At 37.0% G+C, this 72,089-nt stretch overlaps 4 protein-coding genes and 1 non-coding gene across 5 annotated transcripts; 1 reads left to right on the top strand and 4 right to left on the bottom strand.

Moving 5' to 3' along the window:
• Positions 1 to 4,379: 4,379 nt before the first annotated feature.
• Positions 4,380 to 4,487, bottom strand: LOC121251317. The gene has a single exon (XR_005937985.1). It is a non-coding gene; the product is annotated as a small nucleolar RNA R71 (small nucleolar RNA).
• A 10,767-nt stretch (positions 4,488 to 15,254) lies between these two features.
• LOC121249347 (proton pump-interactor BIP131-like) lies at positions 15,255 to 17,448 on the bottom strand. Its single transcript, XM_041148058.1, has 7 exons — positions 17,164 to 17,448; positions 16,833 to 17,030; positions 16,333 to 16,464; positions 16,026 to 16,223; positions 15,818 to 15,934; positions 15,529 to 15,627; positions 15,255 to 15,428 (listed from the first exon to the last, which is right to left on the bottom strand). Exons 1-7 carry the CDS (start codon positions 17,446 to 17,448, stop codon positions 15,255 to 15,257), a joined length of 1,203 nt encoding a protein of 400 aa, XP_041003992.1.
• Positions 17,449 to 36,453: 19,005 nt separating this feature from the next.
• On the bottom strand, positions 36,454 to 50,419 carry LOC121248689. The gene is made up of 8 exons (XM_041147229.1): positions 50,340 to 50,419; positions 49,580 to 49,896; positions 49,273 to 49,449; positions 49,053 to 49,172; positions 48,822 to 48,950; positions 48,511 to 48,714; positions 48,221 to 48,415; positions 36,454 to 36,763 (listed from the first exon to the last, which is right to left on the bottom strand). Exons 2-8 carry the CDS (start codon positions 49,880 to 49,882, stop codon positions 36,755 to 36,757), a joined length of 1,137 nt encoding a protein of 378 aa, XP_041003163.1. The 5' UTR covers positions 49,883 to 49,896; positions 50,340 to 50,419; the 3' UTR covers positions 36,454 to 36,754.
• Positions 50,420 to 60,607: 10,188 nt separating this feature from the next.
• Positions 60,608 to 62,135, top strand: LOC121251195 (coumaroyl-CoA:anthocyanidin 3-O-glucoside-6''-O-coumaroyltransferase 1-like). Its single transcript, XM_041150558.1, has one exon. The coding sequence runs from the start codon at positions 60,649 to 60,651 to the stop codon at positions 62,038 to 62,040; it is 1,392 nt and encodes a 463-aa protein (XP_041006492.1). The 5' UTR covers positions 60,608 to 60,648; the 3' UTR covers positions 62,041 to 62,135.
• Positions 62,136 to 65,077: 2,942 nt separating this feature from the next.
• Positions 65,078 to 65,992, bottom strand: LOC121249346. The gene has a single exon (XM_041148057.1). It carries the CDS (start codon positions 65,990 to 65,992, stop codon positions 65,078 to 65,080), a length of 915 nt encoding a protein of 304 aa, XP_041003991.1.
• Positions 65,993 to 72,089: the final 6,097 nt, after the last annotated feature.

Raw genomic sequence — 72,089 nt, 5'->3', positions numbered from 1 at the left:
ACAGTCTACTGCCCCGATATTATTGGTAGTGAAAATTTTAACTTGACTAGGTCTAGTGATTTTTCCCTATGCATTGAAGAGTTTTCGATATAAAAATCTTGGTGTCTTGCTTGTAGGTTGTTTGATTTTATTTATTTTATTTGTGAGTTTATTTTTACTAGATTGCCAATTTAATTTCAAAAAAGAATTGTAAAAAATATTCCACTGTGTTTTTGGTGTTCACCTTAATAAAGTGGTACTAGAGCTTGATTGATTATTTTGCTAATTATCAATGTGGATCAAATGGAGGATTCATCTAGTAGCATGATTAAACTTACTTCTTCTAATTACTCAATCTGAAAGACAATGATTAAGGTTGTTCTATATTGCAAAGAGTTATTTGAGCCTATTGATTTGAATGGTGTTAAACCAGAAAAGAAAACTAATGATGAGTGGAATAAATTGAGCAGGAAAGTTGTTGGTCGTATTAGGCAATAGGTTGATCAAAGTATCTTCTGTCATGTCCCCAAAGAAACAAAACCTTATAGTCTCTGGATGAAATTACAGTCTTTATGAGCAAAAGATTGCACGAAAAATGGCCTTTATGATAAGAAGGCTTGTGAATTTAAAGTACAAGGATAAACAAAGTGTTGCAGAGCATCTGAATAATTTTTAAGAATTGTTGAATGAGTTATCTACCATGAAATCTGTCTTGGATGATGAGGTTCAAATTTTACTTTTGTTAAGTTCCTTGCCATACAGTTGGGAAATTGTGGTTGTCTCTCTCAATAATTTATCTCCCAATAGTGTGATGAATATGAGTATGGTGAAAGAAAACATGTTCAATGAAGAGGCAAGAAGGAAAATGCATGGTAATTTTTCTCATTTGGAAGCACTTGTTATAGAAAAGCGATAGAGTAAAAATAGAAAATCTCATGTTGATAATAATCATGACAAGTTAAGAGTAAAGTCAACTTCAAGAAAATGGATAAATTCTTTTCACTATGGTAAGCTTGAGTATATGAAGAAAAAGTGCAGAAAATTTAAAATGGAACAACTAAAAAATAGGTGAAGAAAAAAAAGAAGAAAAATAAACTACAACAGTTGTATCCGATACTGTTGTGTTCATTGTTTAAGATGATGCACATGTTGGTATCACTTTTCAGGATTGTATTTGTATTTGGTTGGGTTACGATGAGAAAGGAAGCAAAGTCTCAAATTCAGGGCACAGGAGATGTGCAATTGGAAGCCAACATTAGGTGCAAATTGCTTCTCAAAGATGTTAAGCATGTTCCTCATATGCATTTTAATTCGATTTCAATTGGAAAATTGGATGATGAAGGCTACATAATCACCTTGGGGATGGAAAGTGGAAACTTAGTAAGGGTTCTCTTAGGCCCCGTTTGATTGTTAAACTCAACTAGATGTAGTTCATCTTTAAACCTCTTCTACCATCCAAACAGCCACTTAAACTGCATCCAGAAAGAACTTGAGTGAGTCTACACTGTTTGATTTAACCGCCCTGACCAATGGCAGAAATTCTGCAATTGGCACATGATGCCTACAAACCGGTGGCTGGGAAAAACAGAAAGTAATTTTTTGTCCATTTTCCCCTAGTTAATTTGACGTGGATGGCTACAAGTGCAACTTGAAGAAATTTTTTTGCCATTTGATGCCGAAATATTTTTTTATGTCAGATGAATAGTTGAATGTAATGATGGCATCAATTTATTTTACAACTTTTTGTAAATATATCTAAACTCATTTTAACAACCAAACATATTTAAAATCATTTTAAGTGGACCCCAAAAAGCCTACTCTACCATCTTAACTTACTACTATTTATAAAGAACTCAATTTAGCTCAACATCCAAACGTGACCTTATTCTAGTCAAGGGAAAGAAGATCAATACTCTCTACAAAATAGATGCAAGGTTGATCAACAGAGAAGTTATTGTTACTGAGAATGAAATCTCCATTGAGCTATGACATAAGAGGCTTGGTCACATTAGTAAGAATGGACTTCAGATTCCTGCATGTAAGCAGTTCCTATCCAATATTAAAGGTACATAGATATTGCCCCGTACTCATTATCTTGTGAGAAAGCAATGGAGAATTTCTTTTCATAAATCTTCTTCATCTATAAAGGGTAATATTCTTGACTTATTTTACTTTGATGTTTGCAGTATGAATGCAAAAAATCTTGGTAGTGCACTTTATTTTGTCACTTTCATTGATGATCACTCTAGAAAACTAAAGACCAAGTGTTAGATGTGTTAAAGGCTCTACACGTGAAAGTTGAAAGTGAAATCAGAAGACATTTAAAATGTGTTCGTGAAGATAATGGTGATTGATGAGTGTATAAAAGTGCACTCTAAATATCCTATTATTGGACTAAAATATTAAAATGTTAATAGAAATCATTAAAATTAATGTGTATTCTTGAATTGAGTTTCTATTTATTTTGGGATACTCCTAAACAGATTTTTATATTTAATTTTAGAGTCTATAAAAGAGCAAGTGCAAACCCATTCAAATTCACAGGACTTTCAAGTGGGCAAGACGTTGGAACAACCTAATAACTTTTAACGAGTGTATGACTCTTCAAATAAGGATAATGATGAGGTTTAAGAGTAATTCAGATCAGAGTCTAAAATGCGTTAGGAGATAGAATGGACATACTTTAGTATTTTAATCATAACATTTCGTTCAAATATCGGATTGATGCGATTGTTGATGTGTTGGAAAGCTATCTTAAAGGGCTACAAAGTTATCGCTAATAAGGATTTCCAAATTAGTACTCCTGAAGCACGTAAGTGGCTTCCAATTTGAGTCCTAAAATTTAGGCGATTTTGTGTGCAGGAATATGAAGATATTAGGGTTTCTTTCCTACCCTATTTAAACACATCATTAGCATAAAATTGGGGAGTGGAGAAGAGGGAAGACCGCTCAGTTTGAAGGAGGAAGATTTGAAATTAATTTCCATGGCCACCGTTTGCTTTATTTTTCTCTTGAGATTTTTGTTGTCCATTATATTTATGGGTAACTAAATTCTCAAGTAGAGCTAGTGATAAACTTGCACATTAGATGGTATTTTTAATTTATTTTTGATTTATGTATTTGATTTTCAATTACTAAAACTCGTTTGTTTTATCATTTCCCATTCATCTTTAATGTTTTCTTCTCCGAATAATCATAGAATTTATTCTGTTTATGAATTCAATCATGCTTTTTCTATTGAATGGATTGACTCTTTGATTATGTTTGGATCAATTATTTTTCTATATTGATGTAATTTTTTGCTGCAATATCGCTTCCTGAATATATTGTCGCCGTTGTATTTTCTCAATAGTGATAATAATTTACGTATTTTAAAAGTGGTGAATGATTTTTTAAAGGGTTACATTTGGTTTAATCTTGGTTTATAAATCTATACCTTCCGATTAGGAATAGTAGGAATTGAATTCCCAATTAAGTTATTCAATAAATTAAGAATAATTAAAATACCATATTTGTTCAAGGGATTCCCGACGCTTTACTATTTGTCAAACTTGAGTACTTTTTTCGTTAGTCACTTTGTTTCACTTTAATTTGCATTTAAAATTAATCTTTATTTTCTCATTAATAATTTAATCTTTTTCTTTAGTTTCTTTGTTCTTTCTACAATTTTTTAATTTGTCTCTCCGTAGAATTGACACCCCAAAGCTGTGCTACAACTACTGTATTATTTTCTGGGCGTAATCAAATTTTGCGCCGTTGCCGAGGAGACGGTAGAATAATTGTTAGATTATTTTTCTTTTCAGCAATTTGTAAAGCCGGTAACTTCGTTCCTTCTTTTAGCTTACTGCATTATTTTTTTTTCTTCTTTCTTTTTATTGTATTTTTTTTCTTTTAGTATTTTGTTATCTTGCATGCATAAATATAGAGACGCCTTGGGTAGATTTGTTTGTAGGCCTGTGGAAGAGTCATAATCAAATTTTTTGAATCCTTTATTTGACAATCTATCTAGTCCCCGAAAAAATGAGTGAACACGAAAATCAACCCATTAGAACTCTTCATGATTACCTCCACCCTACATGCACAACCACACCATCATGCATCATGTTTCTAGCTAATACTTGCCAACTGGATTTTAAAACAGGGATGATACAGTTACTCCGTACTTTTCATGGCTTGGAAAATGAAAATTCATATGTGCATATTAGGGAGTTTGAGGAAGTAGTTGCGACTTGTCATAGTCAAAATGCAACTGATGACGTTGTGAGACTTAAGTTCTTTCCTTTCTCTTTGAAGGATAGAGCTAAGAGTTGGCTATACTCACTGAGACCACGCTCTATTGGGTCATGGAATGAGATGACTCAGGTCTTCTTTAATAAATACTTTCTCCAACATAAGACCAATGCTTTAAAAAGGCAAATCTCCACCTTTGCACAAAACGATAGTGAGACTTTGTATCAGTCTTGGGAGAGATTTAAAGAGTTTTTGAGTATGTGTCCTCACCATGGGTATGAGAATTGGCGCTTAGTGAGCTATTTTTATAAGGGACTTATACCTAGAGAGTGCCAATTTGTGGAGATGATGTGTAATGGTGAGTTCTTACATAAAAATCCTGATGAGGCCATAGAATACCTCAATAAGCTTGTTGAAAAAGCTCACACTTGGACTGGACTTAGTGCTACTGAAAGCACAAATAGGTCACGACCTACAGGAAACTTAAATGGTGGTGGAATTTACCATCTCAGGAAAGAAGATAGCTTAAAGGCTAAGGTTGAGATGCTCACTAGGAAGCTAGATGTGTTAAAGACTAAGAACTTAAAACCAACACACGTGGCCAATCATGCAGAGTCTTTTGGACCATGTTTTGTGTGTGGTGGGGTAGATCACATTGCCCAAGAGTGTCTCACATTTGCTGAGATGAGAGGGATGTATGAGGAACAATGTAATGCCTTAAGTATGTACAATAAGCCTTTTACACCTTTCTCTGATACCTATAATCCGGGGTGGCGCAATCACCCCAATTTTAGCTGGAAGCCTGAAAACCAGCAGCCTGCACAATCCCCTAGATCATATCTTGCACCATATCATGCACCTTCATCTTCTAGGAGTCCTATAGAAGACACTTTGCATGCTTTTATTGAGACACAGTATAAAACTAATCAAAAGTTTGAATCTTTGATTATGTAGGTTGTTGAAGAAAACAAGGAGATAAAGAGCCAAGTATCCAAGTTGATGAGCTCCTTGAGTGTGAATGAGCGTGGCAAGTTCCGTTCTTAAGCTCAATCCATACTCCAAGGTCAACATATGGCTCAAGGAAATTTGAAGGAGGTCAATGCCATTGTGATACGAAGTGGTAAGTCTTCACACATCCCAACAACTGATAAGTCAGAGGATGTTGAAGAGGAACAAAGCAAAGATAGTGCCGAGTTGCCCAAGGAAGCCGAAGTAATTAAGAGCCCAATTAAGGTACCATTTCCTCAAGCTTTAAAATCTGGTATGCGAACTTTGAATTGTAGCAATGAAATCTTGGAGAACCTCAGGCAGGTAAAGATCAATCTTCCTCTTTTGCATGTTATTAAACAAGTTCCTACTTATGCATGAGTTCTCAAAGATTTGTGTAAAGTTAAGAGGAAGCACCATGTTAAGAAGGCAACATTTCTAACAGAGCAAGTTAGTGCTCTAATTGAGCTGCGAATTCCTCCTAAGTACAAGGATCCTAGTTGTCCAACCATTGCATGTAATATTGAGAATCATGAGTTTGGCAAGCGTTTCTAGATTTAGGAGCTAGTGTAAATTTGATGCTTTATTCCATTTATTTGCAGCTTGATTTGGGTGAAATTAAGCCTACTCTGTTGTGCTTCAATTGGCTGACCATTCAGTTAAGAAACCAAGAGGGATAGTTGAGGATGTTTTGATCCAAATTGACAAGTTTTACTACCCTGTTGATTTTTTAATTTTGGATACTCAATCGGTTGTTGACTCTGACTCTAAGATTCCTCTCATATTAGGTAGACATTTCCTTACTACGGCTAATACACTTATAAACTGCAGGAATGGGCTGATGAAACTATCTCTTGGAAACATGACCATGGAGGTCAACATTTTCCACATCAATAATCAGCCCAGGGAGAATGATGAGTTCCACCAAACATACATGATTGACACACTCATAGACAAGGGAGTCACACAACTCATGATTCTGATTCCCCTGAATATTTTCTTGTTAATTCTGAGTTTGATACTATGAATGATTCATCTGATGTTGTTGATATTTGTGTTATTTTTGGTGAACCTCAAGATTATGGCCCACATACTTGGCAATTGAAATTTGAGGAGCTGTCTAAGAAAAGTGAAAAGCAAATTCCTTCAAGCATGGATAGTTCCAAATTGGAATTGAAGCCACTGCTCCCAAGTCTTAAGCATGCATTTCTCGACCAAGGTGACACTTTCCCTGTTAGTATTTCTTCTAAATTGAATGAGGGTAAGTTTAGAAAATTTCAGTCAATCGAGTTAGAGGAGTTGAGAAATGATGCTTATGAGAACTCTAAAATCTATAAGGCTAAAACGAAAGTGTCTCATGATAAAAATATTGGTAGGAAGACGTTTAAGCCTAATAATAAAGTGTTCTTATATAATTCTAGACTCCATAATCACCCAGGAAAACTTAGGTCTAGGTGGACCGGCCCTTTTATAGTGAATAATGTTTTTGCAAATGGGGCGGTAGAAATAGAGGATCCTAAGGATGGTCGGATCTTTAAAGTAAATGGTCAACGCCTTAAAGTATTAATTGATAGACAAGTTCCAGAAGTGGAAGACATTACACTTGTGGATCCGGTCTATCAACCTTGACCACACCACGCAGGTATGTTTTTCTTTACTTGTTTTGTTTTATTTTTGTTTTGTTTTATTTTCTTTCTTTTCCTTTTTGTTTGCTATTGTTTTCTTTGTTTTTGTTTGCATGTTAGTTTCATTTTGTCATTTCAGGTTACCAGCTTTGGTACTTAGCGAGCTACTCACGTCACTCATCATATGTATTCTACCCTTTTTAGTTATTTCTTATTCAAATTTGATTCTTAAACATTGAGGACAATGGTTCATTTAAGTTGGGGGTGGTGGTGCAAATTCAGTATTGAAAATGCTTGTTGGAACTCTGTGGCATATTTTCATGTGTCAATTTTTTTTTTTAATTTTGCATCACACGTCATCCTTTTCACATGTGTACTTATTCTCATTCATAGCCATCTTCGTGAATTCATCAAACCCACCATAATCATTTTTTTGCTGAAGTATTCATAGAATCTTTAATGCACTCATTCAAGTTTTGTGGTAAGATGGTGGTTTGACACATGTAGTTAGAGAACTCTTTTGCTTAAGTATTAATGTGAATTTTAGAGAGGATTGAGAGCCTACAAATGCAATAAATTGTGATAAGCGTTCATTAATCTGTTGAATTGGACACTTCTTTTGAGAATATCATTACATAGTTTCTGATAAGATGGTGGATATACTTGGGATATGACGAAGGTCAACTTAGGATCAACGTTTGAGCATTTCAAGCTAACCCTTTCCATTATAGACCCCTAGTAGCCAACTTTGAGCCAATAAATACATGTAACATTTTCTTTTCATATGCCCACGTGCATGCCTCTCCACATTGGAGTATAGCTTATACACTAATTTTTCCTAACCTTATTACTTCTAAGTGTGTACTAGATGTGGAATTCTTCTTTTTGAAATGAATAAAAAAAAGAGAGAAAAAAAGGAAGAATACGGGTTACAAGGTGTTCAAGTGAGTGAGCTTCAAATGCGAAAATACCAAGGCTGGGTAGAAATAGCAAAATATTAGGGTGGCATGTAATTGATCACCAAATTATAAAAATAAAATGATAAAAAAAAAGAAAAAAAAGGAAAAGGGCAAAGAGAAAGAAAAGAAAAAGAGGCATTATTTGATTATTTGAAAGGTTGAAGAGTACATCAAGTGAGAAGTGTGGTCTACTGAGATATTTAATAAGATTCTCTTTGTATGTACTTGAAAGTTTTTGAATCATTTTTCATTTTTTCCATATAGCCCCGAACCTAAGCCACGTTACAACCTTTTGTGTTGACCGTTCTGATCCTAAGTAAGCTTTTGGAAAGATTCTCATTTGTTAGTGTTCCTATCATAAGATCAATGCTTGCTTGTTGCTTGTTCATAACTACCTAAATCTCTCTGTGATTGTGTGTACACCACTTATCAGCTCCAGAGAGAGAGCCCTTACACGAAACACTATCATACCCATGAGTTATGGAGTTGAACCTTTTTCTTGAGACGTTCTTGATGTTGCATGTATCAAGGTTAGTGGTAAGATGGTTATAGATTGGAGAACAAACACACACTCTGTGAATTGCTATAAGTGGATTGATCTTGACAGGTTATTGGATTCCTTAGTCTTTTTTTGATATGTGAATTTGGAAAATGTGAATTGGTGGCTTATTTTAGTGATTCTCATCTCTTTCATGTCTTTAGCATAGAAATTGCTAGGGACTAGCAATAAGCAAGTTGGGGGGTGTGATGAGTATACAAAAGTGCACTCTAAATATCTTATTATTGGACTAAAATGCTAAAATGTTAATAGAAATCATTGAAATTAATGTGTATTTTTGAATTGAGTTTCTATTTACTTTGTGATACTCCTAAGCAAATTTTTATATTTAATTTTAGAGTCTATAAAAGAGCAAGTCCAAACCCATTCAAATTCAAAGGACTTTCAAGTGGGCAAGACTTTGGAATAACCTAAGAATTTTCAACGAGTGTATGACTATCATAAATTTTCACTCAGATATCGGATTGATGCGATTCTTGATACGTTAGAAAGCTATCTTAGTTGTATCTAATAAGAATTTCCAAATTCATACTCATGAAGCACATACATGGCTTGCAAGTTGAGTCCTAAAATTTAGGCATTTTGTGTGCGAGAATATGAAGACATTATGGTTTCTTTCCTACCCTATTTAAGCTCATCATTAGCACGAAATTGGAGAGTGGAGAAGAGGAGAAACGGCTCAGTTTAAAGGAGGAATATCTGAAATTAATTTTCATAGCCACCGTTTACTCTATTTTTCTCTTGAAATTTTTGTTGTCCATTATATTTATGGGTAACTAAATTCTCAAGTAGGGCTAGGGATAAACTTGCACATTAGATGGTATTTTTAATTTATTCTTGATTTATGTATTTTATTTTTAATTACTAAAAATCTTTTGTTTTATCATTCCCAATTCATCGTTAATGTTTTCTTCTCCGAATAATCATAGAATTTATTCTGTTTATGGATTCAATCATGCTTTTTCTATTGAATGGATTGACTCTTTGATTATGTTTAGATCAATTATTTTTCTGTATTGATTTAATTCTTTGCTGCAATATCACTTCCTGAGTATATTGTCGTCGTTGGATTTTCTTAATAGTGATAATAATTTACGTATTTTAAAAGTGGTGAATGATTTTTCAAAGGGTTACATTTGGTTTAATCTTGGTTTATAAATCTATACCTTCCGATTGGAAATATTAGGAATTGAGTTCCCAATTGAGTTATTTAATGAATTAAGAATAATTAAAATACCATATTTGTGCAAGGGATTCTCGACGCTTTACTGTTTGTCAAACTTGAATACTTTTTCCGTTAGTCACTTTGTTTCACTTTAATTTGTATTTAAAATTAATCTTTGTTTTCCCATTAATAATTTAATCTCTTTCTTTAGTTTCTTTGTTCTTTATACAATTCTTTTAATTTATCTCTATGTGGAATCGATACCCCAAAGCTGTACTACAACTACCACATTATTCTTTGGGCGTAATCAGTGATGAGTACAGAGATATCTGATAAAAGATAATTTCTTTCAGGGTGAGGCAATGAGGACAACATTTGACTTGGTTAAGCTTTGTCCTTCAGTTCTTTTGGATGGTGACATTCTTGAAAGGGTTTGGGCAGAGAAAGATATCTCTCTTAAGTATTTGAGGGTGTTCGACTGCAGGGCTTTTGTTCATGTTCCTAAAGACATGCAAAGCAACCTTTTTTAGAACCATCTACAGAAAATTAGTTAAGAAGATCTACTAGAGAGCGTTGACCTACCACTAGATTTTCTGCTACTGAGTATGGTTTACTTTCATATGGGAGAGAGTCAGAATGTTATCAAGAAACTATGCAATATGATCAGAAAAAAGAGTGGTTGAGAGCAACGCAAGAAAAGATAAAATCTCTGCATGAGAACCATACCTATGAGTAGGTAGAACTACCAAAGGGTAAACGAACATTGAAGAATAAATGGAGAAGATTGAGAACTAAATAGCTCATAACCAAGATACAAGGTACGATTGGTTGTGAATTGGTTTAGTCAGAAGAAAGACATTGATTTTAAAGAGATTTTTTTGCCCGTGTTAAAAATATCTTCTATTAGAGTTGTCTTGGGTTTGGCTACCAGTATGAATGTAGAGATTGAATAGCTTGATGTGAAGACTGCTTTCCTCCATGGTGACTTGGAGGAAGAAATATATATATAGAGTAACCAGAGGAGTTCATGGTGAAGGGTAGAGAGCATCTTGTTTGTCGACTGAAGAAGAGTTTATATGAACTCAAGCAGACACCTAGACAATGGTACAAAAAAAACTGAATCTTTTATGGTTGAGCACGAATATGATAAAACTATTTCTGATCATTGTGTACTTGTTAAAAAGTACTTGTAGGTCATTTGAAGCAAAGTTTAAAATAGAGTCCTACAAGTGAGAAAGAGAAGGAAGAGATGCAAAATGTGCCTTAGGGATCAACTGTGGATAGCTTAATGTATGTTATGGTGTGCACAAGACCTGATATTGCTCATTCTGTTGGCATTGCGAGTTGATTCCTCTCTAATGTTGGTAACGAACACTGGACAACTGTGAAATGGATTCTCAGGTATCTCAAAGGTACTTCCAATGTAACGCCATGTACCCATAGGAGTCGGAGAGTTAGATCTTGTCACATAAAATAATATATCCCAAACACAAATATCATTCTCAAAGACTCCAAAACTCGAAAACATAAATTCATCTACTTCAACTTAAAGCATAAATTTATCCACAAGATCATCAATATGTTAAATCCAAGAAACACAAATCTGCTCCACAATCTCTAGTAAACCCAATCATAACATTAAATTAATTACATAAATCTCAATATTCCATAACAAATTTAAAAACCATCTACGAAATAAAACTTCTCAAATCATCAATGGTACCCTTAGGTACTCAATATTCCTATCTTTAGCTAGTCTTGCTCACAATCACTATTTCTGGTCCCTATTGAACCGTCAACATCATCCAAAAATATTGTGGAGATAAAGGGGTGAGTTATCAACAACTTAGTAAGCAGAAAATATATACTAATATATAAACATGAGCCTTTTCAAAGAGTTCAATATGCAGAAACAAAACATTCCAGTTTTAATATGTAGATCTCAAACGTGTTATTAGAAAATTAAAGCGACATTTCAAGCTGTTCATATTAAAAAATAAATCAATTGGTAATATTCAAAGACCATTTGGCATAACATGACTGAACATATTCATCTTATTATATCATATTACTATATCATATACCATGTTTAACCCCCGTGGTAGGGTTGTGCTATCCCCAATAGTCAAACCAGACTGTATCAGAATGTGAAATTTTTCCTTATTCACTCTCGGAGTCCCGAGTGTGTACACAGGAAAAAACAAGCAGAAAAATCACTTTTCTCCAAAGTAGGTACACTCATATCAGAGATGTTGGCACCAACCATATAATAGAATCAAAATCATTATATCAGAACCAAAATTAGAAAGTCATGCCAAAGATTTTTCAGATACATATAGTATCAAACAAAGTGCTGAACATATTCATATAATTTTCACATAGTCAAAAACAGATTCGGAACATTTTCATATAATATGTACAAAATTTTCAGATTTCATATTTTCTGTTTTGCACATTTCAGAAAAAACATGTCAAAATATTACTCATGTCTACACTAGTCATGCCAGAAAGTATTTTATCTTTTATATAAATTTCATGAGTAGTGCAGAACACATAATTGAGATATTTTTGCATTTCTTTTCAAAACATATCATGCATATTTTTCACAAATCAACCTCAATTCATTTTCTTTTCATGCACAGTCTAGCATAGGAACCCGCTTACCTGACTCTTGCAGCGTATTATCTAAGTTTTGAGTTCGACCTCTAATAATCTTGTCACCTAAATCATAAAATATTCACTAAGTGTTAAAAGCCAAACAAGCATCACGCTAACTCTACCAACAAATCTCAAACAAGAATAAGTCTAACTTTTACTACAGAAAAATCTGTAGCCTGAACGACAATTTCAGCATGTAACAATTACTCACAAAATCCAATGAAAGTTCACCACTTTACAAAGATTTGGCCATCCACCTCAAATTTATTTAACCATTTACCACCCACTTAACATTTATTTATAAACTCATTTCGACATATTATACAAACAGTCCACATACTCACAATTTATTCTCGACTTATCAAACAATAACATAACCACATTTAGTCCCGACATGTCTAACCAATGTGCTCATTGATATTACAGCCACTATTAACTCTTCTCCCTCAATAACATTGGAACCCGAGACTCCCTACGTGCCAACACACCACCCAAATAGCCACTTAAACGTTTGCAATTTTTCACATGTCCAACACAAACAGCCCACAAGCAACATCCTGCGCACGTTATCCATAGTTCAATTCACTTAAGAAATCACAATTACACAATTCTCAATACATAACAAAGTCAACAATGTCTTCCGATAGATACCAATATACATATCACTTTAAATAAATAATACAAAGGCGATACTAACGCTCTAATTATCTTACCAAAATTTGTGCGTTTAATTCAATAAAATTCGATGAGGAGGAGATGCTGCTTATGGCTTATTTCAGTGCCTGATGCGACAAGAAAAAATTGACGATGGCATTAGATAGCAGCGATATACCACAAGGAAGTAAATGCTTTGAAATGATAGATTGTCAATAAGAATTTGTGAGGTACAAAGAAAGGAAATAGAGAACAAGAGAGAAGTGCACAAAACTCACCTTCGGTGGGTACAACAACGGTGGTGTTGGCAGTGGCATTAGGGCTTATCGGCAACAAGTATCCGAGAACAAGCCAATGGACTCACAACAACTAATGGTGCACAACGGAGGGGTGGTGGATATATTCTGTGAGAGAAGAAATCTGTGAGGTGCATGGTGAAATACGAAACCAAAGAGAACTAGGTAAGTGAGAGAGGCATGAGAAAAACACTCACCATCGTTTGATGATGCCTTGGGGAGGATGCTTGACAGTGGCACCGATCCATGGAGACCCGCAACTGAATTGCAGAATTTTTGTGTGTGAGAGAGAGAGGTGTACCTGCTGGAAGATGAGCACAACGAGGGAGTAAAAAAATGAGAGGAAATTTGTTGAGGAATTTTTCTTTGAGGGGAGGTGAGAAACTGATTAAAGTGACTGATAGGGGAGTGGGGAGTGTGAATCGGAGATAATGGATAATGGGAAAGAAGGAGTTTCGGGAAGAAGAAATTGAAAGGGAGAAAGGAGACAACGAGACGACATCGTGTGGCCCATTGGTTGGGCTCTTCATGGGCCTGGGCTAGGTCTTGAGTTTTACATCCAATGTGTGTTTGTGATTTGGAAATAGTAAGCCTATGCTTCATGGGTTTATAGATGCATATATGGTTGGAGACATTAATTCTAAAAAGTTTACTTCAGGGTACTTGATTACTTATATAGGGGAACTCATGTCATGGGAGTTTAGACTACATAAATGTGTTGTTTTGTCTAGCATAGAGGTTGAGTATATTGTCATCACTGAAGCTAGCAAGGAATTGTTATGGATGAAGAACTTTTTAGAATAATTGGGTTAGAAACAAGAGAAGTATATTCTCTACTATGAAAATCATAGTGCTATCCATCTTAATAGGAACTCATCCTTCTATTCAAGATTGAAGCATATTAATGTGAAGTATCACTTGATTCGTGAAGCATTGGAGATGAAATTGTTACAGATTGAGAAAATTCAAATTCATAATGATGAAAATGGGTTAGATGAGACGACGAAACTACAACCTATGCAAAAATCTGAAGAATGCAAAAGAAAAATAGGCTTGGTGGAGCCCCTCACATAGTCAGGAGGGTCCCTCCTTGTGAAAGAAACCCATGTGGCCACTTGAGTGGCATTTTGGTAATTACAAAAGGTAGGATTTTGTTTTTTAGAAAGTGTGTGCCGTGTGTATGGTGTGGGGAAAATAGAGAGAGAAAAGAAAGAGAGAAGGTGCCTTATGAAAGAGTGAGAATTTTTCTCATACTTGTATCAAAGTTTTGAGGGATCATTTGTGGTCCAATTGTGACGAAATTTCAATATATTTTTCTTTATGGTGAGAGCTTCATTTTGACTGGTACTAATAGTTGAGATTGCTCTCCAGTTGTTTAATGTAAACATCCATTTGATGAGATCTTTCTTGTCGCCTTAATTAATATCTACTTGTATGGTGATGATTATGTGTTGAACCAATAATATAGATATTTTTTATGTACCGGTAGCCTCTAGAGATTTGGTCTAGTGAAGACAATCTATAACTCTATTATTGTTGATAGTAAAAGTTTTAACTAAATTAGGTCATGTAGTTTTTCCCTTCGCATTGGAGGTTTTTCACGTAAAAATGTTGGTGTCTTGCTTGTGGGTTGTTTCATTGTGAATTTACTTTTACTAGATTGCCAATTTAACTTGCACAAAGAATGGTAGAATATACTCTGCTGTCTTTTTGGTGTTCACCCTAGTGGATTTGCCTCCAAATATTTGTGAATGTAGGCTTTATGTCGAACCAGGTAAATTTGTGTCTCTCTCATTTGTATTTAATTTATTAGTTACTTTCATGGATGAATGCGAGGACACTATATCAATGCCCAAGCCACTATCGTGGGCTGGTGAACAGCAACGTTGGGCTCCGGCCACGACCAAAAAATGCATCAACAATGAGCATGTTCTGTTCCATCCATTTTAAACATCGACAATATAAGATTCCAACACACTGTACATTTACAACATAAACTTTCGGAAGTGCGACATAGTGTTGAAAATGGAGAAACTTACTCATAACCGGGGGCTGATGTGGATTACACTCTAGACTGGGAGAAGAAAAACAAAAAACAAATATATAGGCTTCACAAGCCATTTCCATTTTCTGTTTGTTGATTCATTGCTCTGTTTTGATGTTTTCCAGACCATCTGAAACAAGTGGTTTCATTCCAGAGTTCCTCATCTGTTGTTCCTCACTCGGTTGTAGACCGTCTAAGTGATGATAAAATCTTTTTTCGTATTCATTCCTGAAAGCTTTATTGGAATTCCATTGGGACGTAAATCTATCCACCTATTCATGGAAAAAGAAGTGAAAAAACAAGATTTCTTAATTTATTTAGTTAAGGCAATGAAATTACACCAAGTGGAGGAAGAAGTTTGAATCGACAAACCTGTTCTCGGGACAATTCCTCAAGGGCAGCTACATCTTTCTTTCTAGTAAGCTTTCTGCCATTTTCAATTAGAGACTGGTATTGGTAATAACCTGAGCCCTGAAATAATCATGAAGCAGTAGAAGATTAAAAGACACAAATGTCTTAGATATATAACACCTCATCTCATCATGAGGTCGAGGCAAGCATCTTGATGGAACTAGGCATTACCTCCTCAGCACGCAGTTTCTCAAGTTGAACGAGGCATTTGGACACTTCATCCTTCCTTTCCTGTGCACCTATCAATTGCTTCCGTGCCAAGTTCTATATCTTTTTCAATTTTCTCCAGTTCTTTCTGAGCATGCTTGGCTTTAGCCCTGACAGGCAATAAGTTTTTCTTTGCCTCATTTAATTCCGTACGTCTAACCTGCATAAGGTAAAAACAGTGTGATATGATGGAAATGTCAGACATTTAGTTTTTGCAAAATTCAAGCTGAGACTTTGTTGGATCATTTTACATTAACTTGATCTTGTATGGCTTGTTTTGAACCCAGAGAATTCCAAAGTTTTCCTTTGACAGGAGCATTGGCAATGGCTCTCTCTTTCAAACAAAAAAGCTCCTTTCTTTCACTTTCGATCTGCTCTGCACGATCCCCTTTGGGTTCCCTGGACGGCCACCCCAACGTCCACCGTTCATTGCAATGAAACGCGAATATCTGCTTCAACAATACCAGAAAGCCCATTACAATAGAGAAACAGATGTTAAATGAATTATAAAACAAGAGAGTTGGTTGATATGGTTTAATATTCCATATTTATACTTACAGCATCTTTAAGCTCCTTCAATGGGAAACATGATGAACTGATAGTTTTCTGTTGGCTTCCATTTATTTCTTTTATTAGTTGCTTTTCCACAGCCAAATTGTTCCTTCCATGCAGCACCCGAAAATGCAATTTCTGTATTGATCTCAACAAGGCGAGAAAACCAATTTAAAACTGAATTTGATAAAAAAAAACTCAAGATTCATTCTTAGTTCTTACATGCTTATCAAGGTCATGTGATGATGAGCATGAATTGTGAACTCTTCCCTTGTATGCATGGTGTTGAGAATACAGATTGTCTAGAGCTACTTGCAGAAGATCAAGTTCTCCCTTCTTCAAAAGCGAGTTGAAACAGTGATGAGCGAGTAAAAGAAGAAAATAATACAAAAAATAAATGATATTCTTCATTCAAAACTTCGTAATCCTCGATCATCTGAAGAGAAGCACCACTTTCAAAAAACTGGCTTAGCGAAGGATTAGTATTAAGAGTTCATAATTCTTACATGGATATCAAGCTCTCCTCCTTTCGAAGCACGCGATTTGATGGGTCTCACTCGGTATGCATTATTTGCGAAACATAACTTGTCCAGAGTGAGTTGAAGACAATTCAATTCCTCTCTCTTGAGGGTCAGACTCACTCTATAACGTTCATCGTCATAGTTAAGCCATTTAAGCCTATAAATCAGTTCTCTTTGATTGCGCTGTTGACAAAATTCAGTGAAAATCAGATGTTCTTACATATAATTTATCATGCTTTAAAACATGCAACTCTCAACTCATTATAGCACTTCGACCATAACAATACAAACAAATGGTTAAATCATATTCACATACCGTTCTTTCTTCCAATTTCCTGGAGATGTCAGAAAGATCTTGGTTAAACTTTTCGATGAGCTTTTCAGCCTCTCTGATTCTGGCTTCCAAATTTGGCCATAACTTGACAAAATAGACTTTGATATTGGTAACATGCAGCGCTTCTTCAAGAACATTACCTATTCGCACATCAAGTTCTGACCCCTGATTTTCCTTTTCTATTGTATATTTTTCCAACTGGATGTCTTCGGTCTCGATTACTGGAGGCACTTGGGTGACATTATAAGGTCTTAATTCCTCCTCCATTGTGCCGGTTTTGCTTGATGTTCTTACAAAGTAATGACTATGAAATTGTTATGCTCTGGTCATATACGATTGACAATATACAATAATCTTAAATCACACCAAAAACGCCAAAAAGCTTGAAACATCATGTATACATGACGTTGAAAGACGAATCTCTCATGAATATGTGAAAAATGGATGAAAAAACGGATGGCATCATAAACGGTCGGTAGAATGATCAAAATCAAATGTATTATTAATCTTTTTTTTACTATTTTATGCCCACAATTATCCACAAATGAAATCAAGTGCAAAAGTCAACTACTGCTATGTAAAAAGGAAATAAAAATTGAACACAATAATAAATAAACAGGACATGCGACTTAAGAAAAGAATAGGGATATATCTATTACCTGTATGAGTGCATGGGATTATTTGATCATGAGAAACGAGGTTACATCCGATTTGAAGAGTCTAAATTCTAAGGACGGTACGTAGTTGATTTATAACAGAAACGTGATGTGGTCGTCGAGGATTAAAAAGTCAGCCACTAAGCTATTATCCCCGAGGCACTTGCACCCCACGCCAATTAAGATCACGTCTACTGATACCAAGCAAAAACAAATAGAGTCAATAGTCAGCCATTTTAAAATAATCATTTTCTCATCAAGTTTCCAAACTACTCCAATGAGGTTCAACCATTTCTCTGCGGTTATTTTTTATTTTCTTAGAAAATACATAAGCCCCTCAAATAATTTTCGCACACATGTGAAATTATTACATCTCCTAAAAATTTATGCAATATATTTTTATTTTTACACTTCCTTGAATAAATGGGCCTAACACGTTGAATATTTAATTAAATGAGATAGTATAGAGACATAGTTCGAATTCATGATTACTTTCTAATACCATGTAAAATCAACACTTGTCTCAAAAATTATAGATTTTATTATTTATATTTTATCTGTACATGCAATTAGTCCCCAAACTACTAAAAACTAACCGTTATGAGTGTAAATTTTAACCGAAAAATCGGTCTGGAACTGGTTTAAAAAATCGGTCTGGAACTGGAAAAGTACCTCAAGCTCAACTTAAAGAATTGCTCCACAAGTTTTTCCAGATTGATAAACTCCAAGCGTTTTCCTTTAGTGGCGAAAGTGTACTACGTAGTATGGAACTAGAGTAACACTTAATCAATCCACAGCCTAAGTATTTTTTTTTTCAAGAGAGAACAAAAGGAGAGAGAGTATTTTTCTATTTTTTTTGGATCATCAAAAACACAATTGGAGAGGACTATATATAGTCCTCCTCTGCACGGCTGGCCTTAAAGGCCAGCCTTCAATTATTTTATGTAACGGCAGTAACGCATGGCTTTAAGCCATGCGTTACATGCGTTACAAGTAACGCATGGCTTAAAGCCATGCGTTACAAGCAGGAGGGGGTCAGCCCCACGTGGGCGCCCCTCCATCTAATATCTCCCACTCGCACACAGTGGACATGACCCCAGGTCAGCATCTCTCTAATGTTCTCAATCTTGTTCATACAAATAAATAGACCGTGCGACCACCAAGCACATCTGTAGAAAGGAGGGAGTACATACACCAAATCTCTCCCAGAGAAGACCAGCATAGTAACATCCCTAACGTGTCTGGTCATGTCCTAGACTTATTTGATCGCATCAGGATCAAGCATTTTCGAACTCTCTTGAATTTAAAAAACTCAGAACAATGCTTGACTACCTCCAAATATTTCAATGTGTTCACAACCTTTAGCCGCTACCAAGATGTAGCGTCATTCGTATGACGTCAGCAAACACTATCGAAGATACGATATCGAATAGTCTTCCCTCTACACTCATATCACTCAATTTTGGTTGAACTGCTTTTCCAACAATGCCTCTTTAGACCGTATCTATCATGGCCATAGACAGCATGCCAAAGTAGCAAACATTACAACCTCCATCTCGTGACATAGTCAAAAGTAAAGGACATTTTTTTAAGGAATGAGACTCACACAGCGAGAAAGAGGGAAACATTTTACTCACTTACTCATATGGTCGTATAAGCACATATAGTATGAAACACATGCTACGGTGGATTTCTCTTTTTTAAAGAGCATATGTCTATATCAACACCGTACAGATCTTAGTCTAGCCGCTCCTTAAGCGTCCAACCCGAATTCCTCTATTTGCACGTCTCCAAGGCGTTAAAGAGGAACTCGCATCTGGCTTACTACAGGCTACATGGATGGTGGGGTAACCCATGCATAGTCCTATCAATGGACTTCATCTTAGCTCCCACTAAGGCGACATAATTTTGTGTCAACCTACTTATCCCTTTGGACAAGTACCTAGGGACACAATGTCTCATCTCTACTCGCTACTTAAGCGCTAGAGGCGATCGCTCGTGTGAGTGAGCCAATCTAAGCCTGTTGACATATCTTGTGTGTGTGTATTAAAAACAATACGATAAAGACAAAAACTGAATCATATTGTATTAATATCCCAAAGGAAATGTTACATCTTTATGTCATTTGAAACACAAATTACATTTATAGTCTACGCAGTCCTAGATTCCTAACATGAGCCTCGAAGACATCTCTTGCTATAGGCTTCGTTAAGGGATCAGCAACCATGCGACTCGTAGAAAGATGTTTCAGAACCACTTCCTTTTGCGCTATCATGTCTCTGATATAGTGATATCTGATATCTATGTGTTTGGTTCTTCCATGATACTTTGAGTCCTTAGCATATACGAGGGCTGCCATGCTATCGCAGAATATTGTCACCGGATCTGATGTATCCGTGCCAATTTCTAAATGCTTGAGGAACCTCCGTAACCAAACAGCTTCTTGAACTGCTGCAGAACATGCTATGTATTCTGCCTCCATGGTGGATAAAGCTATACAGGGTTGTTTCTTGCTGCTCTATGTAATGGCGCCTTGGTTGAGCAGAAAGACATACCCAGTGGTTGATTTGCGCTCATCTAGGTCGCTGCCCCAATCGGCATCACTGTAACCTTCTAGCAGCAAATCTGAACCCTGATAGCACAGCACATAGTCCGCAGTTCCCTTGAGATATCGTATTATCCTTTTGACCGCTTTCCAGTGAGCTAGTCCGGGGTTTGATTGGAATCTACTCACTAAGCCAACTGCATAGCATATGTCAGGCCGAGTACACATCATTGCGTACATCAGACTACCCACATCGTTAGCATAAGGGACACGAGCCATCTTTTCCTTTTCTTTTTGAGTCTTAGGACACATCACTTTAGACAAGTTCTCACTCCTTACAACAGGGGTGTCAATGGGTTTACATCCATTCATTAGGAAGCGCTCGAGGACTTTCTTTATGTAAGTCTGTTGAGACAAACACAAAAGTCTCTTTGAGCGATCTCTGTAGATCTTAACTCCCAAAATGTATTCTGCCTCACCCATATCCTTCATCTCAAAATTGAAGGATAACCACTCTTTTGTGGTGACTATCAACCTTTTATTATTTCCAGCTAGTAGTATGTCGTTAACATATAATGACAACATAATGAAACTCTTCTTAGACCTTTTGACATAAACACAATGATCCTCTGTGATCATCGTAAACCCATTCGAGAGAATGGCTCGATGGAATCTGAGGTACCATTGTCTAGATGATTGCTTTAGGCCATATATAGATCGTTTGAGCTTGCACACTTTGCGCTCTTGACCTTTGACCACAAAACCAGTTAGTTGATCCATATAGATCTCCTCATCTAGTTCTCCATTGAGAAATGCTGTCTTAACGTCCATCTGGTAGAGTTCCAAATCCATGTTTGCTACTATAGCTAGAATCAGGCGAATTGAGGCAAACCTCACCACTGGTGAAAAAGTCTCCTCATAGTCTATACCTTCCTGTTGGGTATATCCTTTCGCCACTAAGCGAGCTTGGTACTTATCTATTGATCCATCCGACTTGCGTTTGACCTTAAGAACCCATTTGTTCCCAATAGTCTTACGTCCTATTGGTAGATCAACCAGATCCCAGACCTGGTTTATCTTCATAGACTCAATCTCATCATTAAGAGCTTTCATCCACTCATCTTTTGTAGAAGATGAGAGAGCCACATAAATTGTCCTAGGCTCGTCATCATCATGCGGAGCTACCATAAAAGCTTCCCCTTCAATCTCAAAACGACGACGGGGAATACTTTCGCGTGTGCTTCTACGCGGCTGAGGTTATTGTGATTGATTGACAAGTGATGTGCTCCCACTCGGATTCAAATAATTTGTAGGAGCTTGAAGAATTTCTTCCTCATTCTCAATTAAATTCCTTGGAGCACTTTCCTCTTGTTCTACAATCTCATGAAGTTCTAAACTCCTATCAACCTCACCTCTACTTGGAAACTCATCTTCAATGAAATCCACATCTCGTGACTCAATCTCAGTCACACTTCCATCAGATTGTTCACCTATTAATACATACCGTTTAGAGTGTTCTGAGTACCTTATAAAGATACACTTCTTCCCTCTAGGGCCTAACTTCCCATACTTATGAGAAAGATTGTGAACAAAACCCGTTGAACCCCATGGCCGCAAGTTACTCAAATTGGGTTTCTCTCAGGTCCATAGTTCATATGGGGTGGAAGTTACTGATTTGGAGGGCACTCGGTTAAGAATGTAGGCAGCAGTCAAAAGTGCATCCACCCAAAAAGAAATTGGTAGGTTTGCTTGCGCCATCATTGACCTAACCATCTCAAGCAGTGTTCGATTTCTCCTTTCCGCCACGCCATTTTGCTGGGGCGTATTCGGCATCGTCAACTGTCTTTTGATTCCTTTTTCATCACAGAGCCTTTTAAATTGCTCAGGGAGATATTCTCATCCTCGGTCAGTTCTTAGAACTTTTAAACTCTTGTCTAACTGATTCTCAACCATTCTTAGATATCGCCTAAAGCATTCCAATGCTTTAGACTTATAGGAGATTAAGTAGACATGACTGTAACGTGAAAAATTATCTCTAAATGTGATGAAGTAGACACCTCCGTGTCTTGCCCTCACACTCATTGGACCACAGATGTCTGAGTGGACTAATTGTAGTGGAAAAGATGCCCTTGTGGCTTTTCCAAATGGTTTTCTCTTAGCTTTTCCCATTAGACAATGTTCACATGTGGGTAAGATAACCTTAGCGAGATTGCCTATAAGGCCTTCTCTAGCTAACCTAGTCATTCTATCTTGCCCTATATGGCCAAGCCTAGCATGCCATTTATATGAATCCAAATTATCAGATGTAGAAAGAAAAGTAATTGACTCATTTATATTTGAATAATCTAAATTCAATATCATAAAACCGTCTTGTAGAAAAGCATTGCCATAAAACACATGGCCCAAATAAAAGGAAACATAATTGTTTTCAAAAACAATACGAAAACCAAGTCTTAATAGAGTGACTACAGAAAATAAGTTTCGTCGGATCTCGGGAGCGTATAGCACATTGTGAAGGAAAAGAGTGCTGCCACCCCGCAAGTCCAGCTTGTAGGTACCAAGTCCCAGTACCTCAACGCTAGCTCCATTCCCCACCTTGATATCACGACTCCTAGCTGGTATCTGACGATACTCAACAAATCCAACTCTATCTCGCGCTATGTGTTCGGTCGCTCCTGAATCAACAGTCCACACAGGATAGGAGTGAGCAACCATCACATGGCTAGTTACAAAAACAATGCGAGAAAAGTCAGAGTGTACCTTCTTCGGCTCAGTGCAGTCACGAGCGAAGTGGCCATTCTTTCCACAGTTGAAGCACTCTAATTTCGACTTGTTCTTCCCGCGCTTGCCCCTCTTGCTGCGCTGAGAAGTTCCTGACACCTTCTTAATTTGTCCAGCAGCTACTCCATTCTTAGACTTCTTGCGCTTAGGCCTTGATGCCTTACGCGAACCAGAATCAGCCACATAAGCCGTGTGATTGGGCTTGGCAGCCTCTAGGCGCTCAGCCTCCAATTCCAAGTGACGCGAGACATCATCAAAGTCTTTGATATTCTCGTTATGCGTCAGGTTCTGGCTCATATTCTCCTAAGAATTCTGCAGTGATCTTATCACTGCTTGGACTTGCTGTTCATCAGTCAGGTTGTTTCCTGCCGACTTAAGTTCGCGGATCATGGTTGACATAGCCCTAAGATGCTGCTTCATCGTGTGGTCAGAGTGCATCTTATAGAAGTCAAACCTCATGGTTAACCCACGCAACCTAGTGGCTGAAGTTCCACCAAACTTCAACTTCAAAGCCTCCCACATGCTTTGGGCAGTGTCATAGATCTCGAACTCACACATTAGATCATTGTGCATGCTGCTTAACATTATTATACGCGCGCACCGACTTTTCTTAGCCCATTGAGTATAGGCTAGTTGATCTATTTTGTGTTATTCCGAGGTCCCTTCCCCGGGCTCAGTAAGGGAGTGAGATAAGGCCTCCAAGACCTCTTGCTTATCTAAAACATATTGGAACTTGCGATGCCAAATGTCGTAGTTCTCCCCATCCAATTTCTCCCATTTGTTTAAATCGGCAACTATACTCTTGGATGCCATTTCACTACAATACGCAAAGAAGGGATATTACACACACACCTAAGAAATCTGCCGCGTCTATCCAAGTTAAAAAAAAATAATTTAGACATGTCGCAAGATCGAAAAATCGCTAGGCTTCAGAATCATCTCTTGCGCCACAATATCCAATTATTAAATTTTTAACCTAATTCCCGCGCAAATTCAAAAAAAATATGGGAGAATTAATCATAATTCTCAACTATACTCCCACTATCTTAAGTAGTCATCTAGTCCTAGTCACATGTAAAGACATAACCTACTAAAATTGTAGTAACCTTTTGGGCCAGTCTACAAGGACAGCTACTCCAACCACAGTAACCTGTTGGGCCAGTCTACAAAGATAGTTCATATAAGACCATTACAGTCCATGTTTCTTGTTCCATCAGTGCATTTACAGTTCTTACTGGGGTCACTGTGGTCTTTTGGCTATACAGTGCATTTACAGTTCTTACTGGGGTCACTGCAATTTTTTTTTTCAGTCTATCATTTACACTGACAATTCTAACTAAGACTACTTAGTGGGAATTTCTTTCTATTTTATCATTAAAGACTAATGTATAAACATTCAAGCCTAACATTCATACATGATAAAAAATAATCACATATCCACATGTTCAATTCAAATATACATATAATCACATTTAATATAACAAATTAAATAAAAGATCACATGTAATTTAAAATAATGGAAAAAAAAATAGCATGAATATAACTATATTCACATGTGATCAAATTTAATCTAAAACATAAAAAAAAATCACATGTAATATAACAATATATCTTAGCATATATTAAGACATGCAAATTTCATCCCCTCCTTTTTTTTTTTTTTTTTTATTATTATTATTAAACACTGAAGGGCCGAATGGCCCAAAATCAAATTGGGCCAAGCCCAGCCCGAGTCATCAAAGGAAAGAAAAAAAAAACGTTTGAGCTGGGCCTCACGGCCCAAGCCCATGGAAGTAAGATGACCTAAGGGTCATCTTCTTCCTCCATCGGCTACTGTTCACGTGAATAGTAGCCGCTCCACAGCAGCACGCCGATGCACCTCCGTGGTGCGCGCAGCACCTCGCTGGTGCTCGCTGCACCTCGCTGGTGCTCGCCGCTTCACTGTGGTGCGAGCAGTGCCTTGCGGTGGTGCGCGCAGCACCACTGCGTTGGTGCTCGCAGCGCCTTGCGGTGGTGCGCGCAGCACCACAGCGTTGGTGCTCGCAGCACCACTTGGTGCGCAACATTTTTTTTTTTTAAACAGATTAAAAAAAAAGAGAGAGGATAAAAAAAAACACAATACAAATCTCAAGCATATGCGAGAAAATATTATAAACTGGAAGCAATTTAAAAAAAAAATAGCTCTGATACCAATGTTAGATTGCACAGCGGAAAAGTACCTCAAGCTCAACTTAAAGAATTGCTCCACAAGTTTTTCCAGATTGATAAACTCCAAGCGTTTTCCTTTAGTGGCGAAAGTGTACTACGTAGTATGAAACTAGAGTAACACTTAATCAATCCACAGCCTAAGTATTTTTTTTTCAAGAGAGAACAAAAAGAGAGAGAGTATTTTTCTATTTTTTTTGGATCATAAAAAACACAATTGGGGAGAGACTATATATAGTCCTCCTCTGCACGGCTGGCCTTAAAGGCCAGGCTTCAATTATATTATGTAACGGCAGTAACGCATGGCTTTAAGCCATGCGTTACATGCGTTACAAGCAGGAGGGGGTCAGCCCCACGTGGGCGCCCCTCCATCTAATAAAAACAATATTTATTTTTTTGTTTAATTGCCGAAATTTCTTAGGGCACAAAATTTTGAGTTCTTTAAAGAATTATAAATTATTTTTTTATAGACTAATTGAAACTTTTTAGCAAGACCCTAAAGGGCTTCTTTAGGGATATTTCTACCTTATTTCTAGGCAAAATTAAATGTGCTACTTTCAAATATTTTGTTCAACGCGAGGGATAGTTTCTAGCTACCTCTTATGGAAGTTGAAAGAGTTGTTTTAGATTTTTAGAGGCCGGCCAATAAGAGGGAGATTTTTTTTTCTTGAGACCATTGACAATATTTTTTTAATTATATTAAAGAGTGCATGAGAGAGGTTATTGCTTAAACTTTTAAACATATTTTAAATTATATTTTTAATGTTATTACCCTGAAAGTGATCATGGTGAAGAGTGACCGTTGTTAGAACTTGGTAATGTAAAACCTCCAATCTTCATTAGCAGCTTAGTAGCCAGCTCATTGTTTCACAAATTTTATTATAAATAAAATCACAGTGGATTAAATTTATTAAAAGTCACTTAAATATAAATCCTAAAAACTTCTATGAACCCTAATGTTAATTATTTTTATGATAACCTCCGACTGCCATCCCAACCGTCACTTGGATTGCGAAACAATCATCACAAAATATAATTAGTTTGATCTCAGGGTGATGGTTGCCACTAGTGCTGGTGGCTAGAAAAATCAATGGCACTGTTTTTAACAACCGAAAAGTTTTTAGGTGCCAGAGTTGCAAGATCTGCCACAATCTGGCCATTGGAATAACTAGATTTAGTTAGATCCAACTCCAAATCAGAAGCCTCGTGTCTGAGAGGTGTCAAACTGATTGATCTGACATCGGATAGACCATATTCAATGCCTTATTTGCGCCCATTTGGAGATTTGAGACTGAAATGGCTTCAAATCAGCCATATTTGCCAGCCCCCAGCATTGGTGGTGGTTTACTAGCCTCCCCTTGTGGGGTGGCCTGATTGCATGCCTATTTTCTTTTTCTCTTCTTATTTTTTTTTTAATTTTAAAATTTTTAATCTAGTGTAATTGAGTTTATTATATCATTCAATGGGAAGTTGGTGTGTCAACTCTCTATTGAAGGTTGTAAATAACCTGACATAGGTCTTGATTGAATATTTTTCATTGTACTTAAGAGTAGCCTCATCTACTTTCCTAAAGGTCCATATTCTCCAAGTTTTGGAGAAAATATTTGGGAGAAACCTGGTTTTTCCCTCCCATCCAAATCCCTAAATTGGGGATCACATTTGAGCATTTGTACAATGGTTTGCCAAATATGAGGAGCCACTATACATCCCTCATCTTGTGCTTTTTATGTTTAGTTCTTGTTGGTCTAGCATGAAAACTCTCTCAAGACTTTCCGTCATTCATATTGGCCCTCTCTCACGCCATTTGCCACCATTGACGACAGCCCCTCCGATCGGCACCTTTGGTAAGCCCTGCCTTCTCTCTCGCACAATACCTTGACACACACGAATTTGTCTCACTTTCTCCCATGAGTTTCCTCTGAGATAAATGTTCAGCTCTAGGCTTGGGGCATCTTTGCGATATATATTAAATTGATCTTTGTGAGATGCAAATCGAAAACCCTAGCCAATGTTGTTTGATTGGATTTCTTAGTTTTCATCTCTCTACCTGGGAGCTTCTCTAGGGTTTCATGAATTTGAGATTTTCCTGCGGATTTTGAAATCACGTTGAGGGAAATTGCATTCGGTGAGCAACTGGATGATTTTTGCTATTGTGTATTTCTTGTGATGCTTATTTTTTGCTCTTATTGTGGCTCTGAGATTTTGTGATTATGGTGTTTATATTTTAGCCTCTATGTTGTGATGATGTGATACTGTGATGCTTTCATGTTGTAAATTTGTGAGATTTTGTGGCTTTAAGATTTTGTGTATTTTCTGTCTCGTGAGATGTGACTCTCGTTGGTTCTATGCTTGAGTTGCTTCTATAATTCTGGTGTTTCTATGTTAGCCTCTATGTTATGATGCTATGATGCTTTGATGTTAAGACATTGTCATTGTATGTTGGTTGGATTGGATTCAAACATGTGTAATCTTTGTTGAGACACTGTGACTCAAATGTTCACTGTGAATTGAATGGGATACCTACTGTGTTAATTCTATGAGGGATGGGAACCTCTTCCCGTGTCTATGTAATTTCATTAACTGTTGATAATTTTGGTGATTCTGTTGTTCTATGCTGTCTAAGTTCGAGTTGTCATTATCATTGAAAATCATGCTACGATGTTTTGCCACTATGTGTTGAATTATTAAATAGGATACCTGGTTCTTGTTCTGAGTTTAAGTTCAACCACTTTTTCTTCCTACCTCTGTAATTTCAGTTGTGTTGATTTTTTCCCATTTTGTTGTTATACACTTGTTCTGTGTTAACGGTTTGCCTAGTTTTCTTCCACACTTATTTCATTTACCTTTCCATAAAGGTTTTACCTTTGTCATTTGCAGCTTTTGGTGTTATTTAGGGCTTTTGTTGGGGTTACATGTCTAGTGTAAGGATGTGATAATGGTTCTAATTATTATTCAAAGTGTAAGATCATAAGTGTTGTCAATGGGGCTTGATCGATATGGAAGTGTAATCCTAATCCAGATAGCCACCTTTTTATTGTGATAGTTTTCACAAAGGCAATCGGGGTTGAAAGTTTTGTAGCCATTCGTGCTTAAATACTGTAAATTTAAATTATGTTGTTCTTTAAGGAAGGGTATGATGCTGCTCTTATTCATTTAGCATGCATGTTGATTGTTTATTTATTAGTATTCTATTTTGAACATGATGCATTAAACATGCTTTATTAAATATGCCTGTAATCTTGTTTTAACATTATTCTGTTTTGGAGAATATGTGCCTTTAAGGAAGCAGACTTTGCTGCTCTTATTTATTTAGCATGCATTCTTATTGTTCTTTATTAGTACTCTATTTTAACATACTGTATGAAACATGTTGTTATAACATACCAACAATTTTTCCTTTCCAAGTGTCCTTGTCAAGAAACATCTCTCTAAATATTTTGTATCATTTCCTATTGCTGTTTTAGCCCACTGTTTTCTATCATTATCGCTCCTTTTTTTTTTATCCATTTACCATATTGTATATTTCTATTTAACATGTTGTTTAGTATCACTATCTATTGCTATTTTTTCATCCATTTAGCATGTTCATTTCTTCCTCATGCATCTCGATTGTTGGTTGGATTGAGTTGTTGAAAGTTAAACTATATATCATTCAATTGTGGTGATGAAAAAGTTGGGTGAGGATAAAAGGAAAACTGTCACATACTCATTGACAGGGTAGCCCGGATGGCCAGTGAATATTGGCAACCGCTTGTTGCAGCCATTGAGAAAATTGCCACTTCCTATATGTCACCATTTATTTCCTGAGCTAGTTTGCAATATCTTGTCCCCATTTCTTTGGAGATTCTAATGTGTTTGAATCCACACAAAATCATGGACATATGTTTTTCACGAACCTCCTTAATAAGGACCCTAACATTGTCCACACTTAGTTGAGTCAAACTCAATACTCTCTAGTGATGGTGGAGTACTCTCCACCCCCACCCCAATTATCTTTGTATTAAAGATAAGAATCAAATTTAATGTTTGTGTACAAACTTGAAGCAAAAGAAAAGACAACACTACCCAAGGCCTCAGTCACGTAGCAACACTAGTAATATCTCACGCTAAAAAAACTTTCGTTAAAATGAGTACCCAATATGTTATTCTGGTATTAAAGCATGTCGAAAGACTGCCCATATGGAGGATAGTGAAGGGTGCTGATTTTTTAGTTGCCAAAACTATGAGGTATGTCACTTGTTGGTGGCCTTTTTTGCTAATATGTGTTGGTAATCTTGTTTGCTAATATGTACTAGTCAATTTTCCAGGTTGGGCATCCTTACGGGTTTTTTTGTTGGTATGACTTAGAAATACATGAAAATGGCCAAAAGATAATTAACTGATTAAAAAACAACCTTCAAAATGTACAAACATCAATGGATATCTAAACTACTCGACATCGACTAGAAATTGTTTCAGAGACATAAGAGAAAACTAGATAAAACCAATTTCATTGTAGCAATTTTGCTATCGTGGTTAATTGTTTTGAGAATTTATTTTTGAAATTTCTGACCAATCTTATGGGCTCATGTACTGAACTTTTTGGACTGATGTATGGAAGTTTCAGTACTTGTAAATAGAATTAAGACAATATTATAGGCACATGTATTAAACTTTTGAGACTGATGTATGGGCAGCTTTAGTACTTCTAAATAGAATTGAGACAATATTATGGATATAAACATTCTCTTAATTGTACACCATAATCTTGACTTTTATTTATCCATTACAAATAAAATACTGTTGGAAATGATGAATTTTTATAAAAAAAAAATTATAATTTTCAAAATCGTAATAATTTCAAAACTATTATGACTTCAAAAAAAAAATCAGCTTTGTGTTTAAAATATTAGTTAGTAGGTGATAGTTCAAAACATAAGGAACATGACGAAAAAGTGAGTAGTTAAAATTGTAAATATAATTGAGAGAAAAAATAATAAAGAAAGAATAAAAAAATATTATTTTAATAGAATAGACAAATGTTAGGAAATGGGTTGTAGGAAGTTTTTGAAATTCAATACAGTAAGTACCTATTCTTACCAGGTGGGATTGTGGTGGCAAAAGGTATGACGTTTGTGGGGAAAACTCTTTTATCAACAAATCTAGTCGGGGGGAGTTTGTAGAATAAAAGTAGTGATATGAAGTCTTTTCTCCCATTGAAACCCAACTCGTGGGAAAAACAAACTTTTTATGAAGAAGAAATCGACCGGGAAAGATTTCTGAACTCGTCACAAATAAGTCATGATTTTGGACTAATCTCATGAGAAATAGTTTTGTTTGCCACCGAAAGGATACGTGGGTAATAGTTTAACCCTCAAGATTTTTTGGTGGAAATCACTACTTTCACAACCAAACTCGTTCGCCAGTATAGGTGAGGGCTGCACCTTTTCCCACAAAGCCTACCTCGTTGGTATTGTTCATGTCCATGACAACAACTTGCGAGAAATAGTTGTTGAGGTTATCGAATGAAATATTTCTTACCAACGTCATTCCCTTAGAAAAAAGTAATTTCTCACAAAAATTGACTCTAGTAAATACCTGTTTATGAAACTTTTCCCATGAATTGTTACTGTCAGAAATGAAAAATATAGATTTTAGGTAGTTTATCCCACAATGATGGTGAAAAGTTGTCATAAATAATTTAAACTCAAAACCATGGAAACAATATCAAATCATCCATATACCAAAGTGATGAAACACATAATTAGCTTCATTAATCCAATATACAATCAATCAAGGCCATGAAAATACATCAATATTTGCATGTTTGAGAAGTACAGGAGGCCAAGAAGGGCAAAACATGCATACTGTATTGTTCATAAGGTTTTTGTACGCCTATCTACATGTATACATATTTTTACATCTAGACACACATAGCCACAAAGAATTTCATTTGCTAAGACAAGCTCCAATCGTACCCTCCAAAAACTGACCGCATAACCTTTTCATCCACACATAATAGGGGTTGAAGTACTTGTAAAAAAATTTTCAAAGCATATTAGGCAATAATTACCATTTCCTTCTGTACTAGGACACTAGAACAAGTAGCATTAAAAGAAGTCTTCCCTTAGTAAATATGGGATGTTATCATAGCTTTATAAATCTGCCTCAACAAATACCTGGTGATTTTATACACCTTACTCAATATATTCATAAAATCCTCTGTAGCCCCCTCCCCCAAAAACCTACAAACTATAACAACCCACAGATTTGTTTTGATGGTTGCCATTTAGCAAGACTTGGAGTTCAGGAAAACAATATTATGATTTTTCACATACAACATACAAGTCCATAATGATCAGATGGATAAAATCCACTATTCTTTATTTGTGGGTAGGACCTTATGAGTCAATGCCTAACTTTGCATTTATAAATATTTTTCCAACATATCTAAGATGCACCAAATTTTTTTTAATCCAAACATACTCCAACCACTACTTGCATTTCAAACTATTTAAGACGATGATCAAACTATTTTGAATTGTTGTGACTTCCATACTCAAACAGAGAAGGCTAGGAAAAAAAACCTATTTATACTTCAGACTAACATCAGAGTTGGAAATTGTTGGTAACTTACTCTTGTCCAAGTATATTTTTCTAATGGTTGATGGTTGTCCAAGTATATTTTTCTAATGGTTGATGGTTGTTAAGTTATCTCCACTTTTTCTCGACCACTGTCTTCCACAAAATTGCATCATCTAGTTTGCTGGAATCCCTATGATATGCCAACTATGTGAATGCTGGTGCGAAACCTACATAAAAATCAAAGGTTGGTCTTAACCTCCCAATTGGTAATTAGTTTAATAAGCACTACAAACCATGAGATCAAGGAGAAGATAATCATCCCATCATAAAAAGAACAAACTATACCAAATTACATATTGTGACATCTCATATGATAATGATAAGGGTATGTGGTGTATAAGATCTCATATTGCTTGGGAAGTAGAAGTTTTTACTCTTTATAAGATTTCAATGGTGTTCCAATTGTATTATTGACTAGTCATTTTGAAGTATAGGCCATGTAATTTGGGTCTTCCATTAGGGCGTTATCCAACGTAGGTGGCACAGCTCAAGTCCCACATTTTTTGTTGGGATAGGCTTCAATATCATTTGTAACGTCCTAATGGAAGACCTAAACCACAAAGCTTATATTCTAAAAGGACTAGTCAATGATACAATTGGAACTCTGTTGGAACCTTATAAAGAGTAGGAACTTCTTCTTTCCAAGTAATGTGGGATCTCATACACTACTTACCCTTATTCTTATCATATGGTGTATCACACATATCATCATCCTGCCTTGTAGCTATGCACAGAATGTATGACGTTTGCAACTTCCCAAAAATGATAATATAATTATCTAATCACAACTAACCCTTGCCTATTGTTCTAACATAACACCCCTAACACTTCACACTGCACATAACAAAAGTGAGGCATTTCACACACTCCCATGGCCACAGGATTGATACAATCCACAAAAAATCTACAAAAAATATGAACTTTCCATCAACAAAGATGCCGAAGCATCTTGTTGAGTCTTTTTAAAAGACTCACTATTTGAATCAAAGTTAGACATTCGAAAGTTCATTCATTTCTCATATCCAGAAAAGTCTCTCCTCATAGCAACTATATCACCGAAAATTTGGTCTAGTTTACTTTTGTAAATTTCTATCTAGGTCTTGCTCCTTTCATTCTCCTCGGCTAGACTAAGAAATGCCTTGTTCTTTCAAATTGAAGGAGAGGGATCGAGAATGACTAAGTGCCCCAGACCTTGTGTATACCTAAATTTGAACCCTAAAACGTCTTTGAAAATAGCCTACATCATCAACGTCCTCTTTGGGGTCTTTCTCATTCAATTTCTCTGCCACAACATTCTGAAAATCATAAGAAATCATTTCAGCCATATTTAAGATGTTTTCACATAGTCCAAAAAAAAAAAAAATGAAATTGCATGCAAACTCACATAATTGTGTTCAATTGTTGCATTTATAAATTTACCATTTACCCTTGACCAATGCGTTTTTTTTTTTTTTCATATATATATATATATATAGAAAGTGATGAGATTTGGTACCGTCTCGCGCTTCAAATAAAAATCAACAGGTAAGGCTCAAACTCAAATTGAATTTCTCACATATATCATGCAACCTCCAATATTCATTCTTACATTCTCTTCCAAAAGCCTAACAAAAGATTTCCTCCCACCTGTATGTTTCACCTTTTTTTTTCCTTTTAGTAGTGTTTCTTCGAGGCTGATCCTGAAATTTTTTAGAAAATATCAAGTCCCGTAGACACACTTATTGCTCTATCGTATAAAGCTAGCAAAAAATCATGAAAAAAAATAGAAAATGAACTGATAATAGTCTATTCTTTGTAGAGTACACTAAAGGTTTTACCTTGAATGTGTCACTTGCCCACCTTTCACATAGCCACTCCCAAACAAGTTTGTCCACCATGGACGTTCCACCAGAAAGGGCCTCTTCATGTGATGCATAGTTTAAGTACATCTTGTGTAGTTCATAGTGATATACATTGTACTTATCAGCCAAAAAAGTTACTATCATTTCACGATTGTTGTCTTTTGTCCAATCCAACACAAAGTCTGCTTGGAAATTCCAAATATTGTCCGTGTTAGTTGTCATGGACTAAACATTAAGAGAAATTCATAAATGTTCGTCATTTCATTATATATAATAAACCCCTACTCTAACACGATCAATGAGCTCTTGCTTCTCTTCCTCGATTACGACATTCTAGCTTGCATGCCTCATTTCTGCATATACTTTAACGATCCACGTCACTCACCCACTAAAGATGGAGGCATTCTCGCATTATAGATCTGTATGTCCATCCTTGATATGTAAAATAATCTTACCCAGCTTTCGGAGGCGTTCAAATTGTGTGACCCTTCCTGGCACTTGGCCCTAGTTCTTAATAGGTGCAACTATATTGAAAAAACATGAAGGTAAACCATTATATTGCTCAAATAACAACACTACATATTTAAATCATAATCAAGTATTCATGGCAGGAAAATAACCTATATATTTAATAGCTGTCATAACCGTAGTAATATTCTCCTATCTAGCTTGTTTTACATCCATGTTTTCTTGTAGGCCCACATCTCCTACTGTCAAATGATTCAACTCAATCAATTTTTACCTCATGCAAATGTCAAATTTACATGTTTGATTTCTTATTTGATTACTCACTAAAAGTTTTAACATGACCGGTTATCAAGTTCAATAGCTTTAACAACCATGTTTCTTAATGGAATGTGAAATCAAAATGCAATACATATCATGTATAGTTTTTATAATTATAAACAATAAAGTGTGTATAATACATACACACACACATACAGATGTATACATACATAGTTATCAAACTATGTATTAGGCCACTATTTCCAACACTGGGAATATGAATAACCCACATAAAGCATGTTGGTTGTTAGGTAGTCGAGAGGTTATTAAGGTAACTCTTATGTTTGCTCGCATAAAAAAATGTGATCAAGTATACATTTATTTCCATTATTACAGAGTTTGGAAGCAAATAACAACACTTAAAAATAGACTAGAAGTCTTTGATTCAATTGAATATAGTTACGATTTTGCCTATGTTTATGAAAGTATGCTATTATTGTTTAAAGAACACAGAATACATGTAAGCTGAAGAGAAAAGTTGAAGTGAAGGTAAATGGAAATGATTGTATTGGCCGTAAGAAGTAGGTGCCTCATGTTTTGGATTTAGAACTTAAGACCAATTATTTCCACACATATAAGAAGGCATAAGGGCATGTGAATGTGTAAATCTGGACCATCTGAGCATACATGTTTGGGAATAAATGTAACAATACGAAAGAATGAACTCACTTCATGTGCACCCACCAGCACAAATGCTTTGAGGACAATATTCATTTTTTTACTCCAAGATGACTAATTATTTAAATGAGGACGTCTATACTAACTAATTGCATTGAGAGAAGCTCCAATCTATGTATAACCATTGCAATCTTCGGCTACTGCTTTGATGGGAGTCTCCTTAAAATTAAATGAGGTAACAGGTCACAAGATGGGTGATGAAGATGCGTAAATGAATTTGTACCAGTGCCAAAAGGTTATTGAAATCAAAGACCCTATTAACCTTTTACGGATATAATCAAATAGGGGAGAGAAGAGATTGGGTATAGATACACTTACAGAAATCGTCGTTGGAAGTTCCAATCGAGTCTTCATTGAACATGGCGGATGCTGGTAGTAGGAATGATTCGGACTCATGGACGCTGACTCTCCACTCAGTGTGAAATTAGGAATACAAAGCCCTAATTTCCTTAACCTGGTCGAATCGATCATTGATTGATTTTAGAAGTGGAAGAAATTAACAGAGTTCCACGAAAAATCGATAACAAGAAATTTTCACACCAAGCCTTTGTACTACGGAAATCGTATCTCACCATAGTGTTTTTTGTTACCACTGTCAATTTCACCCCAAATCAGAGAACATTTTAGACCCCTCGTGTAATATGGGGGTTTACTTTTAGCAATGACTTAAACTCGCAATAGGTGTTTTGTCCCCACCGAATCTCACTTGACGGATGTGATATCGCTGCAACAGAGTGATTCAAAATCCACGGACATCCTTTATGTGATCAGACAAGTATTTCCCACCATGGTTTGCCTTTGGGAAAAAATCTTGGGAAATGCCCAAATTTGTTGTAGAGATAGATGAGTAAAATTTATGATAAAATTTTAGGAATGGTGTTTTTTAGGCAAAATTTAGGAGAATTTATAAGGAAGGGGATGTGGATGCTCTAAGGTCAATTTAGTAGATCATTCTACACTAAGTTGATCTACTTAGAACACGAATGTCTTTGCAGGGGAAACACACAAGGAAAAAGATATTAAAACCTTAAGCAAGCAAACCAAGTCTCACCTAGGCATAAGCCATAAAGGTTTTGGAACTTTGGCAATGACGAAAATGGGTAAACTTATTCATAAAAAGCTTATATAAATTACACTTCAGTCTGAATTAAAAAAACAAAAATAAAATAAATAGGCTTCATACTTCATACAAATGTAAAACTTTTCAACTTGGGCACCCTTGCTTGAAACTTGCTCAGCATGGAACCACATATTGTGGTGAACAAATAAATAGGTTTCAAACAAATGAAGGTCTTGGAGTTGGATTTTCGAGCTCTTTGTCATTTTCTATCAATCCATTGTCTCTGTCATGATGTTTCCAAACGTTTTGTTCTGAAATTAGTGCTTTATCACAGTCTCTACAGAGTTCCTCATCCGTTGATCCTTACTCAGCTGTCGGCAAAATTATCTTCTCATATTCATTTCTGAAAATCATTATTATAATTCAAATGAGACAGATCCATTGATCTAATCATGGAAAGAGAAGAAGCGAAAAAGCCAGATTTTTTTTTTTTTTTAACAAGGCAGGCATGCATTCAAAGCTATTCAACAATATAAACTGGAGGAAGAAGTTTGCTCTAGCTAAGATTTCTAAATTTTGAAGCTGATGAGAAGATAATAAACTGCATTTAACTACTTTAAATTGTTCAAAAGGTTCTCAAATATAATTCAAAGCTTCAGATTAGGCAGTTTTGTAAGTGACAATACCTCCTCAGTATTAACATAGAAAATATTGACACCTCATCAAAGGTCACTGCAGAAGAAACCTTAGGGAAACTGTAGGCTTTTCTGTTGGTCTTTCTCTCAAGTTGTATAACTGTTTTATTCTTCCAGATTCTTGTACAAACTATGTATAAATATCCATTGAAATGCAATACAGAGCAGCTTTAATTTTTGTAGTAAAATGTGACTCTGATATGGTATCAGAGCAAATGACTCACAGTCTCTGATCCATGGCGTCAGTCTCTAACCCTTCCACTATGTCTTCATTTTCTCATATTGTTACCACAAAATTAAACGCAAAAAATTATCTTCTGTGGAAAGTGCAGATTACTGCATACTTGGAAGGTCAGGACCTCTACCAATATGTCGATGGTAGCTTGGTTTGTCCTTCAGAAACTATACTTGAAGCATCCTCCTCTACGCCTCAACCCAATCCAAAATTTTCTGCCTAGAAACGCACTGACCAACAAGTGCTTAGCATTCTTTTTACCTCTCTCTCAGATTCTGTTATTGGCCATGTGCTTTCATTAAACACTTCTCGTGCATTATGGCTCTCCCTTGCTTCCATGTTTGCATCACACTCTTAGGCCAAACAATTTCAGGCACGATTTCAACTGGCCAACCTTACTCGAGGTGACCAAACTATTACATAATTTTTCGGTAAGGTGCGTTCCCTTGCTGACATTCTTGCTTCCACGGGAACCCTACTACTAGATCAAGAATTTGTCACTTATCTTCTCACGGGGCTTGGTTCAATTTATGAATCGTTTGTTACTTCCATAATTACAGGGGTGGAGCCCATTTCATCTAATGAACTTTATCAGTTGTTGCTTGTCCATGAAAGCAGATTATCTCATACAACAAAGACTACAAGTTCCATGGAGCCCTCAGTCAACTTCACCAATACTGGCTATCGTGGACGTAACTCCTTTAGAGGAGGTCGAAATGCTAGAAATGGTAGAGGTGGTCGCAATGGTAACTCTAATCGTGGTGGTCGCTTCTCTTACAATCAATCACCTGCTCCATCAAATGTGTCTTCTAATCAGCGACCCACATGTTAGGTCTGCAACAAAACAGGACATGTTGCCTTGCAGTGTCGGCATCGCTTTGATCATAGCTACCAATATGCTGCTCCACCGTCCTTCTCAGCAAATTACACAACCCCTCAATCTCAAGGTTTCTCAGACAATACATGGTATCCTGACTCTGCAGCAACTCATCACATCACTCATGATTTTGATAATCTCAATCTCTCCTTAGAGCCGTACAGTGGTAATGATCAAATTCGGGTTGGAGATGGCTCGAGCCTCTCCATTCAAAACACTGGTGACTCTTCCCTATCTTCTCCTTCTTCCTCTTTCTTATTGCGAAATCTTCTCCATGTTCCAAGCATAACCAAAAATTTAATTTCTGTTTCTAAATTTTGTCAAGATAATCGTTGCTATTTTGAATTTCACGCCAACTTTTTCTCTGTGAAGGACATAGCAACGGGGAAGTCCATCCTCACAGGTCCAATCCGTGATGGCCTTTATGTGTTTCCCTCTCCTTCCACGACTTCATCATCCTCTACTCCCTCTCCGTCAGCTCAAATCGACGAATGTACTACTACGGCTCAGTGGCATTTTCGGCTGGGTCACCCTCATCACTCTGTCATCTCCACTATCTTGCGCACCAACTGTTTGAAGATTTCTTCCAATACCTCTAAATACAATTGTCTCGACTGCCCACTTGCTAAAAGCCATCAATTACCGTTTGTGTCTCATTGGGCCTCTTCTACTAGGCCCTTAGAGCTTGTTTGCGTATATGTTTGGGGCTCGGCTCCGTTTGTTTCTAGATTAGGCTACAAGTACTATGTATCGTTTGTTGATCAATTCACCAGGCTCACCTGGTTTTATCCATTAAAACTTAAGTCTAATGTTTTTCATGTTTTCTCTATTTTTTTACCTTATGTCGAACGTCTTTTCAATACCAAGCTTGTTACACTTCAAACTGATGGGGGTGGGGAATTTAAATCTCTCACACCTAAATGTCAAAAATTGGGTATTCATCATCAATTTTCCTGCCTACATACCCATCAACAAAATGGACTTGTGGAAAGGAAACATCGGCATATTGTAGAAACTGGGCTTGCCCTTATGGCCCATTCCTCTCTTCCTCCTCCTTTTTGGGCTGAAGCTTTTGAGACTGCTGCGTATCTCATTAATCTACTACCATCTCCTACTCTTCAAAATAAATCACCATTTTTGCAAGTTTATCATTGTCACCCTGATTATCATTTTTTAAAAGTGTTTGGTTGCAAATGTTTTCCCAATTTACGCCCTTATAACAAGTATAAAATTAACTTCCGTTCTGCTCCATGTCTTTTTATTGGTTGTAGTTCTATACATAAAGGCTATCGCTGTTTGGACCTCACTACTCAACGTTTGTATATATCTCAAGATGTTTTATTCCATGAAGATGATTTTCCCTACTCTAACTCACGGTCCATCATAACTTCTTCTCCTTCTATTCCTTCAAACCCATCCACTAGCAACTCCATAGAGGCCTTTTTACCTCTTTTCTCCCCATCGATTCCTGGCCCAGGCCCATGCTCCGTCCCAAATCCACACCCACACCTAGGCCCGCAACATGCATTTCCTTCGACTTCATCTCCCACACTCTCCACTCGTTCTCTCCCAAAAATCCCTAATTCCCTTACCCACTTCTCTCCTTCCCGAACTACGATCTCCAATAGCAATCCATCAACTTCTGTGCATCAAAATCCTAACTCTCAATCTCATCCCACTCTCATTCCACCATGTTCCCCTATTATCACTCGATCTCATACTCAATCCTCTCGTCCCCATGTTCGTCTGGACGGCACCATCCCATACCCTTCCCGAACTTGTCTCACTACCACTGTTCACACTCCTGAAAATCCAACAAGTTATGCAGTAGTTTCCAAACACTCAGAATAGCAAGATGCCATGCAACATGAGTTTTGTGCCTTTCTTCAAAACCATACCTAGAGTTTGGTTCCGCCCAGTCCCTCTGCTAATATACTTGGTTGCAGGTGGGTGTATCGCACAAAATTACGGGCTGATGGTTCCATTGAGAGGAGAAAGGCGAGACTTGTAGCCAAAGGCTACCACCAACAGCCTGGTATCGACTTTCAGGAGACTTTCAGTCCTGTGGTCAAGGCCCCTACAATTTGACTGATTTTATCTATTGCAGTTGCCCGTGGATTGCCTCTTAGACAGATTGACATGCAGAACGCCTTCCTTCATGGAACACTCCATGATCAGGTATTCATGCAACAACCCCAAGGTTTTATAGATCCTTTGCATCCTAAATATGTTTGTAAATTGCACAAGGCAATTTATGGCCTCAAGCAGGCCCCTAGGGCATGGTTTGCCCAATTGAGCACTTGGTTGTTGTCATACGGCTTCTCACGCCGATGCCTCATTATTCATTCTCAATAATGGTGATCTACACATGTATCTTCTAGTCTATGTTGATGATTTTATAATTACTGCTTCTCGTGCCTCTGCCATTGATAAATTCATTCATGATCTAAGTGAAGCATTCCCTGTTAAAGATTTGGGTAATCTGTCCTACTTTCTTGGTCTTGAAATTATTAAGTTGAGTGATGGTCTACTGCTCTCTCAATGGAAATATATTAAGGATCTTTTATCTCGAGCTAACATGTTGCAAGCCAAGCCTATCACGTCTCCCATGGCAGCATCTTTGAAACTGTCTAAATTTGATTCACCTAGTTTTGATGATTCTACACTGTTTCGAAGTTTGGTTGGAGGATTGCAATATCTATCACTTACCAGGCCTGACATTTTCTTTGCGGTAAACAAGGTGTGTCAATTTATGCATGTACCCAAATTACCTCATTGGACTACAGTAAAGAGAATATTGCGTTACTTGAAAGGCACTATAAATCATGGTCTATTTTTCTCGTCACAATCCTCATTCAAACTTCAAGCATATTAGGATGTGGACTAGGCTAGCTGCCCAGATGATAGAAGATCAACAGGTGGCCTTTGTGTCTATTTGGGTAAGCATCTAATTTCTTGGAGTTCCAAGAAATAGCATACTGTTGCAAGATTGAGCACAAAAGCAGAATACCAGGCTGTAGCTTCCTCGGCAGCAGAGTTAATTTGGCTTCAGACACTCATTTCAGAACTTGGACTTCCTTTGAATCAAGCTCCCACAATCTGGTGTGACAATATTGGAGCCACTTACTTGGCTGCTAATCCAGTCTATCACTCTAGAACAAAGCATATGGATATTGACTTCCATTTTGTTAGAGATTGTGTAACAACCGGGCTTTAATCCCAGCCCGTAGGAGTCAACCCGTTCTTGAAGCCAGCCCGCGTGCATGTTCTGAGGGACACGAACGGCGCCGTTTTGGGTAAGTGATCCCTTTCTTTTCTCTTCTCCTTTCCTTCCGTCGGTTTCTTCTCCTTCCCTTTCTTCTTCTTCTTTCTTTCTCAACTGCCCTGCCTCCGAAAACTGCTCCATTCCTTGTTTCTCGTTCCCACACTGAGCCGGTTTGTGCAGTTTCTCCACATAAATTTTCGTCCGCATCACATCTGCATTTTTCTTGAATCACCCAGAAATTTTTACCCTCTCTACAGTTTTCGGTTGGTGCTGCGATTTCCGTGGATCTTCAAGCTCCTCGCCGTGGACTTGGTTACACGGTAGTTTCCTTGTTTTTTTTTTTTCTGTTTTTCTTCTTCCACCCATTGTTTTCTCTGTACCTCTTAGATGATTTTGTAGTTTCTTTTTTTCTTTTCTTCCTTGGGTTCGGCTGTGTGCAGTTTCGTGAGTTCCGAATATTGTCTTCATTGGGGCTATCCTTTGGAGTATTTGTTCATCTCTACTTTCGGTAATTAATCCGCCTACCCTTTAATATTACTCTTAATTTTATTCTTATACTTGCAATCACACATTCCATAAGCCATTGTGATTCTTCCCTTCAGTTTATTCTATCACACACACACATTTGGTTGGCCATGCAACACACTTGATCATTTTTCCCTTTTGCGCAGACCATTAAATTGTTTCAGTAGAAAATTTTGTGACTTTTATTGTGGGTTGATGTATTTTAATTGTTGGAGCAGTGGAGTGTGTTAGAATAAAGGATGTTGAGGAGTATAATCTTAAGTGTTTTGTGAGTCAATGTTGAAATATTATTTGAGATTTTTTGGTATAAAATGATGGGTGTTTTGGAACTAGTTGTATTGAATTTTGCGTAAGTTTTGAATTGTTGAATGATTAGAGTATTGATGTGTGCACTGAAATTGTTTTATTCGAGGATTGGAAGTGAAGTTTGGGTTGGATTATTTTTTTTAATTATTGGAGTTGTTGTGGTTGGTTTTGGGAATAATTATAGTTGGTTGGTGTTAATAGAAAGTGGTGGTTGTTTTGGGTTTTAAATGCGAATGATTTGAAGAGACAGTTGTTCGGGTTTAATTGTTAGATAGTTACGGAGCTGTGAGGGGACTGTTTTGATTTATTATTCAATAAATAGCAGTCTACTAGATTGGTTATTAAATGTTGGATATATGTTCTTTTTGTTTAGGTGGTGTTACTATTAGAGTTCCGGCTCAAGGTGTTGATAGTAGGAAGAAGTCAGGTAAGCGGGGTTCATATACTAGTTTTGCATAAAATAAATAAAAAGAGGTTGACTTTGAGAATAAATGTGTTTATTTTCTTTTGAAAGAGATGATCTAAAAACAACCTCAGATGTTTATTCTGCATATGCATAAATTCTATATAAGAGAAAGTGTTTTTCTGTCATGACTGGTGTAGACATGAGCTAGTTTTGTGTACTGTACTTCTGAACTATGTAAAAGAGTGAATAAGGAATTCTAAAAGTTTTGTTATGAACAAATGAGAATACTTTGTTTATGTTTATCTCGAACATGTGAAATGATCTGAAGCTTTTAGTGATTTGTTTTGATATGATGTGTCATCTGAAAATCTTGGCATGGAGTTCTGATTCTGTATATGTGTGTAATTGGATTTTCGATGAAATCCGTTATGTTTCTGTCAGGGCCCAGCCACGGGTATAATGGTGGTTTATAACCCAACCACGGGGGTGAAACATGGAATATGGCCTAACCACGGGTATAATGGTGGTTTATAATCCTACCACGGGGGTTAAACATGGTATTGTCCCAATGTGATGCTAAGAGATGATTTAATTATAATATTTCAGTTTGGAAATGCCAACGGATGTTCTTTTTGGAATAAGTTTATTTTTCTGAAAATTTTGCTCTAAAGTTTTTGTACAAGTTTTGTTTTTGCATTCTGAAAGTAAATGTTTTGTTCGGCTTATCAAATGTTATAAATGCTCATGTTTACATGCTAGTATATGCTCTCTGCTTACTGAGTTGTTGATAACTCAGCCCGTTAATCTTCATAATATTTCAGATGACATCGATGGCTCAACTGAAGATCAGTATTAGAGTCTACGGAGAAGATTAACATTGTATTGTTGTCGGGTATCTCATGATATTAGTGTTAGTGTTGGAGGTTAATTATCTTTCTTAAGTTTACTTCAATGGATTTAGACGGTTTATGGAGACTATGTTAATGTTATATAATTTCTAGTTGTTAATTGAGACATGAAGAAGAATTGATTTTATTTGGGTTGTTGGATTGAATATTGGATAAATGAGTTAACTCTCCGAACCCTCGGGGACGGGGCGTTACAGTTGGTATCAGAGCCAGGTTTGAATTTTGCATACTGTAGACCTTGGAGGTTTAGATATCTGTGGGTTCATAAGATGTGGAAATTTCAAAATAGGAATTGGAGGATTATAAGGATAGTCATGGGGGTATTTAAGTTTGAGTTCCAAGAACATTAAGATTGATTTTGATGGGATTTGAGGTTTTAGATTTTGATGATATTAGGAATTGAATTTGGAACTTTGAGGTTATAGATTCTAGCGATATACGTGTGTATTAAGTGATGTCGGATTTACATAGTTATCTGATATATATATGTATATGTGTTTATATGTATATTTTATTTATCTTTTTATTTTATTCTATTTATCCGGTATTTTTGTTTTCTATTATTTTAGAACGTTTCACCGAGTTTAAACTTTCAGGATGGCTGCTCGTCGTAGAGTTCGAACTCTTGAAGATTTGAACAAAGATGACAATGGTAGGGGTTGCACGTTCGAACAATTTAATCGAACGTATCCTCCCACCTTTGATGGAAGAAGCGATGCGAACGCTGCGGAAGATTGGATACAAGACATTGAAGAAATATTTGATGTTTTGGAGTGTACCGATCAGCAAAAAGTCAAGTTCGCAGCCTTCAAACTATCTGGAGAAGCAAAGAGATGGTGGAATTCTAAGAAAGTTATCAGGGAAGCTGAGGGGATTGGAGTAATTGTTTGGGCTCAATTCAAGCAAAGTTTCTTCGATCGATTTTTCCCTAAGGCAGATAGGGATGCTAGAGCCCGAGAGTTCACCAACTTGGTGCAAGGGACCATGACTGTGCGCCAGTATGCTGCAAGGTTTGCGGAATTATCACGTTTCACCGCATACTTGATTCCCGATGAGGAGAAAAAGACTAGGAAGTTTGAAGAAGGTTTGAACTAAAGGATCTATGAACGGGTGATGGTCTTACAGATTCAGAATTTTTCAGAATTAGTGCACAAGGCGATGCTAGTTGAATAGAATCTTAAGAGGGGTGCTGAATTGCAAGAACAGAGGAAGAGAGCTGCTCCACAAGGGTTTCCTAGTTCGGATCAAGGGCAATGGAAAAAGAGAAATGAGGGGAGCAGTTCAAGTTAGAGACAGATACAGGGAAATCATACACCTAACCCCTGTAAGTTCTGTAACCGCATACACCATGGGGAGTGCAGGAAGGAAGTGGGATCATGTTTCAAATGCGGTAAAGATGGGCATTTCATTATAGAATGTCCATTGCTTGCGGAGAACAACAGAAGGCCCAACCCACCCCAAAACTTTAGGCCGAATAGTCAAGGCAACAATCAGCGGAGGACGGTACCTGCTCGGGTGTTTGCTTTGACATCGGGAGAAGCTAAGGACAGGGAGGATGTCATCACAGGTATAATTCTCTAACCATCTCTTAAAATTTTCTTTGTTGAGAATTAAGGATTATTTATCTTATTATCTCTATGGGTTATATGACGTAATCAGGAATTATTCCCTTATTTTTCAATAAGGCTACTGTTTTATTTGACTCGGGGGCTACCCACTCCTTTATTTCGATGGATTATGTTAAATTGTGCCCCATTGATGCTGATGAGATGGACTACAATTTGAGGGTCTCTACCCCAACTGGTGATATAGTGACTTGTAACAAGATTTTACTCAAGTGTCCAATAATTATTAGCGGGAAGGAAATGCCAGCTAACTTGATAGTCTTTCCTATAACTGGGTTTGATGTGATTTTGGGGATGGATTGGTTAGCTTCCAGTTATGCTAGTATTGATTGTTTTAAAAGGGAAGTGGTGTTCAAGTTCCCGGAAGAAGAGGAACTTCGATTTATGGGTTCCAAGGTGCGAATCCCTCCATCAGTTATTTCTGCTTTTCAGGTTGATAAATTAATACGTGACGGGTGTCAAGGGTATTTGGCTTTTGTGGTGGAGGAACCAAAGGAAGAATTGAAACTAGAAGAGATTCCTATTGTGAGGGAATATCCAGAAGTTTTTCCTGAAAATTTGTCTGGATTACCGCCTGAGCGGGAGGTAGAATTTGCTATTGAATTAGCCCCAGGCACGGCGCCTCTTTCCAAAGCCCCTTATCGAATGGCGCCATCAGAGTTAGCCGAGCTCAAAGAACAGTTGCAAGACTTGTTAGACAAAGGTTTCATTAGACCTAGTATGTCACCTTGGGGAGCTCAGTCTTGTTTGTGAAGAAGAAGGATGGGACAATGAGGATGTGTATAGACTACAGGGAACTGAATCGAGTGACCATAAAGAATAAATATCTGTTGCCCCGCATCGATGATTTATTTGATCAGTTGCAAGGTGCTCAGGTGTTCTCTAAAATTGATCTCAGATCGGGTTATCATCAATTAAAAATCAAGGCGGAGGATGTGCCTAAGACAGCTTTCAGGACCAGGTATGGCCATTATGAATTTTTAGTCATGCCTTTTGGTTTAACCAACGCCCCAGCAGTATTTATGGACTTGATGAATCGAGTATTTCATGAGTTTCTGGATAAATTTGTAGTGGTGTTTATTGATGATATATTAATCTACTCCAAGAGCAAAGCCGAACATGAAGACCATCTGAGACAAGTACTAGGGACACTCAGGGATAAGAAATTATTTGCCAAGTTGAAGAAATGTGAATTTTGGCTTGAGTCTATTGCATTTTTGGGACATGTAATCTCAAGGGATGGCATTTCTGTAGTTCCCGGGAAAATTGAAGCAATAGTTAACTGGACTCAACCAACCAATGTGCATGAAGTTAGGAGTTTCTTGGATTTGGCTGGTTATTACCGTCGATTTATAGACAATTTCTCAAAAATAGCGGTTCCCCTTACCGCCCTTACTAGGAAGAACAATAAGTATGTTTGGACTGAAAAATGTGAAGAAAGCTTCCAGGAATTGAAGAAGAGATTGGTGACGGCTCCAGTTCTGACAGTCCCTAGCGAAAGAGGAGGATTTGTGGTTTATAGTGACGCTTCATGATTGGGTTTGGGGTGTGTTTTGATGCAGCATGGAAAGGTAATAGCTTATGCTTCTCGGCAATTGAAGACATATGAACAAAATTACCCCACACATGATTTGGAGTTGGCCGCCGTTGTTTTTGCACTTAAAATCTGGAGGCATTATTTATATGGTGAAAGGTGCGAAATCTACACGGATCACAAGAGTTTAAAGTATTTCTTCACTCAGAAAGAACTGAATATGAGACAGAGGAGATGGCTCGAACTAGTCAAGGACTATGACTGCAACATTAACTACTATCCAGGCAAAGCTAATGTTGCAGCTGATGCACTTAGCAGGAAGCCAATGGGACCGGAAATTGCAACTCTTACCACTCAGCCACACTTATTAATGGACTTGGAAAGAGCCAATATTGAAGTAGTTGTGGGTGACCAGCAGGCATTAATAGCCAGTTTAATAGTTCAACCAGCTTTGATAGACAGAATCAAGCTCGCTCAAAAAGAAGATTCTAAGTTGGCGAGATTAATTGAAGAAGTAGAAAAAGGGGATAAACCTGAGTTTAATGTTTCTGAAGATGGAGTTTTAAGGTTTGGAAACAGATGTTGTGTGCCGGATAGTGTTGTAATGAAAAGACTTATCCTTGAAGAAGCGCACCGCTCCCCTTACACAGTTCACCCGGGTAGTACAAAAATGTATCGAGATTTGAAAGAGTCTTTTTGGTGGGAGGGCATGAAGAGAGAGATTGCTCAATTTGTGGCACAGTGCTTAACATGCCAACAGGTGAAAGTAAATGTTTTGTTCGGCTTATCAAATGTTATAAATGCTCATGTTTACATGCTAGTATATGTTCTCTGATTGCTGAGTTATTGATAACTCACCCCGTTAATCTTCATAATATTTCAGATGACATCGATGGCTCAACTGAAGATCAGTATTAGAGTCTATGGAGAAGATTAACATTGTATTGTTGTCGGGTATCTCATAATATTAGTGTTGGTGTTGAGGTTAATTATCTTTCTTAAGTTTACTTCAATGGATTTAGACGGTTTATGGAGACTATGTTAATGTTATATAATTTCTAGTTGTTAATTGAGACATGAAGAAGAATTGATTTTATTTGGGTTGTTGGATTGAATATTGGATAAATGAGTTAACTCTCCGAACCCTCGGAGACGGGGCGTTACAGACAGAGTTGCAGCTAAGACATTAAATATTTCTTTCATCAGTTTAAAAGATTAGATTGCAGACATCTTTACTAAGAACAAGTCTCAATGTCGTTGATACTCCCTTGGACTCGAGGGAGCGTATTAACATAGAAAATATTGACACCTCATCAAAGGTCACTGCAGAAGAAACTTTAGGGAAACCGTAGGCTTTTCTGTTGGTCTTTCTCTCAAGTTGTATAACTGTTTTATTCTTCCAAATTCTTGTACAAACTATGTATAAATATCCATCGAAATGCAATACAAAGCAGCTTTGATTTCTGTAGTAAAATGTGACTCTGATACTCAGCATGCAGTTTCCTCAGTTCAAGAATCCATTCATAGGCTTCATTCTTTCTTTTGCGTGCAAGTGTCAATTGCTTCTGCAAGTATTTCACATTTTTTTCTATTTTATTCAGTTCTTTCTCAACAGGCTTTGCACTAGCCCTTAGTGGCAATACTATTTCTTTCCTTATTCCATCTAATTCCGTAGCAATAAGCTGTAATTAGGAAAAAAATGGTGAGATCATAGAAATATCAATCATTTAGTTTAAAAAATGATAAAATTCAAGTTGAGATTTGTAGGAGTATTTACTTTAGCTTGGTCATGTATCGCTTGTTTTGAACCTAAGGAGTTCCAAAGCTTTCCTTTAACAGCAGCAGTGGCAATGGCTCTCTCTTTTAAACATACGAGTTCCTTTTTTTCTCTTCCAATCTTCTCTTTCTGATCCCTTGTGGGTTCAACGAACCGCCACCCCAACCCCCACCTAGGCCTTCCCCGAAAATGAAACACCGATATCTGCTTCAACAGTCCGAGAAAACTCATCAAAATAGATAAATGGATTACAAAAAACAAAAAGAAAGAGAATTGGAAAAGATGTTTTAAAATTTCGTGTTTAATCTTACAGCATCGTTAAGCTCATTTAATGGAACATGAGAACTGCTGGTTTTTTTATGGAGTCCATTGATTTCTTTTAGCAGTTTCTTTTCTTCAGCCAGATTGTTCTTTCCATGCAGCATTCGAAAACGCAACTTCTGTATTCATCTCAACCAGGCGAGAAAACCCAATTAATGTAAATTAAAGATGTGAAATTTATCAAAAAGCATGACACTCAAGATTTTAGTGTTCATTCTTACATTCTTATCAAGCTCATCATGTGATGATGAGCATGAGTTGCGAGCTCTTCCCTTGTATGCATAGTGTTCAGAATACAGCTTGTCTAGAGCTACTTGTAGAAGATCGAGTTCTCCCTTCTTCTGAGAGACGGACACATAAAGATTTTTAATTTTTTAATTTTTTTTTTTTTTTAAAAAAAGGCACTAAATACACTCGAAAGAATGGCTTTAGAATATTTACTTGTGAGGAGCACGATTTCGTAGCTCTCCCTCGGTATGCATTATTGGCAAAACACAACTTGTCCAGAGTTAGTTGAAGCAAATCCAAGTTCTCCCTCTTGCAGGTAACACTGTCTTTATGCCGACTATCTTGATAGTTAAGCTGCTTTAGCTGAGAAACTAATCCACCTTGAACCAACTGTTTACAAAACTCGGCAGGCAAAATCACACATTCTTACATAATTCTAATGGTTTAAAAACGTGCAACTCTTTACTTAAATTGGAAGTGCGACGGAGAATATCATTGTACAGACCGCCTTCTAGCATACCTTTCTTTCTTCTAACTTCCTGGAGATTGTAGAATGGTGCTGGTTTAACTTTTCAATCAGTTTTTCAGCCTCTCCGATTCTGGCTTCCAAATTTGTTGATGGACAAAACTTGGCAAAATAGGATCGATCAACTTTCTTGATGACATGCCTAGCTTCCTCAAGAACATTGTTTTTTGGCTCATGATCAAGTTCTGCGCCCTGATTTTCCTTTTCTATTCCATTTTTCTGCAACTGATCAATGTCGTCTCCTTTGTTCTCAATTGCCAGAGGCACTTGGGTGACATTACTTTTCAGCCCCTCCATAGTTCCGGTTTCCCCTGATGTTCTCACAAAGTAATTACTATGAAAGTCTAATCAACCTTAAAAACCTGCATTACATTTTAGTGAACATCGACAGATGGTTGGACGATGTTTAGGAAGAGATTGAGGGGTTCATGTTGAAAAACCTTGGACTTAAAAAAGTTTTAAAAGGCGTACTGTGAAAGGACAGGTGGGTGAAAAAAATAAAAACATTAGATAGCTACAGTAATTAATTGGTGCAACTTGACCTTGAAAGCTAGATAAATTTCAGAATATGTGAGAAATGGTTGAATTGGAGATTGAACTTAATAAAAACTGGAAATAAAACGTATCAAAATTTTATGTACAATATTTATCCGCAAACCCAGTACAAAAATGAACTGCTATGTATATATAAAACAGAAATGAAAATGCAAGGAAGACGATAAACATAAGAGACCGAGAAGGATAGGAATCTGACCTCAATGACTAGATAATCAGGAAATTCCAGCGAATAGGAACAAAGTTACAATCGATTTCAGAAGTCTAATTATAGTTAATTTATACATAAATGATGAAGATCACACTAATTAATATATAATATAATAGAAACGTGATGGCGTCTGCCTCCACTTGCACCCCACGCCAAGTAGTCCAATCCAAGTGCACCAAAAGGGAAGAAAGTCAAATCAGCCCAATAACTTGTCAAAGATTGGGGCCGCCATTGCATTTTGTCCATGGGTGATTGATCAGGAGGTATACAATAGAATGCATCGATTCAGAAATATTAAAAAAATACCTTTTTTAATTTTTAAAGGAAAAAAAAAATTCGATACATTTTTTAATGTTTAAAAAAAATTAAAAGAAATACAGCTATCGGTACAAATTCCCGATAGACTATCGCATTTCTCTATGTCAAAATGAGCAATCCATATGCAATTATCATAGGCTGCCGATCAAAAAGCCCCTTGTTCGCAAGCGCATGTGCTGCACGAAGTGTTTCAAAAGCTAGCCAATAATAATTCCTGTTCGGTATATATGCATTCTATGGGTGAGAAAGAGTTGCAGACACTAATGAGAAAACTAGAATGCATATTTGATGAGGAAACGGACGGATCTCTTTGTACATGTTGTCAAGAGTAGGGTGTAACGGGCAATGTTTTGAATACCGTACCGGACGTCGTACCGGTCAAGGCACTGGAACAAAATATTTCAGTACTGGTACCGTTTCGGGATAGCATTTCGGGATAACGTTTCGGGATAGTCGATATATGAATAAATTATATATATAAATATATATAAAAATTATATTCTAAAATAATAGTCTATATATAAATAAATTATATATAAATACATATATATATAAATTATAAATAGTCTAATCTGAATTGGGGGTTTAAAAATAAGCTTGTAGTTTGAAAAAATGAAAAAAAAAAAAAACACAGGCCGAAATATCGGCCGGTACCGGCCGAAATATAGACCGGTACAGGTCAAAATATAGACCGGTATGGCCGGTATTTTGGCCGGTACGGAACAGATATAGTACCTGTACCGGCCGGACGGCCGAAACGAAAAATTTCGGCCGTACCGGTCAGTACGGTACGAAATTTAAAACACTGGTAATGGGTCCAGATTTGGACAAAATTTAAGATTGAACCGGTATATACTGGTTTTGTATTTCTAAAAATCGATTACGCACCGATTACCGCCTAAACTAGTAAATCTGGTTTTATCGATTCCTGTCCGACTTGGTCCGGTTTTCCAGTTTTAATAAAATGGAATTTTTTAAAAAAATATGTTTAAGGGAGAAAAAACTGCTTTAAAAAAATCTATTTTATACTTTTATTCTAAAATCTGTCACTATTAAAAAAAAAAAAAAAAAAAAAACTGTCATTACACCTCTTGACATGTTTTTAATAAGAAACCTTCTCTTTAAACAATCAACTAACCTTTACTATCACGTACTTCACTTACTTCACCTACTATAAATATATATATGAACTCTCAAAAATAAAAATATAACAGCATTTTTAATTTTTTTATGTTCATCAAAAAAATACCGAACAGTTCATCATGCATTATTCTCTAAAGGGAATTCACGAGTATAGCAATGATAATATCAAATGATGATCATATATAGCAATGTTGATGGTAAGCTCAATTACTACTTCCATATATACATACATTTCTATATATACACACACACACAGATATCTGTGTGTGTGTGAAAAACCAATTAAAAACAGAGAAACATGCAATTATATATTATATTATTGTAGTGTTACTACTACAAATAGTGATATTAATTCTATAGTTCTATATATAGACTATATAGTTATACATTAAAGAATATAATAATTCATTGATACTAAATATATATAGTTATAGACTATAGTGATTTAGTTATACTGATTAGTATTATAGTATAACTATTTAATAATATCAATATTAGAATATTAGTATAGCTATATATTAGTAGTAGTTAAAATGATTTAGTATAACTATATTAGTATAAGTATAAATATAGTCTATATTAGACTAATAGTAGTAGTATATATATTAGTACCTGATATAGCTATATAATTTATTAGGCTATATAATAGTATTAATATTAGGCTATTAGTATAACTATATATTAGTATTAGTACTTATAGTGATTTAGTATAACTATATTAGACTATTAGTATTAGTATATATATTAGTATTAGTTATAGCGAGTTTAATTTATTATAACTATATTATTGATAGACTATAGTGATAGTATATTAGTAAATTATAATTAATATACATTATACACTAATGTATATTAGTATTACTAATTTACTATTGTATTATGTACTTATCAAAAATAATATATTGAGAATTTATTAGGTCATAAAAATTTGGTAATAATATTTGAATATTTTTTTTTTTTTTTGTTCAGTAAATAATATTTTAGTGATATTATTTACCACTTTGGTATATAAATTCAAATCATTTGATATTTAGGATTTATTTTTCAATTGATGTGATTTATCAATTTGAGTTTAAAGTTTTACAATTTCAGTTTATTTTTTAAATTAATATATATTATTATTAAAAATAATTATTTAATAATATATATTATTATAATAATATATATAATATTAAAAAATTAATTTAAAATATATATTATAGAGAACCGGTTGGGTTCGAGTTTAAAAAGCCTAGAACAATTGGGTCCAGCCAGTTTTGCCATTACAGAAAACAATTCTGGATTGGACCGGTTTGACTAGTTTGGTCCGGTGCAATCCAATTTTTCAGTTTTCCCATTTTTTTTACACCCCTAGTCAAGAGAGAAGATGACTCAATGATTTTTCCTTCACTAGAACCAGAAGTAAAAGTTTTCCCACACATTGCTATCAATGTCTTCATGTCGCACAACCTCTTAACATTACATCATTTAAGGATAAATTTAATAAAATGCACTGTATTATGTGAGTGTTGGGGTAAATATATCAGATCCAAGACACCAGGCTTGGTCCACCATAAGGCAATCATCAGGATACAAGAGAGAAAAAGAAGGAAATGACAAAATGAAAAGTAAAAGTTGCAAAAAGAAAGCAAGTCAAACAAGTAAATGATGAGTTGATATAAAGCTGTCATTCTTCACAATTTCCAAGGGCCTTCGTAAAAGGAGATTTGATCAGATCAAAGAGGGGGATCATCATCTTCTACCTAATGAAGTGGGACGCGATTTTTTTTTTTTATCTTCTCTAGGCTAAAGAGGTTTCGAACCTCCATTATACGTAGAGATACGAAAGACTATGGTAGACTGTAAAAATAGTCCCATTATAGTAGATTTTCCCTCCAAATACCTCGTGGACGTAGGCCCAACGCCGAACCACATAAATCTGTATATATCCTTCTTTATTTACACTTTATGTATTCTTTTTCTATTTATGGCTATATATGTACATAAGGGCACCATACCAATGCCCAAGTCGCCACCGTGGGCTCTCGACTGCATCATAGAGGCCCAAACCGGTACCGTGGACAAAGGATGACTTTTTTCCATTCCAAACAATGGGCAATTTTTGCTGTTAACAGTTGACGTTGTTTGTGGGATCATCATGTTACTAAAAGTGGGAGAAGGATGATTTTTCAGTTTATGGAATCATCTCCAAATGAGTAGATAAATTTCATCTCAGATAAGTTTTCTCAACTTTCCATCTTTTATTTTCTAATACTGCTACTAAAAAAAAAAAAAGAGGAGGCGAGAACCGAGTTCACGCGTGACACTTTCCACGAGAGATAGGCACCCACTATGCACGAGGCAAGAACCAAGTACATGGGCGTGCCTTGTGCACAATGCACGTAAAGCATGCACGGCATCACATGCACAGTGCCATGCATGATGTGTGATGGGTGCACGTAACTGTGCACCAAGGAGGCCCACAACGGTGGGTTGGTTAGCTGTCGCCCCCTCTCAGGCAGTAAGGTTCGCGTTTGGCAACTTCACTGGATGACCTATCATGGCCAACATAGGTTATCTTGTTGAATGCACCAAATGTCCTCATAGGGAGCGAGAAGAGCCTTGCCCAAAATCCCCCTCTAACAGCGAGCCATCGTTAACCACCACAACCAACGTCGATGTTGGTTGTCATCCGCAAGGAAGCTCTTGGCCATAAAGAACCCTCCCGACAGATTCTCACTGCCAGGCACCATCTTGCACCCCCGTGATGGCCAGGAGACCGTTTGCAATCGTTGCCACAACCCCTGGCCGGAATTTCCTACCTCAATCGGCACCTTCTGTCACCGTTGGAGGCCTTCTGAGGTATATGTATGATATTTTATAACTAATTTTCTTAATTTTATTTTTTAAATTTCAATTTGACAATGTCTTATAGGGGACAAAAGCATGGCAGACCAGGGCAATCCTCTAGTGAAGTAGTTCAAGAGAGGACTATTTTGTTGGAACGTCAAGTGAAGATCTTTGACTTTCAGGACCTTCTATGGGAGGATCATTCCTTGCCAGCTGTCTTCCTCAAGCGTGGTTGGACACTAATCCTGTAACGCCTCGTCCCCGAGGGTCCGAAGAGTTAACTCATATCGCTAAAATCATTTTCCATCCACATAGTACATAATCAAATTTTTCTCTATCTCACAAACTACTCATTAATTCACATCAAATACTCCAGTATAATTAATCCAAGACAATACAAAGTTTTAATAAAAACATCAATCTACCAACAATTCATATCATCAGAACATAACAAACTTACTGAATAACAAAATCCTCAATACCCATGCAAATCTCCTATGCTTAAACCACTATTCTTAACTCCTCTTTACTATGCTCCATATTCTTGATCCTCAACTGGAAATATTCAAATCATCTGAAAATATTAGAGATAAGAGGGGGTGAGTTATCAACAACTCAGTAAGCAGAGAACACATACTAGCGTGCAAGCATGAGCCTTTTCAGAAAGTTCAGTATGCAGAAACAAAACATTATATTTTTATATGCAGATCTCATAAACATGTTATCAGAAAATCAGAGCAACTTTTTAATCTTTTCATACTCCAAAAGAGTCAAATGTTCATATTTAAAGATCCATTCCATATTAAAAAAATACACTTTGGCATAACATAATCTGAGCATCATCATCATATCAAAACAGAGCATCTTACAGAGCAGAGACCATGTTTCACCCCCGTGGTAAGGTTGTGCTATCCCCGGTGGCCAAACCGGGCAGAGACAGAGGTGAAATCTTTCTCTTATTCTTCTCGGAGCCCCGAGTGTGCGCACAGAAAATACCACAATAAAACCACCTTGTTTCCAAAGTGGGTGCACTCAGAGACAGAGAAGTTGGTACCAACCCAAACAGAGACAGTCAGATACAAAATCAGTACACCATGCCAAAGGTTTTCAGATGCCATATCAAAATAAAACAGAGTACCAAAGCATAATCAGATCGTTCTCACATACCGAAAACAAAAGTCAGAGTATCTTTCTAAATCAATGCACAATTTTTTAGATTCTGAATATCGCTCTTTTTCAGATTTCAGAGACAACATGACAAAATTTAGCTCATGTCTACACAATGCATGTTAGAAAATATTTTCTCTTTTTCATACAGAATTCATGAGTAGTGCAAATAAGCGACCGAGGTTGGTTTTTCCCAAGTTCTCATTTCATCACAAAAATATGCAAAGTTTTAAGAAAGTCAACCTCAGTCTCAATAATTTGTGTAAAATCTAGCATAGGAACCCCACTTACTTGAACTTCTTAGCTTTTCAAAATTTCTCCACAGCAGTATTGAACGAAAAATCAATTGTCACCTATAAAATAGTCACGTACTCTCATAAATATCCGAATTTAACACAATTTTTCAACGCTTACAACTGAGACGCTAAATAATCTATTTTCCTAAAAAAGACTAAAATTCACAAAAACCCTAAAATATCCCAAATTTAATACCACCAGCATATAATGTAGTAGGAAATCGTAAATTGCTTTAAACAATAGTAGTTCATAAAAAAAATAGTTAATAATATTTTTAAAAATCATTGCAAACTACTAATCATATCTAAATTAAAACCATACAAGGTTTATTTCATATAATAGGCTTAAAGTGCTCAAAAAAAATAAAAGATTAAAATACTTACAGTCTACTACCCAAAAATCAAATTGTAAGAATATTTAGTAATTTAACTCTTAACACAAGTTTAATATGAAAACGTTCCAATATGAAACTATCTAAATGAAGATGGGCGTTTTGGAAAATGAAAATATCAACATGCATGCACGTTGGGTACGGCTAGAAACAAGAAAAAGAAAAGTGGGACAAACCAAAAGGAACGCCTGGATCAAAACTGAGCAACACAGAAGCATACTCACCAAGGGAAGATGAAGGCGCGATGGGACAGTGAGCTGGACAGGGATCGACGGTGGTGAGCACGACGACCTGGCACCTGAGGGGTGGAGGTCGTGCATGGTGGTGCAACCATGGACGAAGGATCTGAGCACGGCGTCGGTAGTGGTTAGAAGATTGACTGAGCCTCGAGCCCTCATCTATCAACTGCAAATGGCCGAGCATGGGGACACTTGGAGCAACGGCTGGTGGTACAAGATAGGGCTCATGGTGATTGAGTGTTTGCTCAAGTGTGGCAAGGGCTACACCGCGCGATGCTTGCGGTGGCTGGGTAGCTAGCGGTGGGTTCGCTTGACACGAGGAGTTGCAGTTTAAGGTGAAACTGGTGGTGGGTTGCTCTGTTTTTGGCATAGCAAAACAGAGGAAGTTGCTGGCCAATTGGGGCTCGGTGGTTGGGCTGTTTTCATGGTATTTCTAACGTGAGGCAGCGCCCTGCGAGGTGGTTGAAGAGGAGAGTTGTTGTCTGATTTGCGGAGCCTCGATAGACGCGTGACAGTGCTGAATCCTTTTTAACGATGATCTTGATTGGATCAGAGGAGGCCGACAAGTGTGTGGGACAGGCTTCCGTTGAGGACACAGTGGCGCTAGGCCGAGGGGGCTGACTCGAGGTGGTTGGATGGCAGAGTTTCCAGGGGCGGAGAAGATAGATAAAAGGAGAGAGTTTGAGAGGATGGACTGAAACAAAATAAGTGGAGATTGGGTGGAGAAATTTTCGGAAGTGTAGAAACTAAAATAGAAAAACGGTTGAGAAGATAAAAAAGCAAGCGGCAAGTTGGAGCTCACCGCAAATGATGTCGTGGGGGGTAGGGGAGGTTACTCAGCTGCGTGAAAACAAGAGAGGAAAAAAAAAACAAGAGAATCCAATGAATGGCCCTGGGTTTAATGGGCCGGGTGCTACAAATCCCCAAGTCGAAGGAGGAAGCATGGGACTTTGTTTCCTATATCGACATCATCTTAGAGTTTTATAAAGAGTTCGGTCATTCCAACCAAGATGACAATCATGCATACATTTTTTTCGGTCCGCGAAGCCTCAATTACATTTTTAGCAAACAAACTCGCCAATTTCATTGGTATCTCACGATTGCGTATAGCATATCCAAACGTGGTGGCTAGGGAATCTTCAGCTATGGGTGATGGGGAGACGAATGAGCATGAGGGATCTGATAGAGATGTGTTCGATAACCTCTATGATCATAAGGTGAGGTAGTTGGTTGTTGGTCCAAATGCTCCTCTCTATGATAGGACAAAGAGCATCAAACAAGCAGATCTATCTGGTTTCTTCAAGATCATGAACTTGATCATTGCTAACAACATTGATCCTCGGCAGCACAAGACAGAGGTTGGTATGGATCGGACGAAGTTATGATATACATTGCTCATGGGGTGTCTATTGACCTAGTGGGTTATATATTCAATATGATTCGATCAAAGGCTTAGTACATTAAGACAAATATACTGCCATTTAGGATCTTGATGACACGATTTCTGCTACATGCCGAGATCCTGCTAGATATTGCAAAGCATGTCCGGGAGCAGATTGGATTGATCAATTCCTCCACCCTGTCACGAAGCACGGGTCATTCGAGACTTCGTCTTCATGATCCTATTCTAGAGTCGTTTGATACTCAGGTATATGCACACCTGAGATATCATGGAGTATCGGCCGATGAGACATCCCGGTAGGCCAAGGCATCACGCACATCTACTTGTGAGGAGATTACATATATGGTGCGTGCAGAGATCCACAGATAGACATCAGTGGTGATTAATGTTGTGCATACGAAGATCCGTATTGGCACCTTTAACTTACGTACAGAGATTAATGTTAGCATCTCAGACTTACACACAAAGATTAATGCTAGTATCTCTGACTTGCATACAGAAATTGATGTCATGTCTGCGACTCAGGTTACGATCAATACTCGGCTAACACAACTAGAGACACTTCTAGCTGCAATTGATGATGTGTATAGAGAGTTGTAATCGTACTAGTTTGCATCTTTTATTTGCATTTTTTTTTTTGTTTCTTTTATAGACAATATGTTATGTTTTGTAAATTTAATTTAATTATGAATCTTCTTCGTCTTTTCTAAATTAATTATTGATTTTTTATTTTATATATTATTTAATTGCTAATTTTTTATATAAATTAAATATTTATCCATAATTAAGTAAGATATTGTGTTGCCATAAAAGATTATAAATATCATGTCACCATTCAAACGGAATACATACCATTCAAACATTTCTCCATTTCCACCAAATATTTATGCAATAAATCTCCATTCGAACTCTTAAATTATGTTCGAACATTGATTAAACTATTCGTTCAAGCAGCATAATAATCTGTTCAAATAGTAAGTCAATGTCCCGCTAAATTTAGTTGTTTAACCTGCTAAGTTCCCATTTGATCATATATAATATATGTTTGAATATTGATTAACTTTGACCTTCGAATGTGTTATATGTGGTTTGAATGGTAAGTCAATGTCCTGCTAAATTTTATCACTTAACGCGTCAAATTCTCGTTTGACCATATATAATATCCGTTCGAATGTTTATTTTATTTTGTTCGAATGTTTTTTGTCAATGTTCGAATTGTTATTTTATTAGGGATGAAATTTGTCATCTCTACATATACCATTCGAACATGTTTGAACAGTAAACGCCTTCGATCATTTTTGAGGGACGAAATTCAAAATTTGTTCTTACATCTCATTTTTTGGGATAATTTTTATTTCATCCCAAATAAAAAACGGTCCCCAAAACGAATTTTTGTTGTAATGGGTTACATCAAGTCCACATATGGTAACCCAAGAGAGGAACACTCCTTAAGTTCAAATCCTCTCTTTTATGTTTTGATATTTTTCCTTATATAGTTTGTGTCAATCGGTCATATACCTTGTATATCTTCTCTAAACTATTAATATAAATATTAATAAAAGGCTCTATAAGAGCATTCACAATAATTTGTTTATCTTATCTTTTAAAATACATCAACAAACTTCACTTTTCTATTTTACATAATGATTTTTACAATGAAAAATACTTTACATTAGTCACTGTTTGGTATCAGCCAAACCACACCTAACATGGCATGCACTCACTCAAGTTCTCCGAATTTGAAATACTTTCGGGTGGGCTATGAGAGAGAGCTGATGAATGAGTGAGAGAGCTAGTGAGAGAGAAAGAAAGTTGATGGATGGGAGAGAGAGCTGATGAGAGAGAGAGAGAGCTGATGGATGAGAGAGAGAGAGTCGATGGATGAGAGAGACAAAGCGTATGAGAGAGAGAGAGCCGATGAGGGAGAGAGAGAGCTGATGAGAGAGAGAGGGGTAGATGAGGCCTAGAGATTGGTATGTTTTGCATAAAATAATAATAATAATAATAATAATAATAATAATAATAGACACGTAATATGTGCTATGGATCAGTCGTTAACAGTGGTTGATCCGTAGCACAGTTCTTTTACAATATATCATATATCAACTTATATATTTTTTTCATATCATTTAAATAATATTTTTTATTCTTTTTAAACATTTCCTTTATATGAATAAATTTGTAATATCCATATATTCTATACAATGTAATTTAATTCAGTCTTATACATACAAAATAAAAATATATAAGTCAAATAAAAATAAAAAATAAAATCAAAATATGAAAAAATTGGATAAATAATATTTCTAAGATATTTAAAAATAAATAAAATAGATCTATTTTAAATGATGAACAACAAAAAAAAACACCTCGAAAGATTAATAATATTTATTAAAAATATTATTGAAAATAATTATTATTAAAATACTCAGGCATATTGCATATGCATATACTCCACAGAACACCTCTAGGTCTCTCTCTCTCTCTCTGTCTCTCTCTCTCTCTGTGTCGATGGCTCAACCCTATAGAGTCGTGGTCCTAGAGCAAAACCAGGTTGCTCCACCGCCCAACTCAGTTCCAATCACATCTCTTCCTCTCACCTTCTTTGACATACCATGGCTTCTCTGCCGTCCTATGCAACGACTTTTCTTCTACGATCTCCCCCAGCCTACCAACCATTTCCTACAAGCCATCCTTCCTTCTCTCAAACACTCTCTCTCCTTCACCCTCCAACACTTCTTTCCCTTTGCCGCCGATCTCATCTGCCCTCCCCAACCCCTCAAGCCCCATCTCCTCTACGCAGAGGGAAACTCCGTCCCTTTGACCATCGCCGAGTGTGCCGGTGATTTCCATCAGCTCATAGCCAACTGTCCACGAGATGTCAGAGAATTGCATCCCTTCGTGGCGCAATTGCCTCCAGCGCGCGTGTCATCGGATAACACGCGTGTGATCCCTCTCATGAGCGTGCAAGTCACCGTTTTTCCGAATAAGGGCATTTGTATCGGTATCACCTTCTGGCACGTGGCAGCCGATGGAAGGGCATTCCACCATTTCATCAAATCATGGGCGTCAATCTTCAGGAGTAGAGGAGACCTGACTTTCCTCGCCACGTCACCACCACTCCATGACAAGGGTGTGATCAAAGACCTGAATGGACTTGAGCCCATTTTCTTGGAGGAGTGGTGGAAGTGGGCATCAACATGGAAAGAGGAGGACTCGGTTCCCATCCATGATATCTCGGCTAACAAAGTTCGGGCCACATTTGTACTGGGCCGAGCCCATATTGAGAATCTTAAGCACCGGGTAACAAGTGAATGTACTACGGACTTGGAGTCATTACACACCTCAACATTTGTGGTAACGTGTGCACTCATCTGGGTTTGCTTGATCAAATCCCAAAACGGTGGAGTAAGTAATTTTGCAAACAATGATAAGCTCTACTACTTCAACTTTGTAGCAGATTGCAGAAACCGGGTGGAGTTTCCAATACCCTCCACATATTTTGGAAATTGCCTAGCAATATGTTTTGTGTCAATTGCGGGGAGTGAGCTAGTGGGAGAAACTGGGTTTTTCAAGGCTGTGAAAGTTATTGGCGACAGAGTATCAGAATTGAAGAGTGGAGCTTTGAGAGGGGCAGAGAGGTGGCTGCTAGATTGGAAAGAAATATCGGAGTTGGGTCGTCTTGTTACGGTTGCAGGCTCACCAAGATTGGGTATTTATGATACAGATTTTGGATGGGGGAAGCCGAAAAAGAGTGAAGTGGTTCAGATTGATGTTTCAGGGGCTATTTCTCTTGCCGAGTGCAGAGATGAAGATGGTGCAATTGAGGTTGGTTTGTCACTCAGTAGGACACAAATGATTAGTTTCAATGCCATCTTCGAACAAAGCTTGAAGCTACTCTGATGTATATTTTTTGATTTCTCTCATCATGACAAAAACTGAAGTAAGGTTGTAACCATACTTCAAATATCTAAGTTTTGCAAATATCTTAATAATCATCACGTGTTCGTTCTGAAGACATTACATGAAAACATTCCCCTCGTTTAGTAATTTGTCTGCTTGTTACTAAAGACATTAGGATTATGTATATTAGGATTTATATTATATATACACGTGTGGAGATGACATTAGTATGGAGATCAAGAGTGCGAATTAGTTGGACATGTTTTGTATTTTGAAAAGGAAATTAGTTTCATTATCCCGAAATATCTTATGTCATGTGGTAATCTTCCTATTCCTACTGTTTTGTTACTTTTGTTTTTTTTATGCAGTAGAGGGTTTGAACCTAATTCTCCCATTTTAGATTTTTACTTTGTGAAAGGTAAAACAAACGATACTCAATTACGAAAATAAGATAAATGATAAAAAAATCATTTCACATCTCTCACATAGAAAAGGAAAAAAATGAAATATTACTTATCATCCCCATTTCACAAACACACTAATATATGATTTGTCATTTTTATCATTCTATTTAAACACGTACATATTTGTATGTTTAAATAAAATAAAATAAAAATAACAAATCACATATTTGTATGCCGTGCAATGGATGATAAATAGAATTTTTATAAAATATAATGCATTGCTGTAAATTTGAATTATTTAGTTATTAATAAATGTTGTTGTATAGAGTAGATTTTTTGTCCATGTGTATATTAACAACTTCAAGCATATGTTAATCATATTTTTAAATAGATTTGTTGAAAGATGCATGCACGATTTTGAAAATTGATAAAAAGAAGATTGAGCGAACATGTACTGACTCGACAAGAATCCACATGACACAAACTACTTAAATAGCCTCGTTTGGTTATGCAGTTGAGATAAGATGAGATATTTTATTAAAAGTTGAATAAAATATTATTATAATATTATTTTTTAATATTATTTTGTTTTAAGATTTAAAAAAGTACTTGAATTATTTATTATATTTTGTGTGAGAGTTTGAAAAAATTATAATGATTAAATAAAATGAGATAGTTTGGTTTTGTATAACCAAACTAGCACTTTAAGCATTTTCATTAGATTGGTCAAATGCATCTTCAAATTTTAGCTAATATCACGTGAATATACATTTGTCTATTCCATTTAAATTCAATTCTCACATTAGATTATCCATTTACTCTCTATATAATAATAAAATATTATTCATTTAATAATTTATTTATTTTATTTTATTTTTATCACATTTTATAGTTCTATCAATTAAATGTTAATAATAATTATATTCTAATTGATTTAATTTATTTGCTTAGAGTGAGAAATTAATATTTTAATGTTTGATGAAGCAACTGTAGTTAGCTATATTTGTTAAAGTACTGTAGTTAAAATTCAAATTATTTTAGAGATGTCCAATCTAATGTGGAATCTTTTTTACACAAATTATTTAAATTTTAATCTTCTTTTAACTTTAGCTAAGCTAATGAGAATGCTCTTAATTTTTAGGCCAGGTAGAGTTGGCTCTTTGATAACCCGAACCTGAATGACCCCACACAATCCAAAATAAAACCATACAAACTCAAATGGCAACATTTGAATTGCCACCCATAGTCAAGTGGAATAGAAAGCACTCACTGTCCCTCCTCTTTCGTGGAAAGGTGGAGTTTTCTCTCTACTGTTCTCTGAACGTAGAGGCCCCTCTTGGACTTTGTCTGAAGAGAGTTTCGGTTGTGAGATCCCGTGAAGTAAAGCATAGTGTTACGGTATGGCTGAAGATTTGTCTAACCTTTATGAAGGTTTGAGACTTACTGAAGAAGAGAAGGAGGAAGTCATCATTCCAAATGATGAAGTTCTTAACTCTATAGCAAAAAGTAGGAATTATCTGGCTGCTCTCATCGTTGCAGAGAAGGAAATGAATAGAGGAGCGTTTCGAAATACCATTAGTAAAGCTTGGAAAGTAGAAGGTCAGGTTTCCTTCAAACACCTTGGAACCAACAGGTTTTTTATCGAGGTCCAGAACCACATGGAAAAGGAACGTATACTTTCGGGAAGACCCTGGTCTTTTGACAGGGCCTTGGTTTGCTTGTTTGATTGTGAAGGCTGTGTGGCACCAAAGGACATAGAGTTTAAGGAGGAACCATTCTGGATTCAGCTTCATGACCTGCCTTTTGCAGGAATGAACAAAACCATGGGTGAAAAGGTTGGTGCAGCGGCTGGAACTGTTTTATCAGTTGATGTGGATGCTAGTGGTATGGCCTGGGGCCATTTTCTTAGAGTTAGAGTCTTACTCGATATTTGTAAGCCTCTCACTAGGGGCAAGTTCATTAACATGGGAGGAAAACGTTTTTGGATTCCATTTAAGTATGAGAGACTCCCATTATTCTGCTTTCAATGTGGAGCCATTAAACATACGGGCTTGTCTTGTCCTAATCCTTCTAGGGGAGATTTTGCTTGTGAAGGCTCAATACCTCAGTTTGGCTCTTGGTTGCGAGCTAGCACACAGTTGAGGAACTCTCCTATTTTCAGTAAGAGAGATGGTGAATGTGAAAATACAGGGACTTGGCGCCAAAACAAGAGTGAAGGCAGCAGGTATGAAGATGATGGGATGGGTCAAAACGTCACCAGCAGTCCCATAGTAGGCGCTGACCAAGCTGATCTTGGGAGCTCTGACAACCACCAACCTTTGGGACCTCTTCACGTAAAGGAAAATCAGTTTGAGTCTGTTTGCAATTACTTTAGAGATGATTTTGTAGAAGACATTGCAGAGACTGATTGGTCTGTAATCTAAAGCAGATTGTGGGCACTTCTTCTTGGGGATCAAGGATATAAAAGTTTGATTAATATCTTTAAAGCCCTGTCTGGTTTGTAACACTTCTAAGACTGCATCTGTCACTTCCTTGCCTATTGATGACCAATGTTGATGGTAAAAAGCAGCTGGAAATCCATCTGGACTAGGAGATCCGAGGGGATTCATGTTTTTAATTGCAAATTCCACTTCCTATTCAGAGAAACGACTAGCAATGGAGCAATTCATTTCTGTAGTGACTGAGGGAGGGAAATTATTCAAGGCTGCCTCGATGTTGCTTGGTTTAGAGGAAGAGAAAAGGCTTTGGTAATATTCTTGGAAGGTCCTTGCAATCTCATCCTTATTGAAGGTCACAATTCCATTACCATTTTTTATATGTTTGATTCTGTTCATCTGTTTCCTTTGAGATGCACACTTATGGAAGTATTTAGTGTTCCTGTCTCCATCCTTAAGCCACCGTTGTTTAGCTCTTTGCCTCCATTTCAGATCTTCTTCTTCGAGATACCCATCTATCTCATTCTGAAGAACATTGATTTGACTATTAAACTGGCCAGCATTGGATTCTTGTAAAATTCTCAATTGTTCTCTCTTGTAGTTTAGAAGCCTCTTCTGTTGTCTAAATGCCTCCTTACTCCAAATCTTGAGTTTATCCCTGCATGCCTTCAAAATACCTCGAGTATCATCAAGTTTGGAAGCCTGATGTGGTTTATGTATCCATGTAGCTTTAATAAGTTCAGTGCACCATTCTCTTTTACCCCAAGCCACTTCATATCTGAATATTCTGTGAATAGAGGATTCATCTTGAGCAGAATTTGAGAAATGAATAGACAAGGGGTTGTGGTCAGAGCATTGTACTGGAAGAACTAGGACCTGATTAGAGTCAAAGAGGTTAAGCCATTCAACATTGGATAGGGCTTTATCCAATCGACATTTAGTGAATTCAATCCCCTCCCTTTTATTGCACCAAGTAAATTTTGATCCTTCGAAACCAATATCCATAAGTCCACAGTCTGATAAGGCCAGTCTAAAATCTTCCATTTGCTTAAAGGGGCGTATGTTGGAGCCAAAGTACTCCTCTTGGAATATAACCTCGTTAAAGTCCCCCATGCATAACCAGGGGTTATGAATTCTGGAATGGATCAGCCTGAGAAGATCCCAACTAATACTTCTTTTAGTAGTAGAAGGCTGTCCATAAAAGCCTGTTACAGTCCACTTCTTGCTTGGAATGTTAGAAGATGAAGAGATAGAGATATGATGGTGAGAATATATATCTAGTTCAGCTTCAATATCTCCTTTCCAAAAGATGGCAATACCCCACTCCTTCCAATACTGTCGACAGAAAAGCAATGGTCGAATCTAAGTCTGTCTCGGATAAGTTCTATTTTTTTTCTTCTACATTTTGTTTCACATAGGAATACAACATCCGGGCACTTTTCCTTCACCATGAGGTGGAGCTCACGAACTGTCCGAGGGTTCCCAAGCCCTCGGCAGTTCCATGCTAAGTGTTTCATGGGGCTTGGCAGGGCTGGAAACTAGCCACTGCCAACTGAGCTTGTTTAGCTCTCTTTCTTGTCATGATAATCCCCTGAGTTTCTGCAGCAAGCCTTTTCCTTACTATAGGGTCACTAGATTCATCCATAACCGAATCAATTGGCCTTTGGTTACCTCTAGGTCTCATCTCTCTAGCCCTCATTTTCCACTTTCTTTTAATACCAATAGCAATAGTTGTTTTAACAGTAGAGTTCTGAGAATGTGAGCTACCCTGAGTCAAGTCTCGAGTAGGGAATGATGCATCTAGATCAGTGTGATACAGAGAGGGATCCAGGATGGGTTTGACACCTTTTAATACCAAAGTGTCCTTAGGAAGCCTACTAGCCAAGTGGGAGTTCTCAAGGCTATGAGTTCAAAAAGAATTCAGAAATCAAGCCTGCATGAAGGATCTTTTAAAGATATTCTATCATTTTTATTGGATCACTTTTCTCCATTGGAATTCATAGAATTTGCTATTACTGCAAAAATCATTTGGAGTAGGAGGAATAATTGGCTCTTTGAACAGCAATTCCAATCCCCTTATCAATTATCAAATCTTATCCAATGAGTTCTATTAAATTGTGGATTGAGAATGGTACTCAACAGAAAGTAACCCAAGCTGCTAGAGTTAACAGATGGATTGCTCCACCATTAGATATGTTCAAAGCCAACTGGGATGCTGCCATTGATAAAATCAATTCAAGGGTGGGGATTGGTGTAATTGTTAGGAACTAAGAAGGAGCTGTTATGGCATCCTTATGTTCTTCGATGGACCTGTTCCCGGATCCACTTCTTGGTGAGGCCATAGCAGCTCGAAGAGCCTCTTCCTTCTGTGCAGATCTGGGTTTTCAGCATGTCATACTCGAAGGTGACTCCTTGCTGGTGGTGAAGGCAATCCAAATCAAGGAAGATAGTTGGAGTGATTCTGGCCTTGTCGTTAGAGATATTAAGATTTTGCTTTCTAAGTTCCTCTCTTGGTCTGTCTTACATGTCCATAAGGAAGTTAATGTAATTGCACATCACTTGGCAAAATTTGCTCTTAGTTGCCAAGAGGATTGCATAATGATTGAGGATTGTCCCCCTTGTATCAAGCAACTACTATGATGAATGAAATAGTTTATTTTCAAAAAAAAAAAAAAAAAAGAAAGCACTCACAGGGAGCAGGATGGCCCTATATAAAGACTTCGTTCAAATATAGATCTGAAACTATCCATCGCTGTCTTGCTCAGGACTACTCCGACTTCAATACCATCTTTCTCATCTCCACACTCATTAAGAGTAATTCCCGATGGGTCATTGACATGGACCGCTTCAGTTTTCTACGGCCTCCCCCACCCAAAATCCGTTTCATAAGGACGCAACTTTGGTGACCCAGCAACCATTAAAATTCGCCCCAGTTTGGCAACATTATCCATATCTGACATCCATGTCTCCGCTCCTTCTACAGGTTCACGTTTTAGCTTAGAAATTGCATTTTCTATAGCTTTGATCCCTATAATCATACCGTTTTCGAACAGTAGCTCATTCTTTTTGCTGCCGCAATACAGGGTGTTGAGCAGTTACCAAAATACGTGATTTGCACCCGAAACGGAAGGAGGTTTCGGCAGTCTGCTGGAAAAGCAAAGGGGTGGATCTTATCCACATCTTCTGAATTCATGGTTCCGCTTTGATGTCATGCCTTTATGTGGCAAATGTTGGGGAATCAACACAGCGGAATGAATGAAAGCGGAAATAAAATAGCACACCCATGCACACAGTGATACAAAGAATTTAACGTAATTCGACAACTGCCTACATCCGCAGAAAATAGCTTCACTAATAAATGGTGGTATATAAGAAAATATTACAGAGGAATAGGATCACAATCTACTCAACTCAACTCTCTTCTTTTCTCTCAGAACTCTCCTGCCTCTCTCTCTTTTCTTTTCTTCCTTGGTTTGTCGAGACTCTCGCTGGGAGCCTCAATTATAGGCGAATGTATATCGCCTCACCTGTATGAATGCATTTAATATGCATTCAATATGTAACTGCAAAGTTACCCGCTGAGCAGTAAGCAGCCATTGTGGATTGCTTGTTTAGGCAGAGATTTCAACAATTCTCCCCCTCCATGCCCATTTACCTAGATGCTATCCATCCCAGTTATGTCTCTACATTGCTCAAGCTTCTCACTTGTAACCACCTTCGTCAGCATATTTGTTGGATTCTCTTTCGTATGGATCTTCACAAGCTTCAATAGTTGTTGTTTTATCGCTTCGTGTATCCAATAATAGCGGACATCAATATGCTTGGTGCGAAAATGATACATTGAATTCTTGCTCATGTCTAGAGCACTTTGACTATCACAATGTACTTTGTAGTCTTCTTGACTAACCCCTAGTTTTTGGAGAAAATGTTTGATCCACAACATCTCTTTCCCAACTTCCGCTGCAGCAATGTGTTCTACCTCTGTTGTAGATAAAGCAACACACTTCTGTAATTTGGACTGTTAAGAGACAACACCTCCTGCAAAGGTGAAGAGAAATCTCAAAGTAGATATCCTGCTATCTAGATCTCCTGCCATATCTGAATCTGTATAGCCTTCCAAAACTGGTTTAGCTCCCCCAAAACACAAGCACATCTTCAATGTACCTTTTAGGTACCTGAGAATCCACTTAACTACCTCCCAATGATCATTTCCTGGATTTGAAAGGAATCTGCTCACCATGCCTACATCATGAGCAGTATCTGGTTTGGTACAAACCATTGCATACATCAAGCTTCCTAATGTTAAAGAGTAGGGGACTGCTTCCATCTCTTCAATCTCTTTCTTTGAAGAAGGACACGAGCTCTTGCTCAACTTGAAATGGTTAGCAAGAAGAGTATTGACTGGCTTAGCATCTCACATGTATAAACGTCTGATAAACCATTCAACATATTTTTGCTGTGATAGCCACACCCTTTTAGCTTTCCTATCACGAATAATCTTTATGCCCAAAATTTGTTGTGATGGGCATAAGTCCTTCATGTCAAAGGACTTAGATAGTTCCTTATTTAGTTTGTCAATCATGGACCTATCCTTACCAATGATTAACATATCATCAACGTAAAAAAAAAGTATGATAAACTTGTCATCCTGGAATCTTCAAATATAAATACACTGATCTACAACAAGTCTCTTGTAACCATAACTCATCATGAATGAGTCGAACTTCTTCTACCATTGCCTTAACGCTTGCTTTAGGCTATAGAGACTCTTCTTTAGCTTGTAGACTAAGTGATCTTTCCCTGGAGCCTCAAACCCTTCTGGTTACTCTATATAGATTTCCTCCTATAAATCTCCATGGAGAGAGGCTGTCTTCACTTCCATTTGTTCGAGTTCCAAATTCAAGCTGGCTACCAATTCGAATATGATTCAGATTGACATCATCTTCACCACCGGAGAAAATATCTCATCAAAGTTGATTCACTTCTTCTGCTGGAATCCTTTGACAACCAATCTGGCCTTGTGCTTTATCAGATTTCCTTGACCATCTTTCTTCGGCTTGAACACCCATTTGTTCTTTAGGACTTTCTTTCCTTCAGGAAGTTTCACCAACTCATAGGTCTGATTTTTCTGCAAAAAAACTCATCTCTTCTTGCATTGCATGCACCCATTGGCTTCTATCAGCATGGGTTTGAACTTCTTGGAAGCTCTCAGGCTCCCCATCATCAGTAAGCAAAATATATTCTGATTCTGGATATTTGCTCGATGGAATCAGTAGGCGGCCTCTTGCCGATCTTCTTGATTGTGCTTCATCAACCAAATGAGGTTCATCACCATCTAACCCTTGTGGTGGTACACCAGCTTCAAGTGGAAAGGGTTCTTGCTCCCCCTGCTCGACACCCTGAGTTTCTTCTTCTGCTTCTGGATCTAGATCCTACATATCCTCATTATTTGTGGCAAGCTGTAATGGTGCAGGATTTGGAGTATAGGAACTAAGCTCTCTTGATGTTAAGGAAGCTTTAGTTCCTATGTGCTGGTTTTCATGGAACACAACGTTCCTACTTTTGAAAATTCTCTTTGTCACTAAATCCCATAACTTGTATCCGAATTCGTCATCTCCATATCCAACAAAGATACATGGAATTGACTTGACATCAAGCTTCTGTCTTAACTCCTTGGATACGTGTGCAAAGACTTTGCACCCAAACACTCTCAGGTGAGAGTAAGAGACATCTTTTCCAAACCAAACCTTCTCAGGAACTTCAAATTTCAGTGGTGCAGAAGGTGATCTATTGATCAGGTAACAGGTAGTATGAACAACTTCACCCCAAAATGGCTTTGGTAACTTGGCCATACTGAGCATGCATCTTGTTCTTTCCATGGTGGTCTGATTCATTCTTTTGGCTACATCATTGTGGTGAGGGGTATATGGGACTGTCTTCTCATGTCGAATACCGCAATCAGTGCAATATGCAGCGAACCTTTTAGAAATATATTCTCCTCTATTGTCTGTTAGCAGGCACTTTAACTTCTTTCCCGTCTCTCTTTCCACTAGGGTGTGGAAACTCTTGAAGTGCTTAAATACCTAATCCTTTGATTTCAAAACATATATCTAGACCTTTCATGAAGCATCATCAATGAATATCACGAAATATCTGTTACCTCCCAATGACTCTTCTTCCATGGGACCACATACATTAGAGTGTACCAGACTCAACACCTCTGATCATCTCTTCGTAGAGGAATTAAACGCGCCTATGCTTTGTTTGCCAAACAAACTGTACTCACAAGGCTTTAACGTTGTTCTTTTGGCAACTTTGATTAGTGTCTTCTTCACAAACTTATCCAACCCTTTCTCACCCATGTGTCCGAGTCTCTTGTGCCACAGATTTAGTGATGCCTCGTCTTCCATTGCATTGAGGCTATCAGAATCGATATTTGCATGGGTCTTGTACAACGTACCGCAAATATGTCCTCAGGCAACAACCATGGCACCTTGTGATAGCTTCCAAGTGCCTTTGCTGAAGTAGCTGTCATAGCCCTGTCGATCAAGGGCTATTATAAAAATCAGGTTAAGCCGAAGGTTTGGATTGTGTCGAACATTCTTCAACACCATGGTGCAACCAATGTTGGTTTTTATCTGCACTTCGCCAACTCCCACGATCTTCGAGAAACTGGCGTTCCCATCCTTACTGTACCAAAGTCTCCTGCTTTGTACATAGTGGAAAATTCACTATAGGAAATGGCGTGGTATGATGTTGATGTGTCTATCACCCACTCAATATCTTGGCTTGCAACGTGTAGACACGTCTCGTCACTAGTGGAGAGTATTCCCACATCTCTCGAAAGAGTGACAAGAGTTTCACCATCTTCTTTCTTCAGCTTACTGCTTTGACTTTGCTCCCTTAAAAACTTGTGGCAGTGTTTTCTCATGTGGCATTCTTTGCCACAATGGTAACACTTCATATTACCCATCTTCTGGTTCCTGCTACTGCTGAACTTTCCAAGTGGTTGAGACTTCCCTCTACTTCTGCCTCCACTTCTCCCTCGATCATTATCTTGAGGCCTTTCTCTACTCTTGGTGACAAAGACATGAGATTGATTCATACTTGTTTCATTTCGTCTGGTCTCCTCATTGAACAAGGCATCCTTAACCATCTTCATGGTAAGTTTATCATTTGGAGTAGAGTTACTTATAGAGACTACCAGCGT

This window comes from Juglans microcarpa x Juglans regia, chromosome 2D (genome assembly GCF_004785595.1).
Source record: "Juglans microcarpa x Juglans regia isolate MS1-56 chromosome 2D, Jm3101_v1.0, whole genome shotgun sequence".
NCBI classification, from domain to species: Eukaryota; Viridiplantae; Streptophyta; class Magnoliopsida; order Fagales; family Juglandaceae; genus Juglans; species Juglans microcarpa x Juglans regia.
The sequence above is the reverse complement of the archived record's forward strand: the minus strand, read 5'-3'. Positions and strand labels throughout refer to the sequence as shown.

What these genes read in the sequence shown, in the direction of transcription:
- LOC121249347 (XM_041148058.1), bottom strand. Translation starts at nt 17,448, where the DNA reads ATGGAGGAGGAATTAAGACCTTATAATGTCACCCAAGTGCCTCCAGTA. An exon ending in GAGGAGAGCTTGATATCCAT is followed by an intron (nt 16,465 to 16,832) that starts GTAAGAATTATG and finishes AGATCAATACAG; the next exon opens with AAATTGCATTTTCGGGTGCT. An exon ending in AGGAATTGTCCCGAGAACAG is followed by an intron (nt 15,429 to 15,528) that starts GTTTGTCGATTC and finishes TTCCATGAATAG; the next exon opens with GTGGATAGATTTACGTCCCA.
- LOC121249346 (XM_041148057.1), bottom strand. Translation starts at nt 65,992, where the DNA reads ATGGGGGACTTTAACGAGGTTATATTCCAAGAGGAGTACTTTGGCTCC.
- LOC121248689 (XM_041147229.1), bottom strand. Translation starts at nt 49,882, where the DNA reads ATGGAGGGGCTGAAAAGTAATGTCACCCAAGTGCCTCTGGCAATTGAG. An exon ending in CGAAATCGTGCTCCTCACAA is followed by an intron (nt 49,173 to 49,272) that starts GTAAATATTCTA and finishes TCCGTCTCTCAG; the next exon opens with AAGAAGGGAGAACTCGATCT. An exon ending in TAAATGAGCTTAACGATGCT is followed by an intron (nt 48,715 to 48,821) that starts GTAAGATTAAAC and finishes CTGTTGAAGCAG; the next exon opens with ATATCGGTGTTTCATTTTCG.
- LOC121251195 (XM_041150558.1), top strand. Translation starts at nt 60,649, where the DNA reads ATGGCTCAACCCTATAGAGTCGTGGTCCTAGAGCAAAACCAGGTTGCT.